At 39.0% G+C, this 60948-nt stretch overlaps 1 protein-coding gene across 1 annotated transcript; it reads left to right on the top strand.

Annotated features, from left to right (window-relative positions):
• Positions 1-18500: 18500 nt before the first annotated feature.
• Positions 18501-50719, top strand: Hnmt (histamine N-methyltransferase). Its single transcript, XM_051167014.1, has 6 exons — positions 18501-18901; positions 21425-21477; positions 42516-42623; positions 43628-43755; positions 47146-47239; positions 49965-50719. The coding sequence occupies exons 1-6, from the start codon at positions 18765-18767 to the stop codon at positions 50324-50326; spliced, it is 882 nt and encodes a 293-aa protein (XP_051022971.1). The 5' UTR covers positions 18501-18764; the 3' UTR covers positions 50327-50719.
• The last annotated feature ends 10229 nt before the right edge of the window (positions 50720-60948 follow it).

Genomic DNA, 60948 nt, shown 5'->3' with positions numbered 1-60948 from the left:
TTTTCCATTGCTGCTTTTTTGTTGATGTTCTGTATATTTTGTGTTTTGATTATTATGTCGTGAGAGGATTTTCTTTTTTTTGGTCTAATCTATTTGGTGTTCTGTAGGTCTTTTGTATGCTTATAGGCATCGCTTTTTTAAGATTTCCTCTGTGCTTTTGTTGAAAATATCTTCTGGGCCTTGTAGCCAGGAATCTTCTCTTTTTTTCTATTCCTATTATTCTTAGGTTTCATCTTTTCATGTTGTCCTTGATTTCTTGGATGTTGTATGTCAGGAATTTTAGATTTAGCATTTTCTTTGACAGACACATTGATTTCTTTATTTCTTATATACCTGAGATTCTTTCCTTCATCTCTTATATTCTATTGATGATGCTTACCTCTGTAGTTCTGCTTTCTTCCCTACGTTCTCTATCTCCAGGATTTCCTCAGTTTGTGATTTCTTTATTGCTTCTATTTCCATCTTCAGATCGTGAACTATTTTATTGATATCCTTCACTTGCTTGTATTTTCCTGTATTTCTTTTAGTGATTTATTCATTTCCTCTCTAATAGGCTCAATCTGTTTAACTGTATCTTCCTATATTTCTTTAAGGGTTTTATACATTTCTGCTTTAAAGGCTCTTAATCATCTTCACAAGCATAGTTTAAGGTAATTTTCTTGTGTGTTCAGTTGTGTTAGAGTATCCAGGGCTGCTTGCCATGGGATAACTGAGTTCTAGAGATGCCATATTGCTCTGGCTTTTGTTGGTTGTATTTTTACAGTGGCTTTTAGCCATATTGTTGTCTCTGACATTAGCTCGTAGTTCCTGGTTGCTCTGCAATCACTGTTGTCCTACTGTTCAGATACTATGTGTGATTAGTGCTGCCTTCTTGGATCCTTGGTGTGCTCTTTCTCCCCTTTTCCCTTAGTACTTGCAAGAATACAGTTTTTTTCTTGGTGTCCCACAACCGCCACCAACTAAGTTGTTATGAAACATTTCGTTGTTTATGGGATTCAAGATAATAACTAAATTCTACCATGGCATGTAGAATCAGAATTTTCAGCAAGGTATTTTTAGGTCGACATCCCCTTAGACTAAACAGAAAACAGTAGCCTGAGTTGTCTGATGACATTTAGTGCCATGGAGTTCACGTTGAGGAGTAAGTGTAGATGTCACTGGAGAGCAAGTATGCCTTTCCTTGGCGGGGTTTGAGTTTCTGTTTGGGAAAGAAAACATGCTTGTGGTGCTGGTGACCCAGCTCTACCTACACTCTTGGCCTTGGAGTGGACCAAGGCAACTAAGGAAGCAGACACTGTTTAAGTGCATTAAATTCTACTTCCACAAGGTGGCATCCCATGCCTTGAATGCCTATCTCCATTTTCTCATGAAAAACACATAAAGGCCTTTTTGTCAGAAGAGGTCGCAAAAGTACTCTCTCCCAACCTGTTAAGTAAGGCTACCATAAGTGGTGGACATCTTATACTCAGCACAGGGCTGTGGTCAGAATGGAGGAAGGAGATATTTTAAGCCCATCACTAGCATGAATTAGAAGTTGTCATGGGGTCCTACTCTGTCATACAATGTTATATTGAAGACTTTAGTTAACACTCGCTAATACATGAGCATGAGAGTAAAAAAGGAAGTGCTAAATCATTGCTAGCTTTAGATAGTATGATAACATTTCTGAAAACTTCAAGGCTGTCAATGAAAAGCTACTTTCATGCTCCAGGCACGGAAACAGGGAGGCTAGCTGCAAACGTTTACCTCTGCTCCTCAAATTAATCCTCCAGTCTCTTCCTACTCTTTACCAGAACTTCTATTACAGCCTCCATCTCCCATCTGGCACCACATCCAGTAGTTCACACAGATTTTTCTATCCACACTTCCTTCCCCTTGTCTCAGCCTTCAGCAGGCACTCCCTGGGAATCCATAGGTCAGTCTGACCAGGGAAGCAAGTAGGCTAACTGACATTCACCGCTCCCTCCCTTCCTCCTAGTCCAAACCCCATTATCACATCTAGCTCTGTAGTGTGGCCTTCCTTCAATCTTTGCAGCCATTCCCAGAAGACTCATTAAGCAGATTCCGGAAGAATCCCCTGATTTACTCGTTTTTGTGATTCTCCTCTTCTGCCCTCTGCCCATCTTGTTTGCTAAGTGTCAGGTCTCAATAACCAGATACATTTTACTTGGAACCCCCAGTACCCACAACTGTCAGCACTTATACCTATCCAGACCCCAGAAGATTAATAAAAGGTAACATATAGCCACCAGAGAGAAAACCAAGAAACCAAGAAACAAAACACCCACCCAATAAAGGCAAGACCAGATATCAGCACATAGAATTACAATCTTCCCAGTTCCAGATACCTAGACACCAGCACAAAAACACCATCAACGGCCAGGACAATATGTTACCCCTAGACATAGGTCTCAACTTGGCATAGGTCTTCCTAGCAACCATACCACAGCAGGCTCTGAATATTCTGACATAGCTGAATGACAAATAGAAGGTCTTAAAATAGCCTTTATGCATATTATAGAGCTCCATGAAGAGGAAACAAATCTCTTTTTAAAAATATATTTTATTAATTTATTCATATTACATTTCAATTGTTATCCCATCCCTTGTATCCTCCCATTCCTCCCATTTTCCCCTTATTCCCCTTCCCTATGAATGTGACTGAGGGGGTCCTCCTCCCCCTGAATATGCTCATAGGGTATCAATTCTCTTCTTGGTAGCCTGCTATCCTTTGGAAAAAAATCTCTTAAAGGAATTTATGAAAATGTGAATAAGCAGGGCAATGAAATAAAATTATCAAAGGCATGAAAGTAGAAATAGAATCAATAAAGAAAACCCAAATTGAAGGAAATCTGAAAATGAGAAATTTAGGAACTTGAACAGAAACCAACCACAGAGACAAGCTTAATCAACAGAATATAAGAGATGGAATAGACAATCTCAGACATTGAAAACACATTAGAAGAAATGGATACATTGGCCAAAAAATGTTAAGTCTAAAAAAAAAAATACTCCTGATAGGAAACATCCAGTACATCTGGGACACTATGAAAAGACAAAACCTATGAATAGTAGGAATAGAAGAAAGAGAAGAAACCCAAATCAAAGGCCCAGAAAATATTTTCAACAAAACCATTGAAGAAAAGTTTTCTAGCCTAAACAAGGACATGCCTATAAAGGTAAAAGAAGCTTACAGAACACCAAATAGATTAGATCAGAAAAGAAAGTCTCCTATACATAATAATCAAAACATTAAACACACAGAACCAAGAAAGAATATTAAATGTTGCCATGGAAAAAGACCCAGTAACATATAAAGGCAGACCTATTAGAATTACACCTGACTTCTCAATGGAGACCCTAAAAGCCAGAGGGTCCTGGGCAGATGTCTTGCAGTCTCTAAGAGACCACAAATGCTAGACCAGAGTACTATACCCAGCAAAAATTTTAATAACCATAAATGGAGAAAATAAAATATTGTTTGGTTAAAAAAAAAAGAAAAAAGAAATCTCTATAGGTAGGCTTTGATCACTTAAGAACCTATCAAGTTAAATAAAGATGTTAGCATTAATTTTATAAAATTGTGTTTATCAGTTTCTCTTTTAACCTGGCTAGCATACAAATAATTGAATTTTTTAATATTTGCTTAATAATAAGCTTCACAACACCATAACTGAGCAGTTATCTTTCTATTCTTAACCCTCTAAACTATTCTGGTTTCCTCTCAGTATACATCCCAGAGATTCTTGGCTTTTGTGGCTTTCCTTGCTGAACCCCTTCTGATGTTTTTTGGAGTTTGCCAGTGGACTAATCCCCTATTTCTTCCTTTAACTCCTCCTCCCCTTGCTGGTATGAAATCAGTCCTATTCTCTTCCCGGCTCAGTGATTGGGTGTAAGCTGCTTTAATGGCATGTCTGGTGACAATTAGGGAGCAGTGCTTATACAATATCAAGACGGGAGAGTCTCAGAACAAGGATTACAACCAGTTATAGGGGATACACAAATCAGCATTTGAATTACACAATAAACTTATGCCTCTATCTTCCCCCCCCCATTTAGTCTAATAAAAGGCTCTTTCTCTTATAATAAAAAAAAACCCTATGTAATAATAATGATTTTGAAAATTATTAGGTAAGATTTACATTTGTATACTTGGCATGCTTGGATAAAGTATTCTATTATCTATCAATTTCTATCCTACTAAACAATTTAAGCTTAACAGTAAGACTATAACTATCTAGTCTTCAGCCCCATCAGAGAATTATGAAAGAATAAATATTGCCTAAATATGTAGGAAATGCAGGCAGTCAGCTTCCAAAAGCATAGAAATGACAGATATTTATCTGCCTGGACAGTCCCCCCCAAATTTCTCCACTTGAAGCAGATATTTAAAGGACCTGCCTACTTTCCCTTACAAAGCTCGGCTGTTGACGCCCCTGCATTCAGTTTATCCTGTTGAAGCAGTATTCTGTCTGTAATTGACACAAGGACATTTTCTTATCCAGTGGCACTTGCCACATATGAAGCCTTCAATGTTCTTTGAAATAGAACAGGGTTGCTGCCAGGAATAGACCCATCTCATTGTCAAAAAAAAAAAAAAAAAAAAAAAAAAAAAGCTTTATGTTAATAAAATCTTTAAATGCCATATTCTGTAAATCTCTGAGGGTTTTGAAGATCATCTATCCATTTATCTCACTGGAATTGTTTGTTTCTAGCTATATTTTTCATCAGCCTAAGAAGTATATTTTTGTAAGTAACTAAGCTAGTATCTATCATGACCAAGAGCTTGATTGTCTGACTTCTAATATGCATTTCTTATTTATCCTAAGTTTGTAATAGTAGCTTTCAAAAGGACTAGAATTTAATATTGCAGTTTTAAGAATTATGTCAGTACAATACCTTAGTGTGATATAACAAAATATCACACAAACATTTATACCAATGTAAGATTTTTGGCTTATTAAAGCTCTTAGGTCCAAAAGTAGATTCAATAGTCTACCTTTTACTTATCATTCTTATAACCAATCCCTTAAAAATAACAGACATCAATCACCCATGGAACGACCAAAACACCATCTATCCCTTCTTGAGAATAGGATGTAGTTTTCTTAAATTGCTTCCTGCTGATTAGGGATATAGTTTTTCTTTTGGGGTGGGGGCAAGATAATTGGAACAGTCTTAAGAAAGTTAGTGTAACTTTTGCTATCCAGTCTCTGAATGCTGTGAAAGTTCAGAGCTTAACTGAAGTCCTGACTGGAACAGGCAGTGATGCTGGATAATCTAGGCAGCCATTTTGAAATTGTCCTGGATGCAGATTTTTGAGGAAACAGTTATTGATGCCATCTGTGAGGTATGTTCGTCTGGGATATATGTGTTTTTTTGGTGTCTTGTCCTCTTGCTTTGCAAAATATTAACTTTCAACAGTATTGTACATTTTTGTATTAATATATTCATGGGCTGTGCACTGAGCACAGTTCAGTTAATGATGATTCTCTGCTCTCTGTTTGAGTAAGGTAAGAAATCAAATTGTTAATTAATTTTCAATCTATGCCATTTAAAATAATGGCATGATAAGTCCTGGGAAATTTGTAGCCCAAGATTTAGTGGCCATGTATAGCTGAAGTCTAGGCTGGAGACACTTTCATGTCTCAGTTTCAGAGCTGCTCCCATGTGGAGGAATCAGCAAATTATATTATCTGTCATGTTTGTTCTACTTGGTTTCTTTTCTTCAGTCTATAGCCAAGATTTCCAGGAGGTCTATCCCATTAAATCTTACTTCCAACTGTTTGGATGGAGTACATAGCTTTTTGTTTCCTGCTGAGACAAGAGCATGTTCTTCTCCCCAATGCAGCACATCTCCTATCTTCCATTTTGGAATTAGGACCTTTACATGCTGATAACATTAAGTAGTCCTTTCTAAAATCCAGTGTACCTTATCAGGTATGCTCATTTAAAAACAAATTTAAAAGTGACAAATCATTATTTAACTTAGTTTGAGGAGTTATAGTCTCCTTCTGTTTTATGACCACATTTAAAAATGTGTTGTTAGATCTTTTTAAATTGTATGACCTATAGGATTATAAGTTATGTCTGTAACAGGTTATATGTCATAATGTCTAAAAAGTCGTTGTATTCCAACGGATACACATGCGGAAGCACCATCAGCTCCAATGTGCAAAGGCGCTTCCGAAATATTCACCGACTCTAACAAACGTGTAACCTTAGAATCATACTTTCCAGAATTTAAGGCAAAAGACCATTGGAATTCTGAATATGACCCTATGGCACAGTGCATATATTTCATTTCTCCAAATTCTACAAAATGGACCATACAAGTCACTGTATGACCTTGTTTCAAAGCAACACCAAACAGGATCTGCATTTGAGAGACCAAAAAGAATTAAAATCCATATCTCAGGGTCACTAGGGCAAGGTTTTAAGAAATAGGCCTAGGAACAGCTCCAGAGAGGGCCAACCTTGCCATATTCTTTCTGGCCCACTGGAGATAGAGTTGCTAAGAGACTGGCTCAAAGGACCCCTAACCATACCCCTCCCTGCCCACTGCAGATATGATCACTAGGAAACCAGACCAAAAGGCCCCCAGCTCTTGACTAAAGTCATGTAGCTCTGCTGGACTATCTTTCTCTCCCCAGGCAACAGCCAATAGGCACAGACAGGACATTCCAACCAAAACTGGTGGCTAGATATTCTCCCCCACACCCCTAGAGAGAACAAAGAAGTCAAGAGCCCTTTGTGATTTTAGTGCTAATCCATTAATAGTAGGTGATTTCAATTCCCCATTTTCTCTACTAGACAGATAATCTGAGCAAAAAAAAAAAAAAAAAAAAAAAAGAGAGAGAGAGAGAGAGAGAGAGAGAAATATCATAATTATTTTATATGCATTAGATTTAGTAGATATCTAACAATATTTCACCCAAATATCTAAAAATACACTTTCTACTCAGTAGCACGCAGAAGCTTTTCTAACATAGACTGCATTCTGGGACACAAAACAAATCTTAATTAAACTGAAAAGTGTGAAGTCACGCCTTGTATCTCCTTTGGCCACATTAGGATAAAACTTAAAGTAGCCAGCAAACAAGTCTCTAGTAAATACAGGAAGTCATAGAGATTAAGCAACTCTAAATTAAGCAAGTACTAAGTGATGAATGAGTCAAAGAAGAAATTAAATGCTAATGAAAACACAACACAACTAATCCCTTGGATATACTGAAAGTAAGCTTATAAGAAAATTTTATATCTCTAAGTCCCTATATTTAAAAAAAAAATCAGAAAAATCAGAAATGAACAGTTTAATGATGCAACTGAAAATTTGGAAAAACAAGAACAAAACAAATTCAAGCTCAATCCATGCCAAGAAATAAAAAATGTCAGAGCAGAAATGAATGAAATAGAAATAACACTGTTAATGAATCTAAGAACCGATTCTTTGAGAAAATAAGCAAAAACGACAGCCCCTTCATCCCCTTGGCCCAGCTAATCAAAAGAAACAAAGGACCCAAATTAACAAAATCAACATTAAACACAAAACATGATAACAGACACCAAAGAAATTCAGAATGTAAGGGAATATTTTTAAGAAACTGTATTTCATTAAGATAGAAAATCTAAAAGAAATTAATAAATGCCTAGATTCAGTCAAACCACTAAAATTAAACTAAGAAGTCAGTAACTTAAACAGACCCATAACAAAGGAATGAATTGAAAAAGTAATAAAAGCTTTCCAGATAAAAAGTCCATGGTCCTATGGAAACACAGCTGAGTTCTACCAATTCTTCTTAAGCTACCAAAAGAGAGAGATAGAGATAGAGATAGAGAGATAGATAGATAGATAGAGAGATAGAGAGAGAGAGATAGAGAGAGAGATAGAGAGAGAGAGAGATATAGATAGATAGATAGATAGATAGAGATAGATATATAGATAGAGAGAGATAGATAAATAGATAGATAGAGATAGAGATAGAGAGAGATAGAAAGAGAGAGAGAGACAGAGAGAGAGAGAGACAGAGACAGAGAGAGAGAGAGAGAGAGAGAGAGAGAGAGACGAGAGAGAGCAGAGAGAGAGAGAGACGGATGAGAGAGAGAGAGAGAGGAGAGAGGAGAACGGAGAGGAGAGAGAGAGAGAGAGAGAGAGAGAGAGAGAGAGAGAGAGAGAGAGAAACAAAAAGTACAGGCCAAAATCCCTGGTGACCGTTTACTAAAAAAAGTGTTCAATAAGATATACAAAGTGCAGACATACATAAAAGTAAAAATGATTACCGATCAAGACAAAGTGGGTTTTATCCTAAAATGAAGGAATGGTTCAATATATCCAAGTCAATAAAAGTAATAAACCTTATAATGAGTTAAAGATAGAAATCACATGATCATCTCAATAGATCCAGAAAAAGTCTTTAGCAAAATCCAACATGCAAGCTTACTGTGGTGTATTGTCAAAGTCAGAGAACAATTTGTGGGAGTTGGTTCTCTCTTTCCTTCATGTGAGGGTGAGACATAGAACTCAGGTCATCAGGTGTGCTGAGGGCAACCTTATCTCCTGATCACAAATAAAAAAGTTTCAGGGCTACCTAGTGACCTTGTGTCTGAAATAGGTAGAAATTGCACTTGGAGAGCAGTAGGTAATAAATACACCTCTCCTTTTGAGAAACAGGCTCAGAGAAATTTGCAAATCTTTTTGTCACTATTATGTATGTGGCATCAGAGAATCTATGTCATGTATCAACTCTCTGGCTGTACATTTGCTTAAAAAGTATCCCAGTTGGGGAAAATGCACTGATTGGAAGGGGATGTTTTATGATCAATAATTTTGTCTTTCTACTGACACATACTTGGAACTAACGTAAGTAAACAATCTCCATTCAGGTAATTTTATATATCTCATTTTCCACATTGGTAATTATAACTTAGAAAACTTTTTGTTTGAGAAAGATATGCTTATGTTACAAACAGAAAACTTCCCCCAAGCATCCAATAGTTTGTACAGGAAGCTATTTCTTCATTCCACACTAGATGTCAGTATTGAGTTGCTTATTTACATAAATTATTAGTTTATATTTTCTGATTAATTCAAATAAAAATAAAAGTCCCAAAGATCATTGCTATTGTTCCTTTAGGTGTCATCTGGCTAGACGTGCATAGCTCGTGGGTTCACAACAGAAGAAAAAAGGAAATAAGGATGGAAGGATGGAGAGGGGATGAAAGAAGGAAGGAAAGAAAAGTAGACAAGTCATAGCAATGAAGGTGGTCTTTGTTCTTCAGGATGATTGTTTATAACGCATTCTTGACACATTAGTAATTTTCACATGATAACTACTATGATGTGTAAGATATATTCATAAGTAGCAATGTTATGTATGCTGAAAGCAAGTGGGAAGAAAACTATAGTGTTAGGCCTGAGGAGCAAGAGTCTGATACAAATCTACATATTTACAATAATGGATTTGGAAGGGCAGAATTTACAGATAATGTGTCCAGCAACGTAGAAATGCTGGACTCCTAAGTGAATAAAGTCAGAAGTTTAAAGATGAAGACATGATGAAAGCAGAGTAAGCTATCAAGCTGACTTCAAATATATTACAGCATGAGAAAACAGATTAGAGCTCTTTGCATATTTTTTCCTCAGGATTCTTCAGAAACAGTGCCATCGTTAGAAATCATAAATTAGTGAAGCATTTTAAAGTTCTTGTGACAAAGAGTAACACTTGCACCAATTCTACAGATTCTATCCAGCAGAGAGACTCCTTTCACGTGGTGCCTACTTTAAGAAGCATTTACAAGTTCCCCAAATGCAAATTCTCCATTATAGATAACTTTAATATTTCAATTTTATATTGCCTTCTGGACCACATTATGTCTCACATGTTTTAGCCTTGCATATTTATATGTTATTTAAAAGCAAAATCCTGCTTTTAGTTATGTGCCATCTTATCATCTGTAATACCTATTTGTGGAGCATATAAGTTTATAAAATAAAATCTTATTAGTTCCTTAACTTTATTATAAAAATTTGAAAGAAAAAGCACCACAGAATAAGATTAAAAGACTCATTGTCTATATCTATCTTGTTGAGCTTGTAAATAGTTAGAATATGCATTGTGAAGCTCTAGGTTTTACTTTCATTAGCAAATATAATTTGAATGTGATGGTGCACAATTTATGAGCATTTGTGTGTGTGTGGTGATGTGCCCGAGAGCACTTTGAAAAACAGTACTATACAAGTGTAAGACATTATTTCAGAAGGTACTCTCTGACTCATAACTTTCCTTGAATGTTAATACAGTTTAGGAAACTTAGAAAGATTATTTTTATTTCATGCTCATAGTGTTTTGCCTGTGTCTATGTGTACCACATGTATGCAGTGCCTTCAAGAGTCAAGAAGAAAGCAGAGGATCTTCTGGCGTTGGCGATACAGGTGGTTGTGAACTGTATGAGTGCCATGATGGGGCTCTGTATCCTCTGGGAGAACAGTAAGTGGCCTTCAGCACCAAAGCATCTCTCTAGCCATTTAGAAACATTTTAAAACTTACTCTCTTTAGTAACTTGTTTGTTACAATAAAATCTATCTTTTCAGCCTAGGAAGCCAATAACTGACACAAAGAGACTGAAATTTAATTCAAAGCTGCAAGCACTATGCTGGGCAGAATCTAAACTGCTACTAATATAACAATAAACTAAAATAAATTACTCTAATCCTCATAACCTACATATATCCCAAGCACTTGCCAATTTGATCCTTCCTGGGCAGCTTCTCTCCTCTAAGTCTCCATCAACAGTCCACTGTCAACTCCTGGGTCCTGCCCCTCTCTAGGAAGTCCTGCCTTCCACTTCCTGTCCTTCTGCCCTGCTGATTGGCTAGACAGCGCTTTATTGACAGTTGTTACATCCACTCAAGACATTCCTCCACACTGGTTCTTGCTCATTTAAAATGAAAAGATTCTTGAAAAAAAAATCCACATTTTTTGTTTGTTTATAAACATCACAGGAAGTTGTGATATTCCAGGGAAAATGTTTCTTTGATTGACATAAATCACAATGTAGAAAATTGTTCTCATATAGTTTTAGGTGAAAGATGGTAAACAAATGAGCATTTTGGTCTTCCAGTTGGAAGGACTTACAAGGCATGGGTATCAGCTGTTGAACTCCATCTGGACAGAACTTACTCAGACCGTACTGTGACTGTTGATGAGTTCAGATTTATATAACAGCCTGTTAATATCCATGTGGAGACAAAATGGCTTCTCTGGATAATAAGGCCCATATGTAAAAGTCTAAAAATGCTGATTTGGTTTAGTGGAATAACTCATTTATAGCTTTAAGGGTCTAGTGTACAATGGATAAATGACTCACATTTTGAGATTACTTGTTCTGTTGGCCAAGAAGCATTTGTTAATAGTCTTCTTTGAACATAGTCCAATCTTATAAATGTCTCTTGTTTTTTAGAATATCTTCCCAAACAACATTTGATTCTATTAGTCTTCTCTCTCTCTCTCTCTCTCTCTCTCTCTCTCTCTCTTTTTGCTGTGCCAAGCTTTCTTCATGCTAGGCAAGCACTGAACCACTCAACTATATTTCCAGCTACCCCAAAATGTATTATGATTGAATAAGGGGAACAGATAGATTTGCGTAACAATTTCCAAGAGATATTTTGAGCTTCAATACATTCATAAGTAAGAGAGCAGTATAATTCCTAAAAGCTCCTTGCAAACAAGAAAGAGGAAAATGATGGAATTATAGTGTATAATCTATCATAATAGAATAATATACTTGTACCATTCCTTATAATATACTCAGCATTTTAAGAGAGTTTTTATTATTAGATTACATAAAGAATCATGGAATTGATTTATATGTTTTGCAGATGATTAAGCTGATGTTAAAATAAGCTAATTGACTAATTTTCCATCGCCATTATTTCCAAAGCAGAAATGAAGTTAGCCCTTATGGAGATTGCCTGAGGCTGCGGCCAGCTACAGTCCACTTGCACATGTCTCTGGAGTACCTGATGTGCTTCATGGTCTCTGAACCTTTCTCTCATCTTGGCTTTTCTGTATTCTCTTAGGCAAATGTGTAATTTGGGTCTTCAAATCTTCATTAAAGTTGAGGAAAACTAATTTGCTAGAGAAATTATTTCTATGATTATTTCAAACTTATTTTCAGTATTCAGGGAGAATTGCAGCAGGACTTGGCTGTGTCTATTACTTGCCTATTAATTGTAGAGTAATCAAGGAGATCCTTACATTTTTATAGACTGTCTTAAGGAATCTTTGATTTAATTCACTCAGGCCCAGACACCATGACTCTCACCCGTGGAATCCTTCACATCTGCCTTGGTATTTGGGACGTTCCCTGATCTGAACTCGGATCATGACCCAGAGGCATAGCCAACATGTCCGATGAACATGTAGCAAGACAAATTACTACCACGTTCCCCGACCTGCACCTGACGATAATGTCATTGTGTTTTTTACCTTTAATAAAAGGGTTCCCTAAGCTTTGGTGTCTGAGAGTCCTCAGAGCCGGCTCATAAAGAACTCTGAATTGGCCTTAAATGCATGTCCTGTAACTGATTTCTGATTTGAACGATAACACTGCAGAAACATGCTTAAGGACCAGACGGACAAGCCTGAATCTTTAAAGTGGCTGGATCCCAAGGAGACTGACAGTGTTTATAGTGGGCGAGGTCTTGCATTTAGTTTCTCCCTAAGCTGAAATGGAGTCTGAAGATGAAATGGCAGTGCCTGCAATATGCTCCTTTTGCTTGTTCACAAACAGTTAAGAGTGTTTGAGTTTTACAAACTTGTTTTTGTTGATGTTATAAGATGCGTTATGTATGAAATCATGTCATTAACGAGATCTTCGAGCTCTTCCTTTTCTACATGTGTCCCTTTTATTCTTCCCTCCGGTCTTAATCATTTTACATTAGCATACTAATCAATGTGGGGAAAATGGACATCCCTTTCTTGTTCTGGATTTTAGTAAAGTGTGTTGTTTGCCCCCATTTAGTATAGTGCTGCCTATACAGTTTTCAAGTATAACTGTTAGCAATTAAAGTTATATTTCTTCCACTCTCAGTGCCTCCAGAATCTTTAGTATGAAGGAGCACTGGGTTTTGTCAGAAGACTCTTCCGCATCTGTTCAGATGATCTTGTGATGATATCTGTCTTCACATGCACGCATGGGATTAATTAAATTTATTGATTTGCCTTTAGAGTCATCTCTGCTTCTCTGGAATAATGCAAACTTGATGAATGATCCTTTATATGTCCTTGAAATTGATTTTCTAGTATTTTACTGAGAATTTTTGCATCTTTGTTTTTCAGGGATAAGTATATAATTTTCTTTGTGTTGTTTGTTTTATTATTTGGTCTAATATCAGAGTGTCTCTGGCTTTATAAAAAGAGTTTGGTAGACTTTCATACTTTTCTGTTTTGTGGAATAATTTGAAAACATACTTATTAATTTTTTGAAAGTTTAGTAAAATTACCAGTGATTCCGTTAAACCTTGGCATTTCTTTCTTTTTGTTCTTCCATTAGGTGTTTATGTTGTAGTTATTGGTGGCTGCCATCTAGATGTTTTAAGCATTTAATTATTTATCTCATCTGGCTTTAATTTTACTAGTTCAGGTCTATTTTTATTCTTTCATTTCATTTATCCATCATTTGATATTTTAATTAACTGGAACGTAAGACTTTGAGATTTTCTGCTATTTAGTTTAATGTCTCCATTTTTGCTTCCTATTTTATTAGTTAGGATTTTCTCTGAATGGACTCTGGCCACCATGGCTCTGCTGTGCTTTGCCCTCCCCCATACCCACCTTTCCCCCCAGGTTTCCTCTACCTTGTTAAAACTGTTAGAGTGCTTTCCTAAAGCTAGCTACCAAGGTCTATTCCCTTGTTTGGCCACTTCCTCCTTGTGAGGCTGACTTCCAAGATCTAGCTACAAAAGTATTAAAGTCTGGCAGTCAAACCAAAGGCAGTCTCTTTGGTTCACCTAATTAATGTGCCCAATCAAAATATACCGCCACACCCTAGCCCATTCTAACACAGGCCTCCTCTGTTTCTCAAAAGTTACACCTGCAAGGTAATTTGCTGCTTTTCTTCTGCCTGAGTCAGAAAGCAGCCACTTTAATGTCTTCTCTGCTTTAAAAAGGATCTGTCTGTGAAAATAGGTGTCTGGGTGTGGTTTGTGCCTAATCTGAGGTCTGAAAGGGAACCCCTGCAGTGTGGGGTCTCCTAATATCATCTTTCTTTCTGTAAGTTTGGTTAGCAATTTATAAATATTGTTTATTTTCAGCAAATCAACCTTTGATTCTTTGAGTTTGTGTGTGCTCCATTTCACGAACTTTTTTCCTGCTATTAATTTTTGCCCTCTGGCTATTTATTTTGGGTTCAGTCTATTCTTGTCATTCCAAGACCCCTATAACAATAGTTTATTTATTTGAGACCACTCTGATTTTTTAATATGGATGTTTAGGATTATAATTTTCTCTCTTATGGCTGATTTTATTACATAGGTTTTGTTATGTTGCTGTACCCAGATAGTGAGACCGCCCCCCACACACAAAAAAAGACCACCAGGACTCAATACCTATGCAATACACATGAGGACCTTTAATTTTTCAACTTGAGTTGGGCTTTGACTGGTCACCAATCCAGCGGTATCCAGAAAGAGCCTCAAGCTCTGAGTTCAGGGTAACTTTATAGGTTCCTATCCCTTTCAGCTCCCCAAAGCATGGGAGTTCCAGCCTCGCAAGTACCTATGGGTTGAGTAACATAAGGAGGTCTAACGTCCAAAGGTGACAGGTTACAGAAAAAGGTGCCAAAACCACCCATGGCTTAGCTTTCTTTGTTCTCTTTGTTCTCCTTGTCCAGGGAAGTGTCTGGTTCCTTATTAGCCCTATCTCTGGTGGGCAGGAAGGAATGTAGCCATAAAACTGGGTCTCTTATCAATTCTATATCTGGGTCCCCACTTAGGCAATGTTATCTCTGCTGGGGCTCTTCTTTGCAGCTAGGAGCCCAAATCTCCTTACAGCTACGTTCCTACCTTTTAACTCTGTTTCTTCAAGGAACCCTGAGATGGGTGCCAAGGTCATACGTGCTTCCGGCAGCCCACCTGGCTATATGGTCTTCGGCCGTAGTTTCAGTAGCCATCTGGGTGGGTTGCTAGCGAACGGTATCGTGTTAGCTTACGAGGGAATGCAGCCCTGATCTTTTCTAGCTCTGTCCATTTGCCTGCAAATTTCATATTTTTCTTGTTTTTAATGGCTGAGTAGTATTCCATTGGGGAAATGTACCATGGGTTCTTTATCCATTCTTTGGTAGAGGGTCATGTAGGTTGTTTCCAGCTTCTGGCTATTTTGAATAAAGTTGCTATGAACATGATTGAGCAAGTGTTGTTGCTGTGTGGTGGGGCATCTTTTGAGTATATGCCCAGGAGTGGTATAGCTGGGTCTTGAGGTAGCACTAGTGCAATTTTCTGAGAAAGCACCAGATTGATTTCCAAAGCGGTTGTACAAATTTGCACTCCTACCAGCAATGGAGCGCTGTTCTTCTTGCTCTATATCCTTTCCAGCATGTGCTGTGACTTGGGTTTTTGGTCTTAGCCATTTTGACAGATGTAAAATGAAATCTCAAGAGTCATTTTGATTTGCATTTCCCTGATGATTAAGGACTCTGAGCATTTCTTTCTTTCTTTCTTTTTTTAAAAATTTCTTTTATTTTGTTTGTTGTTGTGGTTGTTGTTGTTTAAGTTGTTTATAGGACGGAATCTTGACCATCATGAATCTGTTTTTTGTTTGTATGTTTATTTTTTTTTAACAATGTAACTTTTTAAATTAAATATATTTTACATATACATTTATATTATTACACACATATATAATAAACTACCTACAGCAAGAAGAACCATGACACAATCAGGGATTACATAAATGTTACATTCTTAGTGTTTTGGTTATTCATATTTGGCAGCCTTGAAGAAAACATCTTTCCTATCTTGGTGTGTCTAAAATTCTGAATGTAAATCAGTGTTTATCATATCTGTCATTACCAACTTAAAACATCTATTTAGACCTAAAAACATCTTAACCCCTAAACAACTAAGCTTAATTGTAAAACTAAACTATCTGATCTTCAATCCTATTAGAGACTTGAGAAGGAATAAACTTGATTACCTGAATACACAGGCGGTGCAAGTTAGCAGCTCCCCAAATGAGAGGATAACAGAGACGGTTTGCTACCTGAACAGTCACCCAAAACTCTCTTAGTGTTGGAACATCGTCTTCAGCCTTCTAGTCTAATGTGAGGTATTGTAGCCATATAACTCAATTATAATGCAAAATTTCCTTTCAATGCAAAGTTTACTTCCAGTACTTTGAAAGTGCCATTGCAGGCTGTTTAGAATAAATAAGTTATACAAGTTAATTTTTAGTTGATCAAATCGTGGTCATCTCAGTTACTAGCCCATTTTTATAACGAGAATATACATCTTAGGTACAACAGACAGATATGATTCTATAGAAAGACAATGTAAAATAGTTAGATAAGGTCTACAAAAGCCTCAGAGGCATATAGAATATGGTAATTAAAAATGTTTTCATTATTTTAAAGATCCACTGACAATGAGACAGGTTAACTCCTGGCAACACCCAGCCTACCTCAAAGAGGATGATGAGCATCAAAAAACCTCCTTATGGAGATGGCTTCAAATGTGGCAAATAAGCCACTGGGCAAAGTGTCCTCGTTTCTACCACAGACAGAATTCTGCCTAAAAAGAGGCAAGCTTGGATGCAGGCAGAGTTGACAGCCAAACTCTGCCAAAACAGTGTAAGCAAGCTCCTAATATTTCCTGCCTCACAAATATGTCTGTCAGATACATTGGGCCAGAAGGCTGAAGATGATACTCCAACATTATAGTGAGTTTTGGGTGACTGTTCAGGTAGCAAACTGTCTCTGTCATCTTCTCATTTGGAAAGCTACTAACTTGCACTCCCGGTATACTCAGGTAATCAAATGTATTCCTTCTCAAGTCTCTGATGGGGTTGAAGACCAGATAGTTTAGTTTTACAATTAAGCTTAGTTGTTTAGGGGTTAGGATGTTTTTAGGTCTAGATAGATGTTTTAAGTTGGTAATAATGAGATATGATAGATAATTGATTTACATTCAGAATTTTAGATGCACCAAGATAGGAAAGAGATTTTCTTCAAGGCTGCCAAATATAAATAGCCAAAACACCAAAAGTGTAACATTTATATAATTCCTGATTGTGTCATGGTTCTCCTTGCTGTAGGTAGTTTATTGTATATATGTATAATAATATAAATGTATATGTCAAAATTATTTAATAAAAGAAAAAGAGGGGGAAAAGTGTCTTGATAATGTTCAAAACCAACAATTCAAGTTCTAAGCAAACAGCACCCTTGAACGTAGTGCTTAGAAGTTCTTCATACGTTTTGGGTGTAAAAATATTTCTGCTTGTGTGTGTATGTGTTCAAATGTAGCATTTTTGTCTTTTCTTTTTGAGATTATTTGCATAGTGTTTGTTTAGTTCAGGCAAACTGAGATGGCAGTACTATCTAGGAGGTCCAAGGAGATAGGCTTGGATTGAATATAAAGATTTTTATGAAAGCACGGATGCTAGGGCGTAAGACATTCCCCAGCCCGTCCACATTTCACTGCCATGCTTTGAGCAAACCACTCAGTCTCTTCAGATCCCAGTCTTCTTAGATCCACCTGGTAAGGAAAGAGATGGAGACCGGTGACAGTACAGCGCATCCCAGTGGTGCAAGCCACCAGCTTTGTCATTGCTAATGTAAACGCATAAGCAGATTTGTAACCATTTCTGAAGACAGAAGCCTTTGTGGAACTTGTCAGGAGATCAGTTAGGCATCTGTTACTGTCTTCATTAGCTAACTACCACACAGAGATAAAAGTAGGACTTAAGATGAGTGGTAAAGGACCTGGGATGAAACTTTCAGTTTCCAGAGGCTCAGGAGGTAAGAGCTCCTGTGTGCTAAGCCTTTTGTGGGACTAGGGAAGGCCTCCTACTACCTTAAACTTAGCTAACAGCTCTCATGCTCCTCTTTGACTTAAAAAATTTCCTGATTTGTTCCAACAAATCGACCAACATTTGAAGCAGTTGCGATTAAGAGTCTTAAGCTAAAATACGTGAAGGCTGGGGACTTCGGCACAACAACCACTCAGCCAGATGTTGGTTGGTTGTCTATTTTAGCAGTTGCAGGTTTCTGAAAATCATATATAGCTTCGTGGCATCCTGGTCAGTCTAAAAGCTGACCATTTTTGCATTAAAAACAAAACAAAACAACGAAAACCCCCTTTCCTACTTGGAACGAACTAGTGACAGCTGCAGGGAAAAAAACAAAAAACAAAACAAAACAAAAAACAGGAAGTGCTTGGAATGCTTTTACAGCTTTTCCGAGCTGCTGCTGGGCTGCTTTACAGCTGCACAGCTGCACAGGGAGTAAAGTATCAGCCGAAAGTCCTGAACGAACCGTGACTCGCCCGAGCTCTATCTGTTTGCTAGTTTTGGATGCATGTCAAATGCAAAGCAGGTTTAAGCGCTGTCACTTAGTTTTTATTCATGCGTTTTTTTTTTTTAAACTTATTTTAAGGCGTGGTTTCGGAGCCGGCGGGGTTATAGAAACTGGTGGGGGAAGGGAGAGAAAGAGGAAAGAGAAGGAACAAGGAAGAGGGGAAGTTAAACGTCTTTACTAGGGAACTCAACATGGCATCTTGCATGAGGAGCTTGCTTTCTGACCACAGCAGATACGTTGAATCTTTTCGGAGGTTTCTAAATCATTCCACGGAACACCAGTGCATGCAGGAATTCATGGACAAGAAGCTGCCAGACATAATAGCAAGGTAACACAAAGAAGCGTTTCTTTCCAGCGACAAACCTGTGGGTGGAAGATAGGTAGGTAGAATGCAGCCCAGGGGCAGATAGAGGTGGAGGGGACCCCGGGATTAGATTTGTAGCCGACCACAGCTGCCTGCCGCGGCTCGGCCTTGCCTAAACCCGCTGGCCTTGCTCCTAATGCAGCTCTGCTTGCTTTAAATAGGCAGGGACTGATTTCCTGCTGCATAGCTGGCAGCAAGGGCTAAGTGTTAACCATTTGAAGGCTTTAAAAGCAAAAGCCCAACCTTATTTGGAAAAAGATAAGATACAAATCGTTAAACTCAGATTTTTTTTTTCCCCCTAGCACGCTTTCAAATTGTAGGTTTCCAAAATACGGATTCTGGTATTCTTTTCCTTAGACTCAGATACAAGTAATGGCAGAATGCTGTTTACTCCAGAGCGTAGAATTTGTGCTCCGCAATTCTAATAACCTCGATTTAAATTCATTTCCCTTATCTATTATTATCACTCTCCCCCAAACTCTTTTCCTTTCAACTTAGCATCAATATGATCCTGAAAAAGAAGATTATTTTACCATTATCAGGGAGGCTGGTTTCTACCCTTCTCAGAGACTCCTTTATTTATCACTTAGTTTTGATTAATGCGTTCAATTTGTCTCAAAGCTGATAAGCATTATTGAGGTGACAGAAGGAATCCATTCACCTATGGGGCGAAGTTGTTGACTCCTCCTTCAGGAAGTAGCTATAGGAACAGATTAAGAAGTGACTGACTGTGGACCTAGTTTGCGAGCAACAAAGAAACCTGTTGTTTTATCTTCTACTGTCTGAATTTCTGTCAGGAGTTAGTCCCGTGTGGCAGCACTTCTGCCCAACCAGAGCAGACATGTTGGACAAGTACAGAGTGTTATATGCCTGTTTCTCCTCCTCCTCCTCCAAACTTGAGTCATTTCCCCAGCCTTGTGTATTGTGTCTGTCTTAACAAGGTGCATTAGTTGACATGTAATAGGATAAAGGGCATAAAAATTAAATCATGGGCTCTGGGCTCCACCCGATGCACACACAGATGCCACTAAGTATAAAAATACTAAAGCAGACACCAAGTAGACAGTTTTATCTGAAATCATAATTTACTTCTTTGGACCTTTCTACTCATTTCTTAATATATGGGTTATGGGTTACTTTCTCACTGTGTTTTCAGTTTGGATTGTACACATTCAGAGCTTAGCTTAGCCAGGTCCTTGCTTTACTTTACCACACAGCACAGACTGAAAATGTGCTGAGCCCAGTCTACATGGAACGTTGACTGTAGAACTTGTGAAAGATGAAATTTCAGTTATGCCCTCTGATTTTAAGTTGAAAGTAGTCTTATTCTTTTTTTTTTTTTTCAAATGTAGTTCCTAGGATAGGTATACAATAAACACATAATATTTATTTGTTTATTGAAAGGAGAACAGGAAGAAGGATGTGGAAAAAGACACCACAGAGGCAGCATGAACCACAAATCCTTGCCTGGGCTTTATTTATATCTTCAGTGTACAATGCCCACAGAGATTGACAGAGCTGTGTTTTATGCTTAATAATAAGAAATAAGGCAATAAGATACCAAAATGCCAGGCAGTGGATATTATATTAAATGAAGTTTATTAAGTGAGCATGGGGAGAGAAGGAAAGGGGGGAGGGGTACCCCAGAGAGAGAGAGAGAGAGAGAGAGAGAGAGAGAAAAGAAGAAGAAGAAGAAGAAGAAGAAGAAGAAGAAGAAGAAGAAGAAGAAGAAGAAGTAAGAGATAGAAAGGAAGGAAGTAAGGGGTAAGGGAGGGAGGGGCAAGGTAGGCCTGCCCTTTATAGACTGGGCAGGGCTGGCCACGCCCCCGTGGTAGGTATGTAATGACCTCACAGGTAGGTGGACCAAAGCAGAATCCTAACACTATGTGTTCTTGTTTTTTAGTCTCCAAAGAAATGCCACTCTTTACATGTAAGATGTGTATAGTGGTGCTTCTGTCTCCAAGTTCAAGAAAGAAATGGAGCCTGTTGAAGGAGAACCCCTCCCCTTCCCCCAGGCAGGAAAATAGCAGCAAATGACCTTGCAGGTATAATTTTGGAGAAAATTTTGGTTGAGATTGTTAATTAGGTGAACCAAAGGTTTTTGATTGCCGGACTTCAATACTTTCATAGCAGGGCTGAGGCAGAATGGTGAAATAAGGGAACAGGCCTTGGTGTCTGGCTTTAGGCTGGTAATCTAATGATTTTTAGCAAGGCAGAAGGAATGAGGGAGAAGGCCAGGCCCTGCCAGAACCGTGCTTGCCAGACTCGAGCTGACTAGAGTCCTTTTGCCCGAGTTTTCAGGTACTCTAAAAAGAGAAATAGGAATAAATGAGGAGCCGCAGACATGCCTGGCCGCTTCTGTGCCAGCCTCTTGGCCATTCATGCGTTCGTCTTTTGCTTTTCAATCGACTTGACAGGAAGTGTTGGCAAAACACCTTTCATGGGTTTCTTAAGTTATATAATTTTGTTTGTTTGCTTGCTTTTCAGGATTGGAGAGGCAAAAGCAGAAATTAAGATTCTGAGCATAGGTGGAGGTGCAGGTATGAATAATACATGTAAATTTCTATTCTACTGTAGGCACGATGGTATTTGATAGTAACATTGTTCATATCTAGAAATTACTTTCCTTTGCTCTTGTAAAAGATCAAAGTTGTAAATGCAAGCAACATCATTCAACTCAAATTAATTGCTCTCAATAAGTTTATAAACTTTAGGATATTAGACTTCATTATAATTTATAGGGTAGGTACGAGATGAGATTTTCTTATTCTTTTTGTAAGTGGAAAACTTAGAAAATGATCACTGCTACTGGTTCATGTGAGGACTGGAAACTTTCACCAGAATGCAAATTGATGCACAGCTCCCTCCAATAAAAATATCTCAAAACGGGCAAAACATACTTAATATCATCATTAATTTACAGTATTGTAGCCCCATATCTGAAGTGAATTGGCCTCACTGCTCCCTTCTTCTGAATGAGTTCTAAAAGTATATTTAATGATTCAAAGTACTTTCTTACCTGTATTTTACCACCATCACTTGGTCAATTTTTTAAAAGGTATATTTACTAATTTTGTGTATATGAGTACTCTATTTGCATGAACACTTGCACACCAGAAGAGGGCTTCAGATCCCAGTTGTGAACCATGATGTGGTTGCCAAGAATTGAACTCAGGACCTCTGGAAAAGCAGACAGTGTTCTTTACATCTGAGCCATCTCTCCAGCCTGGTCTTATTTTTAATTTTTAATTCTAGAAGAAAAATACTAACTCTGCAAAAGCAGATTGATATATGTGTCACTTGTAACTACCCTAATGAACTGTGTAACTTTGACTCAGCTGAGGTTTTTCTCATTAGCAAAATGGAAACACTAGTGTTATCTAGTCTTATCTATAGAATTGTAATAAGAAAGCATTTATAAACTGCTGAGCATATGCTATTCCTCCTGGAAAGCAAGGATTTTTGCCTCTCTGAAACACTAAAGTAACAAATTTGTTTCATTTTGAAGGTATTAGTCATCTTTGACTTAATATGTTAATATAAAACATACTGACATAGCTATGATTACAGCCTAGTAGGTGGAAACTGCGTTGACGCTTGCAAACGTCTTTGAGCCTGTTAAACACAAGTGTGTGGTGCAATGTGAATGAGATGGAGTGGAGCCCATATTAACACAAAGGGAATAAGGAGCCCTTCAGTGAAGAAGAACAGCTAGCCTATGGTGGCATTATTTATTCAGTTTTCATAAAATTTACTGTGCTATAATATAATAAATGCTAACCCTAAAATCCTGTTTGCTCTGTTATCTTTAACCACACAGATAGAGAGAGCAGCAAGGCCAAGTCAAGAGGGCTACTGTCATTAATCATGCTATAGGGAATGCTTACGCTATGATATTGTATTCCGGTTACTGTCTTACTATAAGCGCAGAAGATTGTAACAGAGATGGACTGCCCAAACACTATTCTGTTAATTCATTTACTAAAAAGAGTCATTTCCAGTTTGTTGCATATGAGTCTCAGATACCCTTCAAGCATCAGGACTATGATTTCATATTGTCATGTGTGTTTTAGAGCTTATGAAAAGTTCTACAAGAAACAATAATTCAAAACAATCTCCATCATGACCCAGTTAATTGTCATTAATATAAAATTAGTTGAATTTCTAATGCAAATGTATCCACATTCTTTCTCTTTAGTTCTTTCTTTTTGATCTTTGTTTCCTTTGAGACAGGTCTTCTCTGTGGAGCCCTGGATGTCCTAGAACTTGCTCTGTAGAACAGGCTGGCCTTGAACTCAGAGATCGGCCTGCCTCTGCCTTCCACGTTAGTGCTGGGGTTAAAGGCTGCACTACTATCCCCAGCTATGGGTTCACATTCTCATGAGCTACCTTATAGAGAATACTTGGCCTGTACATCAATTCTTCACATTAAGATGCACCTAGGCACTAATGGAATTCATCAAAGTAAAGGGAAGGATCCTTTGAGTCCTATTGTTGGAGGCTGAACATTGTATTGATACCAGACTCTATCTTGGAGAAAATATGGAATCTTCTTAGACTTATTCTTCATAAGAAACTGCTCAGAAACATAAGAAGTTGAAGAAAAATTCAAATTAAAATACAGAGTTTGAGCCTGACTTGCTGCACAGGATGTGCGTCGGAAGAGGGATAGTCTTACACAGCGAGTATATTCCAGACGCTATATTTTAACCAGAAAAGTTAAAGTTAAAATTGAGGGTTGTCTTCTATGCTGGAGAAATATAGTATATACTTAGCTTTCATTAACCAAATGAAGTAAATAAGTAGTACATTTAACGATTGCTTGAACAAGGTGTCCTTGTTATGAATAAGTGGTATTTCATGTAGTTTCAATTTTCACATTGCAAGTAGGTAAATGCTTATCTGACAAACTCCTTGCCTTAGAGAAGCTGTTCCGTTCATGTTTTACTATCTTCAGTTAAGAGGTTTATATCAACCTTGAACCTGGTTGTCCTTCCAAATCAGTCTCTGAACTCTAATCTCTTGCAAGTGCAGCCGTTGATCTTAGTCTTTACTTTGTGCCCAGTTCCCACTGTTTAATTCACAGGATCTCACCAAAGTCTTACCTCACCAGAGTCTGGTTTTACTGTTCCGATGTCCTGTTCTCAGATGCGTAGGCAGCTTCAGCTGACTTTCTACATACCTCTGGTGAAAATGCTCTTTCCATTCAGAGCACTGACACCGTTTCTCCCAGCACATTTGAGAAACGCATACCCAGAGCAAACAAACTAAAAACTCCCTAAGTGGAATTGCTACTTATCATGAGTGATTGTCCTCAGAGCCAAGCAACTGCCATCTGGGCCATTCACCTCTTTCTCTTGCAAAAAAAAATCATCCTAGCTGGCCTTGTTGACAGTTTACACTACCTGCCCTCCCTGTACCCACCTCCGGTATTTAATTGCTCGTTACCAACTGGCAAGTTTGTACATGGCACAGATGAGAGTTTAGAATATATATATGTATACACACATATATATTAGAATCTATATATTCATATATGTGATCTATTATGCACATATATGTCAAGGGGAAGACTAGAGAGGGGTCCGTCTAGGTGGCTGTGGGACTCTCTCCCTCCTGCTGACGGAGGCTTTCCGGGTGTGGCCAGAGGAGAAGGCGTGGCCACATCCCAGTGAGTAACCAACCCCTCACCTTTGCTCTGCAGCCAGGAAGCTCAATATTTTCATTAGGAGGCGGGAGAGACCTTAGTTTCATCTCCTTCTGGGAAGGAATTTTAGCGACACTGCTTTATACCATTTAGTGCTCATGTTCTTGGGTTATTTATTGCTTTCAGAAATATGAGAAGGGTGTATGCCTATGCACACTTGTTATTATTATTATTTTTTAGAAACTAGTGTTTATGTCAACATATGATTCATATGTCTGAATGAGCTAATTGCAAGATGAAGTTATAATATATAAGATCAGGCTTATTGGAAGCAGCTCTTGGCCACCATGCAGGTGGGGGAGGGAGAGAGGGAGAGAGCCGGGGAGGGAATGAGAGAGGGGCACGCGGGAGATGCACAGAGAGAGAGGGGGGGGTCGGGAGATGCAGAGAGAGAAGAGATATAGAAAGAGAGAAAAGAGCAGAGGAGAGAGAGAGGTGGGGGCACAAAATGTCTGGATTATACAGTGAAGATCCTCTCGGATAGGGGAAGGCCGGCCTCTGGGCTAGAGAATTCAGGGTAGAGGGTAGGGTATGCCATCCATGCCCTGCAGCAGGTAGGAGCCTAGGGAAGCCTGAAATCAAACTACCCTTTATGAAAAATGTAAGATTTGAAAGATCTCATTACATTTTTACTTATAATCCAAGCAATTATTAGGGATCTATAATAGTTCAAAAGAAAGGAAATTGATGGAAAACTTCTTCGAGTAGTCTTTAAGTAATTTTCTACATTTGTAGCTCTGTTATCTACAAATTATATATCCTAGTGATGGAGAAATGTGTGAAAACAAATAGGTGAATAAAAAAGAAAGGAAATCACAAGGAAGACAAATAATGGGCAAAAGCCTAGACTGTGTAACTTTTATAGAGCCAGAACTGAGGAGTAGTTTATGTATGCGTGCATGCCTTAACGAGAAGCAGTGAGCAGCCCGGAGTGTTTTTATTGTTGTTTGTTTTCAGGGTTTCTATAAGTCATTTCACCTTGACTTCAGCAATTGCTTTTAGTTTTTTAGACTAGTAACATTTTTTTACTCTAAATCTGATAGAATTTGCTTTTTGGTCCATTTCAACATTGATGTTTCCTTAAATTAAAATTAAGCCTGGTAGGGCTTCATAATCATTAAATTTTTATGAGTGTTGTTTCATGCTAGGTGGTGCATAGAAAACAAGAAATCCATAGTCTTTTTTGGTAAGGGGAAATGCTACTAATTTATAATGCTACAAACCTACCACTTATGCCTGGAAAATGCTCCAAACAGAAGTTATTGGCAGTCTGTTTTTGCTATGGAATTTGCATATATGAGATTTAATTTTTCAGTTATTGTATTCAAGTATCAGAAAGTATTCCAAGAATTAGAACTAAATTGAACAGTCTAATTCTACCCATTTTTAAATTTGTATTCCCAGTACTTTATGTATAGGTGGTATGAACCATCTCATAATTTTTCATAATAATTTTGCTGTTACTTGTTGAGAGCATTTGGGTTAGGCAAGTCTTTGTTGTACAACACACAGATGGCAGCATTTCTATAGAAGATAAAAAAATAGGGAAAGTGTAATCCACCATCATTTTACAGATTAATAATCTGAGCATTATTAGGTAGAATAAAGCCCAGAGTGCAACAACTTGTACAGAATCGATGCAAATATTATTAACCTGATAAAAGACAGAATGAATGGTTTAGTAATCATCAAATATTTGAAAATATGATTTCTAGGACTGGTGAGATGGCCCAGTGGTTAAAAGCACTGTCTGCTCTTCCAGAGGACCAATGGCAGATCGCAACGGTCTGTAACTCCAGTTCTTAGGGGGATCTGACAGTATATGCAGGCAAAATACCAATGCATGTGAAATAAAACTAAGTAAATTTAAAGAAATTTGAATAAGAGAAAATATGATTTTAGTAGCTTTTAAATTTTATCTCCTTTCTCAAACAAAATGTGAAGAGAACACAGAAGTTTATTGATTTATACTGTTATGTAAGCAAATGGGCTGACACGTCTTTTAAGTTAGGACAACAGTGGAATAGGTATAATTAGAGTGGGGACTAGATGGCCTGGGGTGTCTGTTGGGCTTAGAAAACATTGTAATGGTAGTGCTACGTCTTTCCAGTCATACTAGTGTGTGACCTGCTCTGACTAAGGCGACAAAGGTAGACTGGCCATGAACAGAAATACCTCTTAGCCCGTACAGGCTCATTGTGATAACTTAGGCTCTGGCCAGTTGTTTTACAGAGAGAGAAACTCCAAGTTGAGTTGTTTGGATAAAGGGGGTAGATTTACAATTTAATATACCGAAACAGTTATCTTTACCCAGACCAGTGCAGCTTTTCCTGAGAGACGTTAACCAGGGTAAACACGCCTGTATGGTGCAATTATTCTTTTTTCTGATAAGAGGCACAGGACTTAATTAGTGGCCGTCAGCCAAGGTTCTGACCTCTTCAACTGCCTGGCAGAGGCATGCATGCTCTTTTTTTTTTTTTTTTTTTTTAGCTAAGTTTCACTTTTGTGTAACCAGTTTTAAAGCGAGTTTATTGATGAATCTTTTGTCGCACTGGTTTCTTACTTCCATTTCTTCACTAGGACATGGCAAAAAGCAAAGGTTAGTGTTTTTTGTATCTAGATCAATAAATTGAGAATGATGGAAACCAGAGTTTGGAGGTGAGCAAGCAAGAAAAATTAAACTGTATTTATTGCTGCCTTCATATATTTCCTGTGAAAAACCTGAAAAAATGTCTGTTCCCAGAAATTGAAAGCCCAAGAAAGTGATTTTTCAGTTCACTTTAAGAATTTGCCGATAACTAAACTTGCTTGGAAGTAGAAGCACACTTCTAGAGAGGTTGAATCATCTGTTGTTTCATGAGTGCTATCATACAGTGGGGGGAAAACCCCAGCCTGTTCATATGCATTAGAAAAGGGCTTAGGCACTGACATCTTGAATGCTTGTGCCATTAGAATTGCTTGTTGTCCAGTGATCTATGGTTTTATGAGTAGCTTTTTAGGAAAAAGGGATGCCCCTCTCCACTCACATGACTGTCACTATGTTTAGTTCTTTTGAAGACGTGAAGTTTTTTTTAACTTAATTTTTTTTTCATTTAATATATTTAGATAATATTTTTTTCTCTCCCATGGGCTTCTAGATATGCACCCAACCTTTAGGCAAGGTTTTAATTATATATAACTTCAAATGGTTCAAATTTGAATTATTAATATATAGCAAAATAGCAGTTGTTATGTTCTGAGAAAGATGTAGACCTTGGTGATACAGTCTATAAGATTTAGGATTGTCTACAAGTATATTACACATTTGGGAGAATGGAGCACAAGAGTATATGACATTGGAGTCTGCTTTAAAGGCAGAGCAAGCAAAATTCTTTGAGCTAATTAAATAAGGCTTGAAATAGAAAAAATGATAATGGATAAAATAAAGAAAAAAATCATCATTAATAAATTAAAAGACTATATTTGGGTTGGAATGATGTCTTATTGGTTAGCAGCCACTGCTGGACTTCCAGAGGACCTGGGCTGGATCCCCACCACCCACATGGGAGCTCACAACCTTGGTAACTGCAGTTCCAGGGGATCTGAGGACATGGCACACATATGTTGCACAGGTGAACACACACCAAATAATAAAATAATTTTTAAAATTAACAATATTATATACTTAGAAAAGCAGATAAATTCAGGTATGTAGCTATAGACACACACACACACACACACACACACACACACACACACACACACACATGGATTATGATGTGGTATTGTAGTTTTCCTGAAATACAGATTTGTAGTTTGCAGCTCCTTGTACCTGTTGGGATATAGTCTATTAATTAATGAATGGGGTTCTACATGACCTTTGCTATTAAATAAGACACTACAATATAGTATACAAACATTCGGGTGGCAGAAAGCTCAGCAACAACAACAACAGCTATAACCAAAACCAACCAACCAACCAACCAAAAGCAAAAACAACCTGTAACGTTAACAGTAGTTAAATCTTTGTAAGCACAGTAATTTGAAAAGATGTTCTGTATAGTAATTTGTTTAGCGCATTTGATTAGTACACTTGTTTATGCTCACACATATTTGGAATTTAGTACCTGCTCAAATTCCACAAAAGAATTAACAGAGAAAACCAGTTTAAAATCATTATAAGATGTCCAGACCCTAAAATTGTTCATTTGCTCTGCTATTTACAAAGGAAGAAGAGAAGACTTGGAAAGTTTGATTTATTGAAGTACAGCTACTTATTATTTCTCTCTTTCTCATGGGAAAAGTTGTAGACTTTTAAAAATGAAGATATTTAATACCATCTCTTGATAAGGCTTTAGTAAATGCAAACAACTTTATGTGTGTATATGTTTTAAATCTCAGAATGTCAAAAATAAGTTGCCTACTTGTCCCCTTCCAGAGTAAGGACTAACAGTGTTTGCATGTGAGTGGAAACAGCAAGCAGCCTGCCTTGCTTTCCTCCTAGAGCAGGTCCATGGCTCCCAAGTGTCATCTATTTACTCCTGAATGTGCTATGAATTTGTTTGGTAATTCAAGTCTCTCTTAATTTCTTTCATCTCTGAGCATCTCTCTCATCCAAGAATATAGGTCTTGAAAGCATTCCCTTATGATAAACTCGTTATCTTTGGTGTTGTAGTGTTTGTGAGCATACTACCCGAGGCTGCCTAGCAGACTATGACCCTACTCTGCCTAGCAACCTATGACCTCATGACCTACCACTAGGAGTGGCCCTTCCCAGGATTATAAAAGCACAAGCCCACCTTATCTCTCTCTTGTTTCTCTCTTCCTTTCTTGCTCTCTTACCTGTCTCTATTTCTCTTCCTCTGTCTCTCTGTCTCTGTTTCTGTCTCTCTCTCTGGGGTGCTGCCTCTTCTTCTCCCATGCTCATATAAATAATTTCTCCATATCATATATGTTGTGTGGTACATATTTCATAATTCATATTTAAAAGTGTTCCTTTGCTCTACTTGGATTCTGTTAATTTATTTTTCTCTTTCCTTCTTTTGGTTATTTTGGCTAAGGGTATACCAATCTTCTTTATTTTCTCAAAGAAACAGCTCTTAGATTCATTGATTCTTTGTTTTGACTTTTTTGTTTGTGTCTATTTCATTACTTTCTGCTCCAGCTTTATTATTTCTCATCATCATATGGGTTTGGATTTGGTTCTCTTGATTTATATCACTAAGTTATTTATTTGTGCTCTTTCTGATTCTATTGTGGGTGCTTAGAGCTATACACTTTCCTCTTAAGGCCACATTTAATATGCCCGTAAATTTGGTTGGTGTTGTGTTTTCTTTTCAGTTATTACCAGGAATCTTTTATTTTCCTTCTTGACTTTTCACTTTAACCCAGTCATCACTCAGTATTATACTATTTAATCTCTGTGAATGTGTGTAATTTCTAGAGTCTTTTGCTGTTGGTTTTGAGGCCAGGATACACAGTTTCACTGTATTTGTTGAGATTTGTTTTGTGTTCTAGAATTGGTTTATTTTAGTTCTACAGGCTGCTACATAAAAATATTCTTTGGTATTTGGGTGGAACAGTCAGTCTCTTGACATCTGTTGTATTGATTCGATATACAATATTATTTATGTTCTACTCTTTATTTTTCTTCAGATGACACATCTGGTTTGGTAAGTTAACTGTGTCTCCAAGTCAGGTTTTTAATGGGATGAGCCCCAGTCTATGATTAGAATTGTAATGTCTCCTTATCTGTTTCCCTGGTCAAAATGTTTCTTAAAAAAACAAAAACAAAAACAAAAAAAAACCAAAACAAAACAAAAAACTGTTCTTCTTCTTCTTCTTCTTCTTCTTCTTCTTCTTCTTCTTCTTCTTCTTCTTCTTCTTCTTCTTCTTCTTTAAGTCTTATTTGTCAGCTGTTAGAATAGTGACACCCATCCATTTCCTGGTCCCATTTGCTTGGAATACATTTTCCCTCTATTCCTCTCCAAGGTGGTGCCTCCCCCGAGTTGTATGAATTTCTTATAGGCAATAAATAGTTGGATTTAAAAAAAAATCCATCCAACTAAGTTGTATGTTGTGATTGGGGAGTTGAGGCCATTGACGTTTAAAGTTATTATTGAAGGTAGTATTCAGTGTTGCTGTTTCACTGCACTGTTTTGCTGTTTGTGTTCTTAAGCACATTTTGTGTTTCAGGAATTACAGCCTCACTTATTTTCTTCCTAAGATCTCATGGCTTTGCTTATTCCTCTCCAGTCTGAAGTGTCTCTTAACAGTATTATGTCGGGCTGGTTTGGTGAACATGAATTCCTTTAGCCTTTTTATAATACAACATGGAATTTTTTTTCCCTTCAAATGATGATAGTTTTGATGTCCAAAATTGTCTAGGTTGGCCTCTTTGGTGTTTTAGAACATGAAGTACCATGCTCTAGGCTCATCTTGCTTTTAGAGTTTCCACTGAAAAGTCAGCTATTATTCTGATGAATTTTCTTTTCTACGTGACTTCTGACTCTTCTGTGGCACTTTCAAATTCTTTTTATATATAGTGTTTTACTTTAACACGACACTGAGAGTCTTTTCTTCTGTATGTGCTGTGTATTAGTGTATTGTGTGTTTCCTGAATCTCCATGGCTATGCCTTTCATTAATTTAGGGAAGTTTTCTTTGATGCTGTTGAAAATCTGGTCAAGTCCATTGACCTGGCACTCTTTTTATGGTACTCTGTCTATAATGAATACATTTTGTCTTTGCATGGTGTCCTGAATATTCCTTTCCTGTATTTTCAAAAAGTCATTATTTTCTTTAATTAATAGGTTCAATTCCTCTGCTTTATCGTCAAGCCCCTATATGCTGTCCTCTACTTGGTCCGTTCTACTGTAAAGGCTCACCCTTAAGTTTTCTAATTGGATCTTTGAATTCTTCAATTTTGTCTTCATTTTCAGCTTGTGGAGGTTTTTTTTTCTTCTTCTTCTTCTTCTTCTTCTTCTTCTTCTTCTTCTTCTTCTTCTTTTTTTTTCTGTTACAGGATCTTTGATCCCAGTGTAATCCTTAAGATTGTGAACTGTAGAAACATGTCATTTGTTTCGTGTGGTTGATCGCTAACACTCACTGTTAGTCCAAGAGCTTTCTGTACACAGGGTTTAATAAAGTTAACCCCAGTCCAAGAGGTGGAGCAAGAAACCAGCTGACAGGGATTAAAGAGTGGGAAGGACTTTGAGTTGAGGGGTATTTAAGACAGCGTGGAGAAGTAGAAGGGCTCTTTGGCGCTTCTCTTGGCTTGGGCTTTTATCTTGGCTCCTTGGTCTTTGGCTTTTCAGGCTTTGAGCTAGCAAGTCTTTGGCCTTGGATTTTTTGACCTTTTCCTCCTGGGCTCCAGCTGAGCTAGTGAGCCTTTTTGTGCCTTCTCCACTAGGACATGAGCTGAATATGAAGGTCAGCTGGGTGCTTCCTCTGCCTCTCTGAGCTAGCAGGTTTTCACCACAACATCTGGCTCCTGAGTCTTTATTGGTAAAATAGGCCGATCAGGGATTTTTCAATTAAAACATTTTTCAGCATTTCTATATTTTTATTGTATTCCACTTTCAAATCCTGTATTGTGTTTGTATTTCATTCAGCAATTTGATTGTATTTTCTTGAACTTCAATTAAAGTTTATTTCTGTCCTCTTCATGTTCATCCATGTGTTTACCGGTGTCTTCTTTCTGAATTCTTTAAAGAAAGATACGATTATTCTTTTAAATTTTGTGCTCTTAAATTCATCTTGGTCATTGCCACTGGAGAAAATTTCTACATTACTGTTGGTCTCTGAGGTGGCTGTATTTTTTGGATTTTTCATATTGTTTGTTTCTGTACGGTGCTGGGGCATGTGGGTTTCTTTCATTTGGCTGCATATCTGATATGAAATTATGATCTGTTTGTTTGGCTGGAGATTTGGTTCTCTTTGTGTTGTTGCCAGAACATGGTTGATCTCATGTCAGGTAGGTGGAATGACCAGGTTGGTCCTTTACCTACTTAGTGTTGATTATTGATTGGAGATCCTGGCGTGATTCCAGTTAACTGGCAATTAGTATGATACAGAAGGCTTAAGGTTATTATAAGATTGCTCGGCTGAAGTCCAACAAAGTCCCCTGGTGCAGTTTCTAGCTCATGGAAAGGGGCCAGAACTCCCTGAAAAAGCACGGAAGAACATGGCTTCTGGCTGGACCTGAGTTTGCAGGGCAGCATTTAGGGTCTGAAGGGCAGCTGGACCTGGGTCAGATTAAGCAGGGTATTGTTTGGTTGTGGATCCTGTCAGGGCCTGGCCAAGAAAGCATGCAGAAATAGATTCTATGTTGGTTTTGAGAGGCAGAGTAGAGCAGGCAGCAGTGGCGTAAGACAAGGGTGCTGGGTTAGTTCCAGTTCCTGTAGGAGGTTGAGCAATAAGACTGGGGGGGGGGGATGAACTGAACCAGGAAAAGCTCACAGTTTGGCTCCCACTTGAGCCTAAAATCGTAATGTGGAGTGGGGAGTCCTTTCTCTTTTGTGTTATTGCATTATTCTTGGAATTGGATTGTTTTAGTCAGAACAAGGGCAACGCTATAGAACTGAAAAGAGAAAGCAAAGATTTGTTTATTAGGAAAACACATGATAGCCAGAGAAGGCAAATGAGGAATTTATAAAGACATAGTGACTATAGATGATAAACAGCTTATGTGAAAGGGTCCAAGATAACGCTTTTATGCATGTCTAAGTGTCTTAATGTGAATGTATGTACACCATATGTATGCCCAGTGCCTGCGAATGCTAGAAGAGGAAACAGGTATGTCAGGAACAGGGTGATCACAAGCCATCATGTAGATATTGGCAATCAAATTCTAGTCCTCTTTAAGGGCTTCAAAGGATGTTAACCACTGTGCCATCTCTCCAGCTCCATGAAATATGTTAGACTAAGCTGCAGTACCAGGAAAGACTTGAACTATTGCTTTTCATCTTCCTGAGAAAGAAGCACACATGAATCTTATTTTGTCTTTTAAAATTAATTTTTAGAAAAATATAATCTTACCCTTACCCTTCCATTTTTCTACCTCTAGTACCTCTTGTGTATTCCATCACACATACTTTGCTTCCTTTCAAAATCATGGCCTCTAATTATTATTGTTTTACACACACACACACACACACACACACACACACACTTATTATACACAATAAAAATATTTATAAAAATTATTTATTCACTTTGCATCCCAGTCATGGTCCCCTCCCTTCTCTCCTCCCAGTACCCCTCCCTCCCCCATCCGCTATTCCGTAGAAAAGGGTAGTTCCCCTACCCACCCACCCCAGCTCATCAAGTCACATGAGGATTGAGTTCTTCCTCTTCCTCTGTGGCCTGACAAGGCTGACCCATCATGAGGAAGTGACCAAAAAGCAGGCAACAGAGTCCATGTCAGATATCCCTGCTACCCTTAATAGTGGACCCACATGAATCCTGAGCTGCCCATCAGCTGCATCTATGTAGAAGACATGGTCCAGCCCATGCATGGTTCTTGGTGCTTCAGACTCCACAGGCCCCTCTGAGCTCTGGTTAGTTGACTTTGTTGGTCTTCTTGTGGACCTCTTGTCACCTCTAGTTTCTTTTATCCATCCACCCACCCCTGCCACTTTTCCACTAGACTCCCTATGCTTTGCCCAATTTTTGGCTCTGAGTTAGCATCTGTTTTGAACTGTTGATGGGTGGAGCCTCTCAGAGGACAACTCTGCTAGGCTCTGGTCTGCAAGCATAGCAGGGTATCATTAATAGTGTCAGGGGTTGGCTCTCTTCCATGGGGTGGGTCTTTGATTGGGCCAGCATCTGTCAGGCATTGCCTCAATCTCTGCTCTATGTTTATCCCTGCACATCTTATAGGCAGGCACTAAAAACATTTGCACACACATATGACACTAAATATACAAGTGCAACCTCCTCAGCCTCTTTAATGTTACTTTTATGTGTATATTCCGGCATGACCACTTTGTATTAGATAACCAATTAGGCGATTATCCCTAGGGAAAACTATCTCACCCACTTTCAATATCCCTTAGTTGCCCATGGTTCTTTGTGCCCCATGTTAGTTTGTGTCAGTGTTACGCTTCTTCTTTAGTTTTTTTGTTTTTGTTTTGTTTTGTTTTGTTTTGTTTTTTTTTAGGAGGCCATATTGTTGAGGTGTCCTGGATGAAGCTTTACTGCCTTTTTAGGAAGCACAATTTCATAGTAGCTTTCCTCTGGCTCTTATAATCTTCCTGTCCCTTCTTCCACAGTGCGTCCTAAGCCTTACGTGCATGAGCTGTTTTGTGGGTTTATCAGTTGGGCCTAGACATCCCACAATCAGCTGTTTCTTGCAGTTATGGTTTTTACCGTTTTTGGTTCTCTTTATTGGCCTTTGTCTGTTGTAAAGAGAAGATTCTTTGATGAGGGATGAATGGCTTTAGGGTAAATATTTACAAAAGAGTTAGGAATTCTGCTGGTTTAGTAAGTGTAGCAGGTTTCCTTTAGGATCCATGATCACACTAGCCTTGGTTAGTTGGCCAAGTTTCTTTTCTGTTGAACAGGCTTTACGTCCAATTAGAGAGCTATTGGTTACTGCTGAGATGTGCGCCACCACCGCCCCTTTATGAATATTGTGCCATTCTGGTCATTGTTATGGCTCCTAGGTGTTACAGCTCGGTAAGACTATTGGTTGTTTCCTTCCCTTGAAATCTTTTGGGTACTGTGAAAGCGAGTCCTCATCTTTTTTCTTTTCCTTAAAAATGCTTTAAAGATTTATTTACTTACTATGTATACAATACTGTGTCTGCATATACACCTGCAGGCCAGAAGAGGGCACCAAACCACATTACAGATGGTTGTGAGCCATCATGTCGTTGCTGAGAATTGAACTCAGGACCTCTGGAAGAACAGACAGTGCTCTTAACCTCTGAGCCATCTCTCCAGTCCAAAGAAGAGGCTGTCAATTCAGATCCTGCTCAAGTCCTCCAGGCCTTTTGAAGCATGTGGTGTCTTTAGCAGTAGTCTGGAAGGCAAACAAAGGCAATAGCAATGGGCTATAGTCCTTATTTTTCTTTTAGAGACAGGGTTACTCTGTGTATTCCTGGCTATCCTGGAACTCTCTCCATAGATCAGGCTGGTCTTGAACTCACAGAGAGCTGCCTGCCTCTGTTTTCCAAGTACTGGGATTAAAGACATGTGCCACCACCACCCAGCTGGACTGTATTGTTAGAGCTCTTGAAAAGAGCTTTCTCATGTCTGGTGTTTTTGTTAGTATAAGGCTTTTGCTAGGAGCATGATCAACCAAGTAGGATAATCCATTAAAACACACACACACACACACACACACACACTACATACATACATATATAATGTAATTTTAGATAAATAAGTATTAATATGATTCGTATTGCCTTCTCAGACTTTATTACTGATATTATACCCTCTTTTCTCTTTATCCTTCTGTATGGACCTCCTTGCCAAAACCCCAATTAAAGGTCCTGCACATTTTATCCATTTACCTCTTCAAATCACTTGCTAAAGAATTTAAATATTTATAAAACGAGAGTGAGTTCACTGGTTATCCACATGCTTCTCTCTAATATCAATGTCCTCCAGCCAGTTATATACTTGTTAAAAGTCATCAACCTTCGTGGGCATATCCATGCTCATTCAGAGTCCAAGGTATATTTAGGATCACTCTTTACATATGTGATGGTTTAAGTGTTTGCATTCCATCAAAGGTCATGTTGAAACCAAACCCTCAACACAACAGCACAGGATATGTGGCAAAGCACTGGCCTAGCATAGCGAAGTTTCTGGGTTATATTTTAAGGACGGGAAAAAAAAAATTATTTGGCCTTCAGGGGGTCAGCGAGTTTACAAGTAGGTCTAGGTGAACTTGCTAGCCCCTTCTATCACATAAGGCTACCTACGTGGCCCAGGAATTCAGGTAATGACTGTGTAGTGTGGGAAGTTATTTATCGTCCAGTACAGGAAGAATTTGAATGTGTAAGAGGAAGTAGTTAAGATAATTAAAATTGTGATAACTTTTGAAATCTTATTGTGTTGTGCAACTATTCAAGTTTTTTTTCTATTTTATTGGTAAATTTATAAAAATCATTATTTTTAAAAGATATTTTCAAAACAATATTAATACCTGGTTAAAAATGAAGATATTGAGACAGGAAAAAAGGAGAGACTATCACCAAGTAAGACAAAAGGCATAAAATGAAAGTATTTTCTGATTCCTGAGAGGCTACTTGGCTGGTTTCCCACACTGCAATTACTGTTAAAGGATTGCATCACGCTCTCTGAGTGTCCCGGGAGGAACAAGTACTTTGTACCTGCCTAGCACTGAGTGAGGTATGATCTGCCACTTGGAAAGCTCTAACGTATTTGGATCCATCCTAGCAGAGGATCTCATCAGGCCGCAGAAGGGAATATCGTGACATGTCAGTTGTTTCTTTCAATGCTGAATTTGTTATCTTTATAATTGATTTTTTTTTTTTTAAATTTAACTTTCCTTCTCTAGTCTCTTGGGCAAGTTGGGATCTCTCTCTTTTTTAAAAATTAGCCTCCAGTTCCTCTTGCCAGTTCCTCTTTTTTCTTTCATTTCTTTTAAACATCTTCTTCTTTAAAGAAGAGTAAACTCCTCTCAGTGCCTTTGTAGGATTTGATAGCTCCTTAGTTCTTAGTATGAAGGAGGTTAAAGAACACATTATTTAGATTTAGATCAGCGTGTCTTAAACTTTAGGCATGTTAAAATATTCGGATTGCCTTTGTGGTTGGTAATAACATGGTGGAACTTCCACTCAAGATCAAGCTAGACATTTCAGATAAAGCATCTTAGCCCGTGTTCAATAAACCCTTAAGTGGTCATACATGAACAAATGATGTAGGACTTTGTAGAGGGAGGTTACCCTTGAGCTCCGCCTCTTCAGGCGAGGGGGTGTGGCCTAAGAGGACTTTGGGAAAGGTTGGTAGGAGGTCATGATTTTAATAATTAAAAATAAGAAGATAAGATGCCAGGCAACGGATATTAGATGAGGTTTATTAAATGAGCATGGGGAGAGAAGGAAAGGGGGGAGGGGGATATGAGAGAGAGAGAGAGAGAGAGAGGGAGGGAGAGAGAGAAGTAAGAGAGAGCCAGGAGAGAGTTTGGCCTTTTATAATCTTGGGTAGGGCCATGTCAGGTAGGCAATGACATCACAGGTAGGCAGACTGGAGCAGAATCCTAACATTCCCCCTTTTTCGTATAATTAAAAGATGAGGAACATTGGCTTGTTTTTATGTAAGTTAAAATATATAATGTAGGTTCATTGGAAACCGCTTTTGGCTGCCATGTAAGGGGAAAGGAGAGAGAGAAAAACCCAATATCAATAAAATATCCAGATTACATAGTGAAGGGGAGGGAAAAGCTCTGTCCTGAAAGTTCAGGGTAGAGGGCAGGCTATGTCAGCCAAGTCCTGCAGCAGATAGGGACCAAGGAGTGCTGGGAGAACCTGGAGCTGTTTGTCCCAGGTCTGGAGCACGGCATTTCAGCCTTTTGCAAATGGATACGGGGTGAAGTAATGAATGTCTTTGACTGCTCCCTGCTGACAGTTGGGCAGTGAAAGGGGATTAAAAGGCTGAGATGTTGGCCAGGTCCTGGAAGAGCAGGCTGTTGCATCTGTTGCCCAGGGTCTGAGAACATTTGCAGCTGGGAAGGGCAATGCAGGTCCAGCTGACACGATCTGTGAAGTTGGATTGGAGCAACTGTGGGTAGGATACTGGAACATATGTGTGGGCAGAAGACAAAGTTAGTTAAGGAGAAAATTCCCTTTAGGTGTACATTTGAAACTCTTGGGAGAGCAAAGGGAAAAGGCTTGAAAATAAGGAAAGAGACAATGCTTGAAATTTTTTGGGAGAGCAAAGAGAAGATTTGACCATGAGGCACTTCCTTCCATTTTACTTGATTGCTGGCAGTAATTAAAATGGTTGAGTTTTGGATTTGTCCAAGTTTGGTTGCAGAGGCGTGTAAGCTTAGAAGCCCTTAATGTGGACATAGGAACTTGACATTCTCAGAAGGCATCCCCAGAGGAGCCTGGAGAAGCAGCAGATGGACTGTTTCTCATGAGGAGGTGAATTCTGTAATCCATTAGGGCGTCCCCAGAAACAGTAGTGACTCAAAAGACAGGTGCACAGACTGTTACATCAATTCATCAGTGCTGGACAGCGACTGAAAGAGAGCAGCAACACAGCTGAGCTGGCTGCCAGCACAGCCACCTAAGGCATTAGAATTTTTCAGAGGCCTAATAGCAGCGGCGGTGGTGGTGGCGGCGGCGGTGGAACAGATTGTGTCTGAGGTCTGCTGATTGATAGTACTTATCTGGATTCCATTTGACCTGAGAGGTAGGTTTCCTGTAGCTTACAAGAATCTTCTTCTTCTTCTTCTTCTTCTTCTTCTTCTTCTTCTTCTTCTTCTTCTTCTTCTTCTTCTTCTTCTTCTTTTTTTTCTGAGACAGGGTTTCTCTGTGGAGCCTTGGCTGTCCTGGACTCACTTTGTAGACCAGGCTGGCCTTGAACTCAGATCCTCCTGCCTCTGCCTCCCGAGCGCTGGGATTAAAGGCGTGCACCACCACGCCCGGCTACAAGAATCTTTTTAAGTTCATAAGAGGAGATACATCTTAGACATGTCAGCATCATCATTGTAATCTGCAGTGAAACACAGTGTAGGAAAAGGCAGAAGACATACAGCACAATAGAGGCTTGGGAAAAAAACTTTGTTTTGTTAAAAGCATGAATGCTCTTTGAGGTGAGCTTAGGAATGGCACAAGCCTTTCTGACGTCTGTGGAAGAGTAACGTGGGGAGGACAGAAACCTTCTGTGTCCGCAGGGAAAAAGGCTCACTTGATCTTGATTTCAGCATTAGTACCCATCATGAAAGAGAGGCTTCTTCCCTCTGTGCAGAAGACTGGAGGCATATAATTTTAGCACAATGAGAGACAGCTTAAGGAGAAAGACAAAACAAAGGGAAATTTAAAATTCTGAACTTGGAACTATGATGGGATTGTATAGCGGAATGTTTTACCATAGTTAGACTAATAAATCAGAGTTCAATTGATCAGTGTCAACACTCTGAGCAGTTAATACAACAATAGCTTAGCAACAGGAAGAAATACAATATCCTTTTAGACATGATGACCTTTATATCTTGCATTTATCAACTTAAAACACCTTCTTAGACCTTCTAACATTCATTACTTGCCTTTAAAATGCCTTTTTAGACCCTCTGATACTTTCTTAACAGCTCTCTTTTTTAATTTAAACATCTGATAGGTGAAATCGCTATGAAGAGTCACCGTCCTTCAGCTAAAAGAACGGTGAAAGGAAGTCTGGTAACAAAGTAGACTGTATCTAGACCTGACAGTTAGAGTTGGGTCTCCTGCACATGAAGAGGACAGGGAAGGTAGCCGAAGCCTCCCATGATAGAAGTTGGCAATGTGACTGTGTGGCCCGGGTATGAGATTAAAATAGACCTGCAGTGTTACCCTGGGTTTGGCGAGGCTGCTGAATCTAGAAGCCATCTGTACTCTACCAGGTCAAGGAGCTGGAAGGCTGGAGCTGTCTATAGCTCTTGTGCTGGTTGAACCTCCAGTGGCTGGGCACAGAGGACAAGCCTGAATGGGAGCATTTTGACATCTATACGCCAAATTGCCAACAGGGATCGGTGTCCCCCTTCTGGCTGCAGAAGCTGTGGGACTAGTATTTCCTTTTTGGCTGCATCTGAAAAGGGTCCCTGGCAGAGCTGACTCAGGCTGGACCGCAGCAGGAGCGGGCATTGCAGACCTCAGTTTCCTCACCTCAGGCCAGTGGCTAAGGCCTGGAGGGAAGGCTCCTCATGGGTGTTAAAGAGTTTAAGACTACTTTTACCGGCTCCTATATAGGGGTTTAGGAACCATCCTCAGCCTTTTAGTTAAGATGGCAGCAAGACTGCAGTGTTATGTTGGCTTGACATTAGCTACTGTCATTTGTGAAGAGAAGACTTCAGTTGAGGAAAATGCCTCCACCAGATTGGCCTGTTAGCAAGTCTGTGTGGTATTTTCTTTTTTTTTTGATGATGGCTCTAGGGGGTGGGAGAATACGGCTCCCTGGGCAATGCTACCCCTGCCTAGGTCCTATAGGAAAGTAAGCTGAACATGATGTAAGGACCAAGCTAGTAATCAACACTGCTATGGCTTCCGTGCCACTTCCTTTTTCCAGGTTCCTGACCTGGCTTTCCTTAGTAACGGATTCACAAGTTATGTGAGGTGAAACAAACCCTCTCCTCCCCAAGTTGCTTTTGGTCATGGTGATCTATCACAGCAATAAAAAACCTGACTAAGACAACCCTAAACTTCATTTAGCTCACCATAAAACAGCAACAGCCGTCATAGTAAACAACAGCAACAACAGCAACACCTAATTCGTTCCTTGTGACGGCTAAATGGTAAAATGACTGTAAAGCGCAATGTGAAATAGATGGCGCGGAATAAATGGTCTTCGTTCTTTATTCTTTTTCTTTGAACCCCTCTGTCCAAAAAAAACCATTTCTTTTCTCCCTATTGCTCAGACAATTCAAACTGAGTCTCATACTTTTATTTAATTAGGTTGCATGCTAACCTTCGTTAAAGTGTGGATGTCTCTTGGCAAGATGTGAAAATTACCTTAGCTTGTTTTGGTGTGAACGCCATTAACAGGACATTCCCAAAGTTAGCCATAATAGGCGGCAAAAGCGTATGGCACAGTATTAGGACCTATGGGAGGTAAAAGAGTGATGAGCAAGACGTAGAGGATGCCAGGCTAGGAAAAGACATAAGGGCCTCAGTTGGTTGGCTGGGTTTGTGTGTGGATTGATTATTAATATTTAATATTGAATTATTATTTTAGTGAAATCGGTGGCTACTCCTTAGCCAGCTTTATACGCAAACAACTACACAGAGAGTCCAGTATACATTTAATTAGCCCATAGCATACTGCCGTGCAATAATTACTCCATGCTAAACCTCCGTGCTAGTATAGTTTCCTCCTATTCAGTTTTCCCACTTCATACTTTTAATTCATCTCCTAGGCCTGGTTCATTTCTCCTGGTGTCTGGTCTTCTCCCCTTGGCTCCATCCTCCCTTCCTCCCCTTTCTCCTCCCATCACTGGATCAGGATGTCCCACCTTACTCTATGTTATTGCTCAGCATTGGCTAGTTGGTTTTATTGACAACACAGAGACCAAATGGTGACATGTTCACACAAACTAGAGACAGGAAATACTTAGAATAAACATCACAATGCGATGTCCTGATTGAAACCAGAGAGTGGGGGTGGAGAAATCAACATTTGAATGAACAGGGTAAACTGTACACAGTTCACAAGAACATTACGCCAATGTGTGTGTGTGTGTGTGTGTGTGTGTGTGTGTGTGTGTGTGTACAAAAGGAGGTGTTCAGAGACAATTTTGAGGAGTGGCTTTTCTCTTTCCACTATGGGTTCTGGAGATTGACCTCAAGGCCTTAGCTTTGATCAGCAAGTACTCCTACCACCCTCAGATAGCCCAGCAACGGTATTTCGAAGAGAGCACTTGGTACTTGGCGTGGTGTTTGGAAAGAAATGTCTGACAGACTTTTGTATTCTGCATGTATATCGTTTGTCTTTTTACTTGAAATACTTAAATGCTTCTCTGGACTAGATTAGTTATCAGTTCTAAGTTGTACTTTTCTAATATTTTAATATGTCTGGCTTAAATATATCCTTCAATTGGCAAATATTCAAAATTAATCTTTTTGAAAATCTGTGTAAATATAAGTCAAAAAGTAAATCAGCTGAAGTTGTTCTTAATGACTATACTCAGTGTACCCTGTCCTATTTATTTACCTCCTAGGTGAAATGGACCTTCAGATTCTTTCCAAAGTCCAGGCTCGATACCCGGGAATCTGCATAAAAAATGAAGTTGTTGAGCCAAGTGCTGAACAAATTGTCAAGTACAAAGGTATGTGTTAAATTCTATTTTCAGGGGTGTATTGTCTCATTTTATTTGTTTTGTGGCTTCTTTAGTCTCAAATGGCTAATAGCTCACTGAGTATTATGCATTTGGTAAATTTATTTATTTATTTTTAATTAATTAATTTATTATATATACAATCTTTTGCCTGCATGTACACCTGAACATCAGCAGAGGGCAGCAGATTTCATTATAGATGGTTGTAAGCCACATGTGGTTGCTGGGAATTGAACTCAGGACCTCTGGAAGAGCAGTCAGTGCCCTTAACCTCTGAGCTATCTCTCCAGCCCCCTTGGTAAATTTATATGGTGAAAAAAATCTTTAAGGCAGGAATGAAGCATCTGAAACTACTGACAGCGAATACTTGAACCCCAAAGAAGTAGGTTACTTATAAGGTCATAAAATTAAAGGAACGCCTCAGCAGCAGGATAGATGAACTTGCCAGCGAGGGTTAACACAAGCAGGCCAAAAGCAAAACACTTCCTTTTTTACAAGGATGTGGGCTGCCACCAGACAGTGTGGCCTTAGACTCTTAGGCCCATTCTGACTTCAAATGATTTGAGTTTAGGATGGGTCTTTCCACATCAAATGATCCAATCAAGAAAACCTCCCGCAGCTACGCTCAGCTTCTTTTTAAAAAACAGTTTATTTATTTTGTGTGTATTACTGTTTTCCCTGCATGTATACATGTGTGAAGGTGTCAGATATTGAAGTTACAATCAGTTGTGAGGTACCATATGGGTGCTGGGAATTAAACCTGGGTCCTTTGGAAGAACAGCCAGTGCTCTTAACCACTCAGCTATCTCTCCAGCCTCTGTACTCAGCTTCTTAGATTTTAGTTGATTCCAGAAGTAGTCAAGTTGACAACAGAGGTTAGCCATCATAGTCCTACAACATTCATTGCATTAAAGTTTTAAATGAAAATGGGTTCCATATGTATAATCAATTAAATTAAAATTGATTATAGGCCACTTTTTTTTTGGGTATTTTAGAGCTTGTAGCCAAGACAACGAACATAGAGAACATAGAATTTGCTTGGCACAAGGAGACATCATCTGAATATCAAAAACGTGTGCTGGAAGAAGAGCCTCAAAAGTGGGACTTCATTCATATGATTCAGGTAAGAAACAGTCTTACAATTGCTGCCATAAAAGATGTTTTTCACAAATTTGCGTGGTGAATGCATACTTTAATGTTTTAAAATGAAAAGCTTTTGGTTTCTAGTTTTATAAGTGAACACTTTTTTGTCTCAGAGAACATGTTGGTAAATAAAAATATCCTCCTAAATATAGAAGGAAAGTTGTTCAGAATTGTAGAATGATAGTATATTCTAGCAAGTTTTCAATGGCTTCGTTGGTATAAGGTGACCAGTATATTTGTATGTTTGTGTGTTTATATGCATTTTTGAATCCTCTTGGTTTTCCTATTAATAGGCATTTTTGATATTGTGTATATAATAGAAGGGACATGTTTTATAATATTAGGTCAACGATATGTTACTTATGTGGCCCAGTCATTTTTAAAAGGACTTTCGTTCCATGACTCAGCAGCAATGGACTAATAAGCAGAGATTATTGAGTAAATGGTATGAGGCTTCAATTCTCAGCATCACTGAAACTTCTGGATACTAAAGAGTACATCAGTGTTGGAAGTTGATTAGTATTAGGTAATGGTCTTACTTTGTGTAGAACATTTAATGAACAACAAAACTCTTCCTTCGCATGGTCCATAACCACAGAGACTCCAAAGGAGCACAGTTATAAGAAGCCAGAAAAGAAAAAAGAATGAGTCTAAATCCAGCATATTCAAGCCATCCTAAGCCTGTACTTCCTTAGAAAACAAATCTTTTATGTGTCAGGAAGCATGTAGTGTGTTCAGCAATCACACACTATTAGATGCGTTTATTACCCTCATGCAAGTGTTTCCTGGTCTTCCTCTCCTTCTTCTGTAACCTGCCCCTGGTGAGGCACTCCTTAACTTCATCCTTTCACACTTTCATACTTTTAAAGAAAAGAGCCCACTGAAAATTATTCTTTTACCCTCTGTCTGTGTGTCCTAGTGTTCTCTTGCTTTTAGAGACACCGTGACCATGACAACTCTTATAAAGGAAAGCTTCAAATATATAGTTCTATGGGGGCCATTTTTATTCAAACAAACACATCCCATTCCTTTGCCCTCATATGTTTGTAGCTATATCATAATGCAAAATGCATTCAGTTTAACTTCAATAATCCCCATAGTCCATAATGGTCTCAACCCTGTTTTAAAAGCTCTAAGTCTAAAAAGTCTCTTCTGAGATTTATGGCAATCTCTTAATTGTAATCTCCTATAAAGTCAAAATGGAAGAGCAGATGACATACTTCCAACACACAGTGGCTCAGAATATGCATTACTATTCCAAAATGGAGGAAAGGGAACATAGCAGGGGAGAGGAAAGGATCAAAACAAGACTAAAACCCAGCAGGGCAAACTCCAAACTCTGTACCTTCATGTCTGATGTTGCAATATTCTTCAGATCTCCAACTCTTTTCAGCTTTGTTGATTGCAACATACTTCTTTTTCTTGGGCTGTGTCCATACCCGTTTAGCAATTCTCCTTGGCATGCGCACCATGACTCTGGCATCCCAACATCCAGGCTTCATTTCCACAGCTTCTAGGCCTCCATGAAGGGACACCCCTGACACATGCCTGGCTTTGGTGGCTTTACTTAGTCATGGAAGGAGAATCTACAACCTCTTTGTTGAATTCTTGACTTTAAAAGCCAGAAGTACATGGCCCAAACTGTCAAGTTCTTCTGCTTGCTGGAGCTAGAACATGGCCCTCTCATTAAAATACATTTTTAAACACCAGATTTCCATTTTTGGTGGTTTCTTTCATTGCCTAAGCTTTTTTCTAATTCCTTTCCACAAGTTGGACACTTTGCTTGGTGGAGTCTTGCCCTCAGGTCACCACTCCGTTCCATTTAGAATCAGGATTTTCTTTTAACATATTATCTCCTTGAGCAATGGACCTACTGTCCTTACACTTCTTAGTGCTCTTTTTCTCCTCAAACTATATTTTTTTTTCCCTTGCTCAGCTTGCTTGTTTTCATCATAGATCTGACTAATAGTGGCCACTAATAACCAAGCAACACAGTCAATACTAGGCTATCTTGAAATCTCCTCTGCTAAAGCTGTTAAGCTAATACTCTTCAATTTAGCCTCAGGCAGATTTTTTTTTTTTTTTTTTTTTTTTTTTTTTTTGGACAAGGGCAGAAAACAACCACATTCTTCATCAAAATATCACAAGATCAGTTTCTAGGTCATTTGCTAATATCCTTCTCCTTTGAAAACTCTTGAGCTGGCTGTCATAATCTATATTGCTGAGTACCACTGTTTTCCACGTTCCTACTAGCTTGGCCCATTAAGCCATGCTAAAGCATTCAACTACTTTCCTAATCCCAAGCCCACAAATCTACATTCTTCCAACAAGCAGCATGGTCATGCTTATCACAGCAATACTTCTTTCCCCGGTACCAACTAACTTTTTTTCTCAGTCAGGCTTCCATTGCTGTAAAGAGAAACCTTGACCATGGCAACCCTTACAAAGGAAAGCATTTAATTGGACCTCCTTTACAGTTTCAGAGGTTTAGTCCATTGTCATCATGGCGGGAAGCATGGCAGCGTGCAGGCAGATTCAGTCCTGGAGAAGTAGCTTGAAGTGTTCTGTTTCTGCTCCTGCAGGCAGCCGGGAGGAAGGAACAGAGGGAGGGAGGGAAATTTGGGGAGGGAGAGAGATAGAGACTTGGCTTTGCTTGAGTTTTTGAAACCTTGAAGCCCACCCTGAGAGACATACTTCCTCAAACAAGGTCACATCCACTCCAACAAATAGTCCCACTCCTTGAGCATTCAGGGATATGAGGCTATGGAGCCATGCTTGTTTAAACTACCACACCAGAGGTGGCTAATGGCCTACATGACCTCTATGCTATCTGTGTGATCCAGACCAGGCCAGATTCTTAGGCCCTTAAGGTATCTACAGATAGGCTACCTGTGGTAGCTTCTTTTTGGAAGAAATGACAGATACTTTGAATGCTTAGATGTAATTACATTTCCTTGTGCACCGGGGATTGTATTACACCAGGAAATTTTTTTCCAAGTTATACTGGGTTTACATTGGGAATAAACTAACTGTTATTAGATGCCCTGAAGTCTCATCCAGATTGAGGAAATCAGTTTGCACCGAGTTTTCATTCTTATCTCTTTGAGAGTTCACGTCTCTGCCTGAGTGCCTGCAGGGACCACCTCAGTTGGGCACATGGCATATTTGTCCTTCCCCAAATGTTGCATTGTTCTCACACATGAACATCTTTAACCTTTAAACATTTAAAGATTTTGCCTAATAAAAATTCACTCAATGTAAAAAAAAATCACAACTTCCACTGAATATCTAGTCTAAACAACAAGTATACAAACCATTTAGTCCAAAACAGTGTAGGGAAGCATCTCATTTCTTTTTCCCTCCTACCTAGATGCTGTATTACGTAAAGGACATCCCAGCTACCCTGAGGTTCTTCCATGGTCTCTTAGCTGCCAACGCTAAAATTCTCATTATTCTTGTGTCAGGTAAGCCATTTCAATCAGCCATGATTTGAAAATAACAATTGTGAACATATGCATAGATTCGTGTGTTTAGGTAAAGTTAGTATGTTTTGTCTTTCTTATGAAATTCATTTTAGATTAATTTTTAGTTCAGTAGAAATGTCATTCACAACAGTATTCGATCTAGAGGACACGATAGTGTTCTCTAATCTTTTTGCTTCCATGTACTCAGAAAACATCCTTACAGGAATTAGATGGCTCGCTGGTTAAGAGTACATATTGCTTTTGTAGAGGACTAGAATTTTCCCCCCGGTTCCTTTGGGCAGCTCACAACTACCTGTAATTTCAGCTTAATTCATGTACACATCCATACACATGCACATGTGTGCATGCTTACACACACACACACACACACACACACACACACACACACACACGCACACACACGCACACAATTGAAAATATAACAAAACCTTACAAAAAAAGAAAAGAAAGTCTTTGCCTTGTATATATATATGCAGCTGCATCTGTTACTGGGATAAAACCCTGACCAAGACAAACTTGGAGAGAAGAAAGTTTATTCGGCTTATAGGGCACAGTCCATCATTGAAAGAAGTCAAGGCAAGAACTCCAAGGAGGCACCTAGAGGTAGGAACTGCAGCGGAGATAAGACAGTGGAGGAATGTTGCTTACTGGCTTGCTTCCAGGTCTGCCTGCCTATTCATGGCTCAGTTCACACTGGGCTCACCTACATTAATTCAGAATTTAAAATATATATATATACATATATATATTTTATATATACATACCCTTCAAATATGCTCACAGGCTCATCTGATAGAGGAAATCCCTCTTCCAAGCTGTGTCTAGAGTTGTGTCAAGTTGACAGAAACCAATCTGCACAGGCCCAGTCTTATAGAGCACAAAGTTCAAGTGACGCTATTTTTAAGATGAGAACCAGCAAGTACATTGATTGCATTTACATCTTTTAATGCCACTTGAATGTCTTTCCCCCCACTTTGAGATTTACTAATAAGTAAATAAAATTTTAAATATTTTGGATGCTATTATGCGTACTAGTATTGTATTAATGTGCACTTCTAAAGCCATCAGCAACACAGTTCATTATAGCTTTTATTACATACCTATAGAATGATTCATTTATTTTACTGGAACTCAGGTAGGTTCTTCCTATTGTCAAAGTTACTGTTTCCTGGAAGAATGTTTTACCACAGAGAAGAAATGTCACATTAGCTTCTTAAAGTAACCACTGGGCAAACTTAGAAAAATATTTCAGAAACTTGCTAATATTTGTCAGAAATATTAACTAAATAATGGTAAATTAAAAATATCAAAAAAATCACCTTTTTAAGTAGTTTGATTTGCATTTAAGTAAGATATTCAACCTGAGAAAAGAAATATTACTGCCAAATACGTTGGTCATTTTGCATTGATTTAGTTAACTAGCCTGTTCCTAGTTTTCCCAGGCACACTCTCTCACACATAACAAGTAAAACTGTAGAGTAAATGGCATTAGTTTTTATTCAAAGTATCTTGAGCAACCCCCTCCCTACTCTCTGCCCTGAGACTTTGCTGCTGTTTCACATCAGAGGCTCTTATGAAATCAGGAAAGCAAAGGGCACTGCCTTTGCCTTTCAGTCTATTACTATCTCTTTGTATAAGCCCCGGCCTCACAGAAAAATGGCCAACATGTGTTTGAATTGAACTGAGTAGTTGTTTATTTGTATTTTATGATGCCAGAACTATGAGGTTCTAAAATCCTCCCAAAAGAGGAGAATATGATTCATTTAATAATGACTACATATAAAATACAGGAACTCTGTGTATTTGCAGACATGTTTACATTGAAATATAAGGTTCAGTGGAAAACAAACAAACAAACATTCTCATGTGCATATATCCTACATATGCAGACAAAACAATGTAGGTTAAACAAATAAAACTAATTAGGACAAGAAAGACAGGTTGAAATAAATAAAATCGGGTCATTTAGTGGTCAGTGTACTATAATAGACCTTATATGTTCTGTTTTCCTATATTTCTATTATAGATTACCTTTAACTCAATAAATACTCACTTTGTGCTAACTGGCAGACTTTTATGATTATCAGCATGAGAAATGAAATAAAAAGGAAGTATAAATGGCTTGAATTTTGTTTTAGCTGAAGAATATTCTATGCTACGATATCTCATTGATATGTTTTTCACGTCTCCCCGCTGCTCACTCAACTCCAAGTTTCTTGGCTAGCTGGTCAGTTCTTAAATGGGCCTTGCATTTGCCTCGAATCCTCTATGGTTGGTCACTCCGTGTGGAGCAGCCTTCCCTGTGATGGCGCCCTGCTTGCTGTCAGACTGCAATTGCAATTGTGTCTGAGGGTTACTATATTAAGCAGTCTCTGTGATCGCCAAAGGTAAAACAGCAGTGTTTAAATGTCTTTGGCCAGCCTTATTCCTTACTCTGTTTTTCGCTTAACACTTTATATCATATGATATATATTGAGTTACTTGTTTAATCTTCTCCCTGGTTTTGTTATGCTATTTGAATTAAGTTCTACAAATGGTCTGAATATAATTTTGTTTGCTGCTTTACTCTAAATGTCTAGAATACTGACTGGGAGAAGCTAAATGAAAGAAAAAAAAAGAAAGAAAGAAAGAAAGAAAGAAAGAAAGAAAGAAAGAAAGAAAACGTGAACTTTCTTTTTTGGTTTTTGTTTTTGTTTTTTCATAGGAACCAGTGGCTGGGACAAACTTTGGAGAAAGTATGGACCCCGCCTACCCAGAGATGACCTCTGCCAGTATGTCACATCCTCTGATGTTGTCCAGATCCTGGATGACCTGGGTATTAAGTATGAGTGCCATGACCTTTTGTCCACCATGGACATAACAGACTGTTTTACTGATGGTAACGAAAATGGAGACCTGCTTTGGGATTTTTTGACAGAAACTTGCAACTTTAGCAAAACAGCACCACCAGCTCTCAAAGCAGAAATTATGAAAGACCTTCAGGAGCCTGAATTTAGCGTCAAGAAAGAGGGGAAGGTACTTTTTAACAATAACCTGAGTTTTATAGTGGTTGGGGCACATGCCTAAGTCATGAGTATTGAGAGCTTATATTTTGAACAATTGTTGATTTACTTACATATTAAGTAATATTATTTACATACTGAAATTAAAATTAATCTTATAATAAGGGTACAATATTATGTCCTATAAGTGAAATCTACAAATTTCCTAGCCGTTTTTGGGCTTCTTTAAGAATCATGTGGGCGGGCTGGAGAGGAGGCTCAGAGGTTAAGAGAACTGGCTGCTCTTCCAGAGGTCCTGAGTTTAGTTCCTAGCAACCACATGATGGCTCACAACCATCTATAATAAGATCCTGTTAGGACCTGCTGCAGGACGTGGCCGGCATGGCCTGCCCTCTACCTAGGGGCGGGGCTTCCCCTCTCTTGAAGATTCACTGTATAAACCCAAACATTTTGGTCTCTCTCTTGCTCTCTTTCTTCTCTTCCCCCCTTCCATCTCTCTTCTTCCCTTCTTCCCTTCCCCTACCCCCACCTCCAGGACACACTTCCCCTTCCCTTCCCCGTCCTGTGCCGCTTCTAATAAACCTGCAGTTATATATTGTAGCTTCGTCACCATTTAGTTCATATTGTTTATTTAACCAATCATCTTGTGCCTGTGACTGGGGAGGCGGGGAGGGGCGGCGGGGAAGGGGAGGAAGGGGAAGAGGAGTTGAGCTCCACACAGCCAATCAGGCGGGACTCGTGGGGCCGCTCCCTATACCTCATCATTGTCTTTTGGGGGAACCCACGGCCTCTCTGGATTTGACTCTGTGAAGATGTGGCCACGCAAGGCCATGCAAGAGCGTGTGCTCTGGAACAAAGCCAGGCCTTTGTTTTGAGGTAATCTCATGTTCCAGAGACATCTGTTCATGGATTTACCTCACAAATTTAAGCAATCACAGGATATAGAATTGGGACGCCACTTCCCATAGTCTTGTGATTTGGCGAAAGCTGAGAGACAGGATTGCCACTGGGTATCTATCTGTATGATTTATTTTTCTTCCAAACTGCATCTGCTCAGTTTTTTTTTTAATGTGTTCTCTCATCGCCCCCCCCCCCCCATCCCCGATTCCCAGCTTCCCACATTGTCAGATAAATTTCATCCCCTCTCTCCAACCCTGCCCTCCAAGGCATTCCTGAAGACTGCCCCACCCTCCTCACCTGGAGCTACCATTTGTTTAGATCAGCTATCCTTCATAGATGATGGTCCTCAAACCTGTCAGAGAATCTATAGAATAAGTACATTTAAATGCTTAATTAAAAAAAGCTTAATGTGACAGAGACCCCAGCTTCTAGCGGTGAAAGTGGTTTAAGGTACATAAAAATTCTTCCCCCCTATACTGCTGTTGTATCTAGACTGTTCAGAGCTTTAACATTAATCAGATTTTAAGTTGTCTAACTTGAAAAGACTCTTGTAAGCTTCAGGAGATCCACTGGAATCCACAGGTCACACTCCAGATAAGTAATTCCTATTTCAGAGGGTGGGATTTGTTGGAGGTTGGGGATATTTTGATGCTAATTACTGCTTGCTGTCTCAGTGACCCACCTTGCCTAAGAGCCTAACCTGTTTGACCAATAAAAGGCCATCACACCTGGGCAGGGCAAATGGAATAGACGTGGCTAAGGTTCCGGGGCTGGGGGAGACACAGAGAATCTTGGGAAGAGGAGAGACCCAAGGAGAAAAGAGGAGAGGAAGGAAGGCCACCGCAGTTAGGTGGAGGAGAAGCACATGGCCAGTGTGGATGGAGATTTGGCCCAGATGAAGAACATTAGCAAGTATTTGGGATTATGGATGGGAGGTAGCTTGATAGACATTATTAGAAACAGATGGCATGGGATTGGAGCAGGGATCCCGTACCTGCCCCACTATGGGAAGTAGTTTAGAGGATTAATATCTTCCCTGCCCCAGGTTAACTAAGGCTATTTTAAAATACAATAGGTGGATCGCTGTGAGTTCAAGGCCAGCCTGGCCTACAAAGCAAGTCTAGGACAAGCCAAGGCTACACAGAGAAACCCTGTCTCAAAACAAACAAACAAAAACAACAACAACAACAACAACAACAACAAAAAAAACAGGTGTCTGTGTCTTGATTGATTGCTAGGGGCTTAGAAAATACTGCTGTAATAATAGTTACAGGCCTAAGAATAAACATTATTAGGCCATACTGATAAAATAACCACAATAAGGTTTCCTCCCCCATTCCCCAGTTTTGGGACTCCTTTCCCCCAACTGCCAAGACCATGGGCCTAAAACTTTCAAACTCCCTAACAATCTTCTGCTCCTAACATATATATGTCCCAGCATCCTGCCAGGTGCTGCATCCTTCCAGGTGCTGCGTCCAGAGCACAAATGCTTCAGCCTAAACCTCCAGCTAGACCTGCCTTTTCTTAGCCATAGACTGTCTCACAGATCCAGAACAGCAAATATAACAGCCTGCTCTTCCCAGACTTTTCCAACAGTTCAGCCTTTTGACCCCCCTGTCACTGCCTTACTGTCAGCTTGAAGAAGTCAAAAGACCAGATTTCTGCACACCTTATCCACTTATCATCAACAAAAGGCTGTGATGTTAGGTCCTGCTGCAGGGCATGGGGGGCATGCCCTGCCCTCTACCTAGGGGCGGGACTTCCTCTCTCCCAGACACTAGGGGCGGGGCTTCCCCTCTCCCACACACTAGGGGCGGGCTTCCCTTCTCCCAGACACTAGGGGCGGGGCTTCCTCTCTCCTAGACACTAGGGGTGGGGCTTTCCCTCTCCCAGAGACTCACTGTATAAACCAGACATTTTGGTCTCTCTTGCTCTTGCTCTCTCTTTTCTCCCTCCTTCCTTCTCTCTCCTTCCCTTCCCCCCACCCCTACCCCAGCATGTGCTCCCCCTTCCCTTCCCCCTCCCGTGCCGCTTCTAATAAACCTGCATTTATATATTGCAGCTTTGTCACCATTTAGTTCATACTGTTAAATCAGTCAGTACCCTCTTCTGGCCTGCAGGTGTTACGTTCAGGCAGAACACTGTATACATAATAAACAAATAAATCTTAAAAAAAAGATCATGTGGGCTACTTCCAGTTGTATTTTGTCCGTGAAAGATAACGTTCCGGCTAAACACTGCTTAACTGGAAACTTGAGTTTCATTGGCTTGCTGATAATAAAACTCTTTCCATTTTCTTATTGTACTAGAAATTCTTAGGATAGTAATGAAATATGTAGTATCCATTCTTTGAATAATAGTCAAGTGGTATTTGTTGATTTTTGATGACACAAAGGAGACATTTTTCCACTTGTAAAATAAATATTTGTCTACTTTCTCCTATGGTAGTTTCTATCGTATTTTCAAAAAAATTAATATTGTTAAACTTAGGTCATCTAAGTTTATCCCTGGAAGCCCATTTGAGAGACAAAGTCCAAAGCCGATGCAAAAGCAAAGGAGTTTATTAGCCGACGTGTCAGGGTCCACGCCATATTCCCTAGAGATGGGAGACCTCATCCTGCCAAAGCTGAGGCTTTAAATACGTTTTACAGAAGCAGAACCCAGCACACAGTGTTTAGTTATCAAGTGATAGGCTAACAATAGATGACCTTTTAGGTGAATGGGGGCCTGAGGTAGTAAATTTTAAGTAGGGGAAGGTAGCTTTCATGTACGTGGGGGTCTGAGGTAGTAAATTCTAACTGGGGGCAGGGCTGAGGTGGAGGCTAGTGGAGAATCGTTAACTCATTCTCCTCAGTTTGTCCTTGTTATCAGGCTACAAGTCAACCTGTTTGCTCCTGGAATCTTATGTTTCTTTAGCTAACAATATCACTGCTGAGCCCAGGCCATCTGGCTAATATCGTCCCTGCTGAACTCAGACCACCTAGAATCTCACAATGTCATCATGAAGTTAGATGTTGGTGGGATGGTTCTTCCAAAGCACCTGCCTGAATTCAGTTTCCAGAACACACGTCCTACCCCTCACAACCAACTGTAACTCCAGCTATCAGGCATCTGATGCCATATTCTGGCCTCTGTGGGCGTCAACACTTACGTGCATATGTTCCACCTCGCATACATAGTTAAAAATAGACATTTTAAAAAGATTATTACAAAATTGCCTCTTTGTCATATGATTTTTCTTCTATGTTATCTAATATTTAGTCATCTTTTTTTGATATTCTGAAACTTATAGTTTGTGTAAACCAATTTAGTTCATTTTTCTTTTTGTAAGTTTTAGTTTCTGAAACAGTCTAAAAGGTCTTCTAAAGTTTAAAATACTAATTTTATAGTATTTATATTATATTTTAACATATGTAAATGCATTTATATATAACACATCATATATATTAGATGATATAAATGTATTATGCTATATTTATATTATAATATAAAAGTTATATAACAACTTTACTCCAAAGCGTTACCCTTGGACAGTAAGATTTCAGAGAATTTGGGAAGACTTATTTGATGTTCTTGCTTTATTTGAAATAATTCGGTTATTCTTATAAGAATAATATATTTTAAGGTAGTAATTCATAAATAATTTCTATAGTAAGTAAATGATACTTCTCATCATTTTACAGTACAGAAGCCTTAACTCACAGATGGTGTTTTGTCTCTCTCATAATAGCATTATCACTTTATGTTGTGGGATAGTTACTTTGAGAAGTCTGTGCCCCTTCTTAACCCACAGCTCATTTCTAGAATCTGTTTACATTAACAAATCAAACTTTGCTTATAACCATTAACTGATATACATTACATTACAGTGATGTATTTTCTTGGGCAGCTTCATCAGACGCCTGAATAAGACCACTGAAAAATCAGAGTAAATCTGTGATTCATGAGTGATTGATGGGGCTGGGGTAACTTCAACAGAAGGATGGAATTCAAGATGCAGAAGCAATTACGGCCTTTTGTAGAAGGAATGGACATGCTACTTAATGGTAGCAATAGATATGCTCACAGATTGTTTTATACAAATATGGCTTTTTCCTCATCCCTATAGACCTTTTCTAGGAAGTGCAAAGATAAATTACTTCTCATCTACTTTTGTTTAATATAATGGAAATACAAGGAAACAGTTTAAATGTCAAATTGCCATGACTTTGCATCTCCTCCTTGGAGGAGCGACATTTGCCTGTACATAAATGGCTTTCCATTCTTCTTGGTGTTGTTTTACAACACAAAAGGACTTTGCTGACAAGAGGTCCTGATATGTAAAATTAGTTTGATTCTTCCTGAGAAAGGGCCTTTTTAAGACGTCTTACCCATCCATGCTTACATTGTAGTAAAGACCTCCTGGTCTGCACCAAGTGTGAGGTGATGGCAGGCTTTTGACTTTTAAAACCTTAACATATTTAGTCTAGGCACAGTCTTCCCCAGGCACAAGCCTACTTTTGGTCATCTCACTATACTTTTAATTTGCTTAATAAAGTGACGTGATTATAACTTCCTCACAATGGATCATTTCACACAAGTTCTCTTTCTTTTCCTTTTTAAGTTTTGTCTGTTTTCGAGACAGACTTTCATTTTATACTCCAGACTGTCTTTAAACTATGTTACCCAGGCTGGCTCTGTCTCATGGCAAGCCTGCTGGTTCAGCCTACTGAGTGCTGAGATTGCAAGGGTAAACCATTGTGCCTAGTTTACTAGATACTGTTTTATACAGAAAACCATCTCCTCACATACCTGAAACTTAGTGATAGTGTTACAGATAGGCCCACCAGAGATGACCACTCAGACTGGTTTATAGCCAACTGCAAGGCTTTATTCTAGCTGTATTTGGGTGGGCCTAGGTGTCCAGAGCACAGGGTTTTTGAAGGCAAAAACCACATCCTGACACCTTAATTAGTGGGGTGGGGGGGGCAGGCCTTTGCAGAAGCAAGCAGATTAACAGAAGCAGCTAAATGAAGTCATTAGTGGTAGGAGGTTTCCACACAAACAGGCTTAAAATGAATTAGCTAGGACAGGACGTCCAGACCTTGGGTTCCTAAAGTATAGTAGGGAAAAATTTCTCATGGGATTCTTCATCAAGGAGATCAAATTCCAGCTAAACCTGAAATGGTCTCAGCAAGAAGGAAACTTTGCATGTCTTGTCCCTTACAACAGAAGGCCACGTGGTGCCAGTAGATGCAGCTACTGAATTTGTCCTGTGTTACCTGATGTTACAAAGGATTTGAGGCAGTGACACATTGACGTCTAAAGTTTGTATGATTACAATGAAAAAAAACAAAACAATATAAATCTGGAATGGTATTTTGTGTGTCCCTATGGATCATTCGGTGAAGCATGGTGCCTTGTGTATGGTAGATGATAAACAGGATGAACGATGAATCTTGTTCTTCTGAACCATCCGCCTTTTTAGTTGTGTGTTTAGTTTAGTGTTGTAAATATGGCCCAGGAAATTAAACAGGTGCCAGAGCAAGGGTAAGGCATACCCAAGGCCCCGAGTTTGATACCCAGCACAACAAACAAACAAACAAACAAACAAAAAGAGCGAAAAAGGAACAAGAACAACAGAAACATTTAAAAAAGAAAATGCCCTCAAATTGAGTTGTTTCCTCTTAGAATTAGCATGACTAGGACTGTTTTTGACACTTGCTTTTAGAAGTTTCTGTCAAAACCCAAAGAGAAATTATACTATGGTACACAATATTTTAAGGCCTGATACTTTCTAATGATAAAAATTGGCTCTGTTACCATGAGCCAAGAAAAATTAAGTGATCTCCACATCCATAAAATGAGATTAGAAATTCATAAAGAATTAATATCCATAGTCTATAAAATATGCAGATCCAAGTATACATTTAATGTTTTCAGATATTTATGTAATAATACCTTTTGAATAGAAAAAAAGTAAAAAAGTAAAGAACATGACTGTTCCTAGGTATGATAGAGGATAAAACTTAGTGTAGATATGAGGGAGAGCATAGTGGGAGGCACGTAAAGCTGAGAAAATCTAGAGTGGACAAACCTAGACTGAGCTGGGCCATGTTAGAAGATGGGGAAGGGGAGAGGGGAGAGCAGCTGCCAACCAATAGGGGTATCCTGGCCAAGAGACGGTCATAGCCAAAATAGCTTGATTATATAGGAAAGGACAACACAGCTCCTGGACTGGAGAAATCTAAGGTAGGAGATGAAGTATGCCAGCCAGGATGGCCCTGTAATAGGGAAAGATTGAGAAATTTAGGGGGAAGTTGGCAGTCCACTTTCATATCTTAATGGATACATCAGTTAGCTATTCATCCCAGGCTTAAGATCTAACAATTTTCACATAACACTTGAAAATTTTATTGTACATAGTCCAGTTAGTAGAGTGCTTGCCTTGCTTGTATGAGTTTAGGTTTGAGCCCAGCAGCACAAACAAAAATGTAATAAAAGTGTATTTATATGTGTTTACCTCATCAGAATGATGCTTCTAAGAAAAATAAAGACCACATTGTGACGAATGAGTAATGTAGCCTAGTTAGTGGAGCCACGGCAGTTGACATCTTAGGTTCAAATTCTAAATGTGTTGATAAGCAACTACATGCTCAGAGACAAGTTTTATATTTTTTTTCACATTTAGTTATATGAAAAATGAAGACACTCATAGTGACTGTTATGATTAAGAAATTACGCGCTGCACAACAGATGTGGTCTGAGGATGTTTGTTGTTATGAGAAGGGCAAGAGAGAAGGAAAGAAGATATAGTCTGAGTGATCCATGAGAGAGATGAGTGTACAAAGTAGGAGGGTAGGAGACAGAGAATCAGAGGGACAGAGAGAGAGAGAGAGAGAGAGAGAGAGAGAGAGAGAGAGAGAGAGAGAGAGGGAGAGCACAGTAACAGGTAGGTCCTTTCTATCTAGTGCTGGTGCTAAGCAACTTAGAAGCAGACTAGCAGGGCTGCTAGATGATCATAGTAACTGTCTCAGGTAAAATTTTAGAAATTAGGCCTGGTGTGGTGCCACATGCCTGTGATCCCAGTACATAGAGAGGCAGAGGCAGGCAGATCTCTGTGAGTTCAAGGCCAGCTTGGTCTACAAAGCAAGTCCAGGACAGCCAAGGCTACACAGAAAAACCCTGTATCAACTTTTTTTTTTTTAGAAATTAAAATAAAGAAGTCTTTCTTATAAAATGCCAGATTCATACGGATTGCTCAAAATTAATAACCCCAAGAATAATTATAGAAACATAAAATACAGAGAAAATTGTGGTGGTTTGAATAGGTATGGCTCCCAGAGACCTATGTGTTTGAATGCTTGGCCCATAGGGAGTAGCACTGTTAGGAAGTGTAGCCTTGTTGGAAGAAGTATGTCATTGTTAGGGTGGGCTTTGAGGACTCCTTTGCTCAAGCTATGTCCAGCCAGTGTGGCATGCAGTCTCCTGCTGACTGTGGGTCAAGATGTAGAACTCTCTTCACCACCACCATGTCTGCATGCATGCCACCATGTTTCCCGCCATGATGATAACGGACTGAATCTCTGAAACTGTAGGCCAGACCTAATTAAATGTTTTTCTTTATAAGAGTTGCCATGGTTATGGCATCTCTTCACAGCCATGGAAACCCTACCTAAGACAAAAATTTTTTATAAATATTAAGAAAACTCAAAATTAGAGACAAAAGGCTGGTATTTAGAGGGGTCAATACAATTTCCAAAAATAAGATTCTCAGTCAGGGCTTTCCCTGTGAGCTAGCTTTGTATTTCAGGAAGTCCAACCTGTTGTCGAGATAAAGCTATTAAAGTTCCGCATCCCTTGGTGTCCTAAGTGCCTCTGCTTTGCACCCTGTGAACTGGTTCCATCTCATCCCTGCGTGATATGAGCAAGAGCTGGTCAGCCATCTTAATTAGGATGTGTGTTGTAATAAAACATCATAACTCAAAGTGATTCAGGAAAGAAAGGTTTCTTTTACCTAGCAGCTTGTAGCCCACCATGCGAGGACTCAAGATCCTGAAGGCAGAAACCAAAGCCAAAGCCATGAATGAACTCTGCTTACTGTCTTGCTCCTCATAGCTTGCTCAGCCTGATTTCTTAGATCATCCATGACCCCCAGCCCCAGGGGTTGTACCAGCTACAGCGACTCGAGTCCTCCCACACCAATCACAAATGGACAAAATGCAGTGCAGCCTTAGACAAAGGTTAGTCTGATGACAACACTGTTTTTAAGTTAAGGTTCCTCTTATAAAATGGCTCTAGTCTGTGTCCAGTTTATATAAACTAGCCCGCATACGAGCAGACAGATGGATAAGAGCTCGCAGATCATCCAGAATTGGATTGGACCAGTTTCTGTTGGAAATTCTGAAACAGATTTGTTAAAATGTTTGGTTTAATTTTGTATAATAAATCTGAAACAGTTGGTCACTTATTTACTCATTCAGGAAATAATAACACATCGTCCAATATTTATTTACTAAGAGTCTCATATGTATAATTTACTTGAAGCAAGAAAAATACTGCTGTTAAAAAGTTTGTAGGCCAGCACACAAAGATGCTTGCTACCAAGTCTGATGACCTCAGCTTAATCTTCATTATCTAGTCCCGGGAGGAGAGAACCAACCAATCCCCACAATCTGTACTCTGACCTTGACATGTTTGTTCACACTTCACACATGCATACAGATATAAAGTAATAATTTAAAAATTTTTTTAAATGATTAAAAGAAAAAATTTCTGCTCTCTTGTAATATAGCTTCAGTTGTCAATTTGACACAGGCCTAAAGTCCTTTGGGAAGTAGGAACCTCAAATGACAAAGGGCTTGATCAGATTGGTTTGTGGGCTCATCTGTAGGGATTTAAAAATGTTCATTTTTTAAAATTGCTAATTGATATCAGAAGGTTGAACTTACCCTGGTGTTGGGTTGTATTAAGAGGCTGACAGGATGCAAGAGTAGGACAGGGCAAGCCACTAGGCAGTGTCTGTAGTTTCTGCTTTGTGTTCCTGCTGAGGCTCCCATCAATGATGGACTTTAAGAAGAAACAAAACCTTTCCTCTTCAAGTTGCTTTTATTCATGGTATTTATCACAACAAAAAAAGCAAACTAGGATACCTCACAAATCTGATTGTTAGGAAATAAAATAGACTCATGTAAATAAAAGTGAATATGAAAAAGACAGTGCAAACAATATGAAACTGTGTGGAGTGGCCAGGGAAAAGATTGCTTCAAAAAGATTAAAAGGGAACTGGGGAGATGGCTCAGCAGTTAACAGCTCTGGCTGCCCTTCCAGAGGACCTGGGTTCAACCCCCAGGAGCCGCATAACAGCACACATGTATCTGTGACTGTCAGGGTTTAAGTGAAGTATAATCAAGTAAGATGTGCAAAGATTTGGGAGAAAAACACTTGAAGAAAGAAATACAAGTACAAAAGCCCCGATGTAGAAGAGGGCCTCATTTATCTAGAGAATAGTAATTGAGGTTTGGTGGCTTCCTATGGGAGATAAACCAGAAGATTATCTTACAGATCTGACCCAAAGTAGCCACTATGGAGTTCCTTGCATATAAGAGTTTGAAAGACATGAACAAATTAGGCCAGTGGAGCAAATGTAAGGTACCAGGAATGGAAGATGCCAAGAACTCAGGATGAGAAATGAGCTTTAGCTTTCTTGAGGAATAGTCCATACTATTTCTAGTCCTGTCCATGTTTATCTTGAACCCTCTTTTGCTGGACGAATCTTTGCTCACATCTACCACTAACTGACAAGAC

This window comes from Acomys russatus, chromosome 24, assembly GCF_903995435.1.
Source record: "Acomys russatus chromosome 24, mAcoRus1.1, whole genome shotgun sequence".
Taxonomy (NCBI): domain Eukaryota; kingdom Metazoa; phylum Chordata; class Mammalia; order Rodentia; family Muridae; genus Acomys; species Acomys russatus.
This window is presented reverse-complemented; position numbering and strand designations above follow the sequence as displayed.

What these genes read in the sequence shown, in the direction of transcription:
- Hnmt (XM_051167014.1), top strand. Translation starts at nt 18,765, where the DNA reads ATGGCATCTTGCATGAGGAGCTTGCTTTCTGACCACAGCAGATACGTT. An exon ending in GAGCATAGGTGGAGGTGCAG is followed by an intron (nt 21,478 to 42,515) that starts GTATGAATAATA and finishes TTTACCTCCTAG; the next exon opens with GTGAAATGGACCTTCAGATT. An exon ending in TCTCATTATTCTTGTGTCAG is followed by an intron (nt 47,240 to 49,964) that starts GTAAGCCATTTC and finishes GTTTTTTCATAG; the next exon opens with GAACCAGTGGCTGGGACAAA.